The 69,947-nt window shown below is 46.9% G+C and overlaps 4 protein-coding genes and 1 long non-coding RNA gene across 9 annotated transcripts in view; 2 read left to right on the forward strand and 3 right to left on the reverse strand.

The window, feature by feature from the left end:
* Positions 1 to 6,053: 6,053 nt before the first annotated feature.
* POU2AF3 (POU class 2 homeobox associating factor 3) lies at positions 6,054 to 14,528 on the forward strand. Its single transcript, XM_088177771.1, is given in 7 exon segments — positions 6,054 to 6,186; positions 8,081 to 8,163; positions 10,193 to 10,260; positions 10,262 to 10,370; positions 11,931 to 11,991; positions 13,287 to 13,513; positions 13,905 to 14,528. Coding segments are annotated over 7 exon segments (1,020 nt in total). The 3' UTR covers positions 14,244 to 14,528.
* Positions 14,529 to 17,464: 2,936 nt separating this feature from the next.
* LOC148221367 (NF-kappa-B inhibitor delta-like) lies at positions 17,465 to 27,264 on the reverse strand. Its single transcript, XM_088177772.1, has 7 exons — positions 27,133 to 27,264; positions 25,797 to 26,117; positions 23,698 to 23,749; positions 22,937 to 23,103; positions 22,460 to 22,576; positions 19,803 to 19,967; positions 17,465 to 19,567 (listed from the first exon to the last, which is right to left on the reverse strand). The coding sequence occupies exons 1-7, from the start codon at positions 27,262 to 27,264 to the stop codon at positions 19,496 to 19,498; spliced, it is 1,026 nt and encodes a 341-aa protein (XP_088033898.1). The 3' UTR covers positions 17,465 to 19,495.
* Positions 27,265 to 28,342: 1,078 nt separating this feature from the next.
* POU2AF1 (POU class 2 homeobox associating factor 1) lies at positions 28,343 to 43,779 on the reverse strand. Its single transcript, XM_014884639.2, has 5 exons — positions 40,554 to 43,779; positions 32,984 to 33,111; positions 32,324 to 32,366; positions 31,973 to 32,244; positions 28,343 to 30,499 (listed from the first exon to the last, which is right to left on the reverse strand). Exons 1-5 carry the CDS (start codon positions 40,567 to 40,569, stop codon positions 30,188 to 30,190), a joined length of 771 nt encoding a protein of 256 aa, XP_014740125.1. The 5' UTR covers positions 40,570 to 43,779; the 3' UTR covers positions 28,343 to 30,187.
* A 22,026-nt stretch (positions 43,780 to 65,805) lies between these two features.
* The window catches only part of LOC148221368 (uncharacterized), a 24,676-nt gene continuing 20,534 nt past the window's right edge, over positions 65,806 to 69,947 (reverse strand). The window contains exon 5 of the long non-coding RNA XR_015808190.1: positions 65,806 to 66,994. This is a non-coding gene — a long non-coding RNA (uncharacterized LOC148221368). The remainder of the gene's footprint in view (positions 66,995 to 69,947) is intronic.
* The window catches only part of LOC106858200 (uncharacterized), an 11,208-nt gene continuing 7,690 nt past the window's right edge, over positions 66,430 to 69,947 (forward strand). The window contains exons 1-4 of one of the 5 annotated variants that reach the window (XM_088177830.1): positions 66,430 to 66,997; positions 68,941 to 69,062; positions 69,614 to 69,662; positions 69,934 to 69,947. The exon at positions 69,934 to 69,947 is cut by the window's right edge and continues 33 nt beyond it. In XM_088177830.1, the coding sequence (XP_088033956.1) occupies positions 66,745 to 66,997; positions 68,941 to 69,062; positions 69,614 to 69,662; positions 69,934 to 69,947 (438 nt within the window). In that variant the 5' untranslated portion in view covers positions 66,430 to 66,744. The remainder of the gene's footprint in view (positions 66,998 to 68,940; positions 69,063 to 69,613; positions 69,663 to 69,933) is intronic. The other 4 variants (XM_088177831.1, XM_014884731.2, XM_088177832.1 and 1 more) reach the window with 4 other exon arrangements.

Genomic DNA, 69,947 nt, shown 5'->3' on the forward strand with positions numbered 1-69,947 from the left:
GGGTGTACCAAGGAGTGCGAGTGAAACACACGGTCAAGGATCTCCTGGCTGAGAAGCGATCCCGGCAGAGCAGCGGCTCCCGCTTCAGCGTGAGTCCCGTCCCCCACCCCTTTTTAACCCCATAAAGTCACCTCATGCCATCCTCTGCTTTAAAGGGAGTTTGGGGCACTGCCGATATTAACATTTGCAGCACTAATGCTTGCCCCGAAACATCCTTGATTTTCATATCTGTAAACCTTAAAAGCCTCAAAGCCCTTTTTTTTTTTTTTTTTTTTTTTTTGTTATCAAGCATAGCGGTGATGTTAAATTCCTCTTTCCTTTCACATCCTACGTGTGACACCTTCCCCAAGTCAACTTCCTTTGCCACCAGCTGCACTTGGACGAGGCAGCTCCCCAAAAATATCTGCTCTTCCCCGAATGCTGAGCTCCTTCCAGCTCCTCCCCGAGTGCCAGGGGAGCTGCAGGGATGTGATGGGCTGGAAAGAGGCCAAGCATCAGCTTGGAAGAGATTATTTCCTCTTTAAGTGGTTCTATGGCAACAGGAAATCCAAGTCCTACTACACAACATTGTTGTTTTTTTTTTTTTTCTCAATTGCCAGCCAGACAAGCGTGGCTGTCCCCAGAAGGCGACACAATGCTGTGATGCCAGGATGTGGTGGCATCCAGTGGCACAAGGAACCCTTCCCTGGCTGCTCCTGGGACTCACCTTTGCAGGGCAGCAGCTCCTCTCTTCCCGGCTGGCTGGGAGCTCTGGGACACTGGCAGAGGAGGGGGAGCTGGAACTGTGTCCTGGAAAGAGAGAGAGGGAGCAGAGCTCCAGATCACAAATTGGGAATTCTGATGCTTTTTTCCCCAAAAGACATTTGCCTCTGGCTTTGTTTTGTTGGTTTGTTTTTTTCTTGCTTAAGAGGCTTCACAGGGTCTTACTTGCAAGTGTTTTTTCCCCACTGTGACTTTCAGGCCCATTAACTCTGTGTGACAAAACAAAAAAAAAAACCCAACAAGATTGGGCATCACCAAACAGCAAAATTCAGCCACAGACCCATCCCCACAGGCTTCAGCTGCTGCAGGAAGGCAGAAGCCCCCTGAGCCATGGAGAGTCACTGGGGAAGACACTCCCAGCAGGCAGACATTTGGGAAGAGGTCTTTGGGGAGCAGCAGGAAGCAGCTGAGAAAACAGCTCCTGGCTGATGATATCACATTTACCTGCTCCCCCTCTGGAGGCGGCAGCTTCAACAGCCACAATCAAACTCCCTGGAACTGTAAAATCCTCCTGGCTTTATTGCCCTTGGCTTTGTGCTGCAGAGCCCAGCAGTTGTGTGTGTGTGTGTATCTGATGCAAAACCAGCCCTGCTGCTCATTCCCCACGAGAGACAAAAAATGATTGTGCGGGGCAAACATCCGTATTTGCTCAGACATGTCATGAAAAGAGCAGCTGTGAGCGCAGCTCTGTTTGTCTGGCAGAATAGAACCCAGAAACAAAGCCAGGGGCAGATAACTGAACACCCCTTTGGCTGTTGATGATGCACAAGGTAATTTAGCTGCATCTTTTGTTTGAGGGTGATCTTTGCTCCAGGGGAAAAAAATAATAATAATAATAAAAAGTCCCTTGGCCGTTGTTGGTGTGAGAGGAGGCCTGTGCTGAGTAGGGGAGTCCAAAGCTCAGCAGAGCAGAGTTTTGGGCTGAGGTTTCAACAATTTCCTGACAGCCAGGCCCTGCACACATCGAGTGATGGGAAATCAGTGCTGTGAGGAAAGCCACACAAAATCGGGGATTCTGCACCAACTGCAGGGCTCAGGGCTGGGCTTTAGGGAGGCTCTGGTTTTTCCTTGGCATAGGGATGAGCCTGCAGTTGTCCTCTGCGGGGTGGAAGGATTCCTGTCTTCTCTGAGGTGTGGAAGTGGATACCTGCACAGGTGAAGCACTGCAAAGCTCTGGTTTAAAGAGAATTCATTGCTGAGTGCCCAGCAGTGCTCCCAGACCAGGGACACACATTCAGCAGTGCCCTGCCCAGGCTCAGCTTTGTTTTCATGGAGAATTTTTATTCCTTCAGCTGCTCCATTACAGATTCGGCCCAGAGAGGTGATGTCCTGCATCCAAAGCATTGCCAAAGGGCAGGGCCAGGTCGTTATTTTGAGCTGGATCTTTAAATTTGGTCAGATTTGTAGGCGAGGCAGTGAAGGAGCAGAGCTCCTGGAGAGATCCCAGCCAGGATCTGTGCCTGGCCATGGGCAGGGCAGGCTGAGCCCCAGCTTATCAACAGCTGGACACGCTGTGAGCCCCAGGGAGGCTGAGCAGACCTGCAGGAGATCCAGGCTCCCCATTCCCCTGGCAGGGAAAGGAAGCAGTGCAGGGAGGAAATGAACTAATGGGTCTCAATTAAGGCTGATAAGGAGCAAGGAGAGGAATGAAACGCAGGGCTCTGCATGATGAGGCCGAGGATGGGCTGCAGCAGAGGCTCCTGCACTTGAATTCAGGCAGGTAAAGCCCTGGGACTCTCCACCACAGGTGTGCACACACAGCCAGGCAGTCCCAGTGGCTGTGGAACAGACAGGATCAAAGATGAAATGCTCTGGTGATTGGAAATGATCCCTGCTGGAGGCTGCCAGCTGTGCCCGGGGACCTTCCTGTCCCTCCAGCAGAGCATCCCAGCTCCCATCACTGCAGCCCCTTGTCCTCTTGTGCTGCTTGAACCTCCCGGCTCGGCTTGTTCCTCTCCAAGTGACCTGGATGCTGAGAGAGGACCTGGATTTGCATGTGATGACTTCAGCTGGGGACAGGTGCAAGCCCTGCCCGTGTGACACCAACACTGCTCTGTCCACAAGCCCAGGGGCTCCTTCCTGCCACCTCTGCAGCCCGAGTGGCCTGTGCAGGCTCAGAGCTCATTTCCATGACGGAGCAGGGAGCAGCTGCAAACCTTCCCTCGGCAGTAGAAGGAAGTCCTCGGGGCTGGCAAATTTAATTCAAATCTAAACCTCTAAATTTGGTTGCCTGCTATGGCAGGAACCTCCTGTTTGCACTATGCAAACTGGCCACAGAGTGCCGCCAGCACTGGCCAGGGGACGGCAGAGCTGACAGCAGTGCAGCTGGGGGCTCTGCATTCCTGCCCTGGGGGCTTGGAGCTCCCAAAACCAAAACTCACTGCGATTCCAGAGCAGCAGATGCCTTGGCCTGGGTGCTTTGTAAGGAATTAGGCACTGGGAGCATCAGTGTCACTCCAGCAGGAATTCTCCTTTACCTGGGGATCAAGAGGAGAGGATGAAGAATAATAATATTATTATTATCATAACCATTGCTGTAGGACCCAAATAGGATCTAGGAACTCTCTCTCCTGCTTGTGCTGCCAGGTCAAGCAGCTCTGGGGCAGCAGACCCAACACAGCTGAGCTGGAACATGGGCTGGAATTTGCCCATTCTGGCCACTCAAGGGCTCAGATCTCACCTTGCATCACCCTCAGCATTCTGCCTGCTTTGAGGGACCCTGTGGGACAGGAGGGAGAAGCCAGTTATCTTGATACTCCTCTTATCAGCTCTGCACAAGACCTTCAAAATCTCTGCTTAGCCTACATCACTTAATACCTGCGAGGAAATCATGGGGTTAAACCCTTCACAGCACCCAGGCTCAAATAATGCACGTGAATTACACTCAGAGAGCTGCCTTGCTTCGAAAAGTCATTTTTTTCAAACATCTCTTTATCTTTTGCAGGGCAGCACCAGCACAGCACAGTCGCCCTTTGGCCAAATGCCAGGTGAGGTTTTCCCTCTGCTGATAAACACCTTCCATGCAGGTGGGAGGGCTGGCTCAGCCCTGTCTGTTCTCCAACAGAGGATGTGAAACAAGCCCCAGAGCGGGGCCACCCCTCAGAGAGAGCCCAGGAGGAAAGTAATTAAAAGAGTCAAAAAAAGAACAGCAAAAAAATTTGTGTAAAATCCTCAAAGAGTGTAATTAAAGCACTTCCCACCTCTTGTAGCAGAGGAGCCATACAGGATCCCTCCTTTTCCTCCTGTGTTCTCCCATTTTCCCTGGAGCTGGAAAGCACAAAATCAGGAGCTGACCTGTTTTATCCCTTCAGCTCTCAGGCAGGGAAGGCAGAGTGAGGCTGGAACCTCCTCCCCAGGGGCCGTAGCAGAGGAAGGAAGAAGCACAGCCTGGCTGAGCTGACCTCCATCTCCCTGCCCTCATTCAAAGCTTCCCAAACACCTCTGGTTTGCTGCAGATAAAACCAAAAGCTCCTCGGGGATGGGTTCCTGGGTGATGCTGGACAGAAAAGGGCTCTGTTTTGCACCCACAGAGGTGTCCATCATTCTGTGACAGCTGTTAGAATTTTCTTGACAGTTTTCCGCTCTTTTTTTGTGGTCCCCCCCAGGCTCACCCACCACGGCTGGTTACTACGGCGTCCGCAGATCCTTCCCAGCCGAGCTGGATTTCCACAGCACCAAGCAGTTTGTCAGTGATGTCTACTCGTCCCCTCTGGGCTCCAAGCCCTTCTCCTGCGACTCCTCTGCCCCCCAGGGCTACCCAGCCCTCCTGGAGCCTTACCTGAGCGAGCAGTTCGGGGATCACCGCGCTCCTCCTCTCCCAGCTGCCACCAGCTCCTTCTTCAACGCTCCGGCCGTGCCCCCTCTCCTGCCATCCTTCCCCAGTGACACGGGCCACCTCCTGCTCGTGAGTGGCTCCATGGCTCTGTGCCCCAGGGCAAGGTCACCCCATTGAAATGTGGGGTTCAGTCAGGGGGACTCGTGGCTGTTACAGGAGCGGGTGGGGCGGGGCTCTGGGGGAAAGATTTTCTCTTTAGCTCCATCTAATTGTCCCCTCTTCCTGTTGGGGACATTCCTGGAGACATCCCATTCTGCTCTGAACTGGACACTGCTCCCAGGCACAGGCTGGGATTGCTGGGGTGTCCTGTGCAGGGCCATGAGTTGGATTTGATGATGCTGGTGGGTCCCTTCCAGCTCAGGATACTCTGTGATTCCAGGATTTTATGAAACCCTCCCTCCTTGTGTTTCTAGAAACTGTCCTTGGTGACTCCAGGCCTGTCCCTATCCCTGCCACTTGCCAGGAGTCAGCCCCACTCACACCCCCACCACAGAGCTCCTGGATCCTGTAGGATCAGGGCTGGCCAGTCCTACTGGGACCCCATTCCAGGCCCTGACAGCATGGATGTTTCCTTCCACAGAACACCAAACACTGCTCCAGAGCCACAAAAACCCTTTGGGGATCCACATTCCATTACCTCCAGAACAGACTTTTGTTCCTAAGGGTTTTCCTTGTTTTCTCTCTCTGTTTCCCTGCAGAGAGAGCCCTGGGAGCAGACCTCAGCCGAGAGCCTCAGCCAGTGTGACACTGCATGCCCAGACCCTCTGCAGGCGCTCCCTGCCAGCTCCAGCTGCCTCTCCCTGCCTGAATCCGGAGGTGTTTCCCCGTTCCGAGGCTCGGGTTGGAGCCCAGCCATCCCTGGAGCCCAGCCCTACCCTCTGCACCCCCTAGAAGATGTCCACTACTCCCCCAGCTACGCTGCCACCTCGCCCTACAGCTTGTCCCCGTTCATGGCCGTGGCCAGTGAGCCCTCCAGGATGAGCCACCAGTGCCTGGAGCAGCCCTCGGAGCCACCACACCTTCCTGACCACTCTGCCTGGGCTAAAGAGGATGGAAGTGCCCTCTGGGGGACTTATGAAGGCAGGAGAACTTATTGAGGAAAGAGAAGCAGATCATTATCGAAGCAAATTTCACACTCCGTCCTAAAACTGCTCCTTCAAACGTGATGCTCTGTGATTTACTTAGAAATACAATCATTGGACACACCACACTGAGCTCAGAGTGCTGCCTTCTAGTGCCTCGTGAAAGGAATTTCTCCCAGTCCCACTGTGCCACAAGTAAAACACTCAGCCTGAAAAACGCCCGCGCTCTGCAGGCTTTTCCTACCGGCAAGGATCCCTTCTCAGAGGGCTTTTCCATTTTCCTGGATGGTTTCGAGGTTCTGTAGGGTGTGGGCACTGCCCTGTCTGCTCCCAGAGCACCAAACGCCCCCTCCCTGACATCCCTTTGGGCCCGAATGAACGGCAGAGCCGCTCCTTCCCTGCCCGCCCCAGATCCATCCCCACCTGCCGCGCACCTGGCTGCTCCAGAGGCATCCAGGTGTGCTGCCACAGGCACCGCAGTGGCCGCCAGCCCCGTGGCCACTAGAGGTAGCTCTGCACACACGAACCCGGCGAGGTGAACCCTCCCCTCCCAGAGCCAGCACATCCCTGCTGCCTGGTCCCAGGGAGGAGGTCACCCCTTCACCCAGCTCGCCCCCAAGCCTGGCACCCACAGCCGCAGCAAGAGGCTCTGGAGCATCCCAGCCCCTGGGAATGTGGAGGGATGAGAAGTTTTAAATCTCTCCTTGCCTTTTCTCCTCAAATCCTGCTGCTGGTGGAGCACCTGAAGCCTTCACAGCACCTTGCACTCCCACGAGTGGCAGGTGTGGAGCCTCCTGGGGTGGCCCCTGCCCTGCCAGAGCTGTTCCCCGGTCACCTCAGGGTGTGTGCCCCAAACCTGAGTCCAGCCTGAGCCTTGTTCCACCCAGTGAATCTCAGCTGCTCCTTCTGGGGCTGCTGTGAGCAGGGCCAGTGTGGCTGTGTTGCCACCAGGCTCTGAGGGAGAAGCAGAGACAGGGTTTTGAGCTGGCTTCAAAGTGTTTGACCCACCCAGGCACTCAGCTCCTATTCAAGGCAGGGTTTTTATCAGCCTGGAAATGCTCTGAAGCCCAAGTCCTGCAGGAGCAGCCAGGACTCAGCTGCCTCGTGTTTCCTGAAAGCATCCAGCTGCCCCAAGGCTGCAGGCTCTGCTCTCTGCTTACAGGGGGAACCATCATCCCAGCTCCCTGCAGCTCCAGGAGGGAGCAGCCCCAGTAAGAGAAGGGTTTCAGATCCCAAATTCTTTAGTGAGAACCCCCCCGCCCAGCACATTCCTTTGTGCTCCAGGGCAGGTGGACTCTTCTCCTGGTGGGATGTGTCCCTATAAAGCTGTCCCAGGCAAGGCTTGGCCTACCAGGAGCTGCAGGGGCACATTTCAGAGCCAGGAATGGCCTCACTCCCCGCAGAAATCAAGTGTTATTTGTTCAACTTAAAGGAAAATAAAAGATTTGGCCGTGACAGCAGCCAGCCTGAGCTGCTGGTAGATGATTAACAGCCTGGCCTGCTCCCTGCCTCGACTCCCTGCCTGTGGTCCTCAGGAAAAAGCTTAAAAGCAGCATAAAAACCCAGTTCCAGCAGTGCTGTCAAGGGATGGTCATCCCAAAAAAAAAAAAAAAAATCTGAGTCACACACTGAACCCCCCACCTGCAGCTCCCAGGGCAGGCCAGCACTGAGGCTTGGGAGGAAAAAGCCAATTTGTGCAGCACAGGCAAACAGGCTGAAATGGGGGGAAACACAAATAAACTCCAGTGTGAGCCCAGCACTCAGGCAGAGGGAGGGAATGCTGGGGGAAGAAGTGGGGTTCAGGTAACTTCTGCCACCTGGGTGCCCAGGGCTGCCCCTTTGTTAGGCCACAGCTGCCCGCTGCCATTTTGGCCCCAAATCCTCAGAATTTAGCCTTAAAACGTGAAAAAATGTGCAAAAAGCAAGTCAGTCCCTTGCAGAGTGCTCACTGCAGGTAGCAAATGAAATATGAGAGGGCTGGAGCCCAGCCTGTGCATCTGAGGGGAAAACACTGAGCAGGTTTGGAGGCATCTGCTTCATTCAGGGAAAGATGGATAAAACCCTGCAAATGTCCCAAAAGCAAAGGGTGGGGAGGGTGACCCCGCCAAATCCTATTCCCCCAGACCTTCTGCTAGATGGGGATGTGCTCGGTTTCACAAAAAGATAGCCCATTTTGTGGAGCCTTTGAATATTCAAATTGAAAGTATCGCGCAATCATTGATTGTCAAATCATTGGTTTCTAGAGGTTTTAAATACTTGGCATAAGGAGAGAAAAACTCAAACTTATACCCGTAGGGATAAAACAATAATATTGTCGGGATCCACCTGCTATTGCCACCAGGCAGGCAGGTCCCTTCACCCCCAAATTTCGAGCCTGACTCCCCTTGCCCCCTTTGGCCAGCTTGTGGGGCCGGGGCCGGGGCCACCTCTGCTGCTGCACCGGGCACCTGGCGAGGCGCTGCCCGCTCCGGCTCGGGATGTCGGGTAAGCCCCGCTCCGTGCCCCCGCCGGGTCCCCGCACCCCGCTTTGGGGCCGTTTCGGGGTCACTCCGCCAGCGAGGCGATCCCGCCTGCCAAGGCGGCAGGAGGGAGCGGGGAGGGCGGGGAGGAGGGAGGGAGGAGGCACCGGAGGATCGGCTGCTGCTCGGCACGGGGCTCGGCGGGCACCGAGCGGGGTTTCGGCAGGGCTGGCTGTGCTGCGAGCCCCGGCCGGGGGTGACAGGGGACCCCTGCACATCTGTGTGCCCGTCCCGCACATCTGTGTGCCCTCCTTGCACAGCTGTGTGCCCTCTCTGCATATCTGTGTGCTCACCGTGCACATCTGTATGCCCACTCCGCATCCCTGTGTGCCTTCTCTGCATCCCTGTATGCCCACCCTGCACATCTCTGTGCCCATTCCGCATCCCTGTGTTCCGTCTTTACATCCCTGTGTGCCCACCCCGCATCCCTGTGTTCCCTCTTTACATCCCTGTATGCCCACCCCTCATCTCTCTGTGCCCACCCCGCATCTCTGGGTGCCCACCCAGCACACTCCACTCCGGCCATGCTGCTCCTGAACCCCAATCCCGAGTCCACCCCCTGTCCTTGTCACCCCGCTCCCAGCCCACCCTCAGCAGCCTTTCCCTCCATCCCCAGTACCATCTCTGTGCCCCTGGACCCCCAGCCCCATCACGCTGCTCTCCGAGCCCCAGAATCCTCACTCTGTTCCCTGACCCCCAACCAACCCACCTTGGCCACCCTTCTCCCTGACCCCCAGTCCATCACTTTGCCCTCTGACTCCCAAATCCACCATCCTAGCCTTGACCCTGCTAGAGGGGGCTGCTCCCTCAGAGCCCTCCCTGGCTGCAGGGAGATCAGCTAACTGAGCTGTTCTCCTTAAATCCCACCCTTCCCTCCCCTCATTTCCCCCATCTTCACTTTGTTGAACGGAAACAAAACACCAAAACATGAGCTGAATAATCCCCAGCTGAGCCCAGCTCAGCAAACTGCCCTAAAGGCAGTCCTGTCACCTCTCCGGTGCCTGTCCCAGCTTGTCCTCACCCAGAGCACCACGGGGGCACTGGGAGGGCTGGCCGAGGTCACAGCAGAAGGGGACAGTGCCTGCCGTGCAGGATTCCCTGGCTGTGTGGGCACAAGCTGCAAACCCAGCGTTGTTTTTGTGCCAGGATCTTGCAGCTGCCTTGGAGAAGGTGTTCTGTGTCCAGAGGTGGCACTGGAAGGCCGGGTTTGGCTCTGGCACTGCTGTTCCCCTGCTGGGAGTTTATTTTTGGTGCCTCCTTCAGGGCTGTCTGCTCCCTGCTCTGGCATTTTTTGAGTGCAGTGATCAGTCTGGCTGTGTTTCTGTGTGATTTGGATTAAAACATCAGCAGAAAGTTAGGACAGAAACAACTGCCAGAGGGTCTGAGTGTTTTACCATGAGTACATCAAGTGAAAGTGGTTTTTCAGAAGAAGTACATTCTTCATAATTTCCTGTCCTAAAAATCCCTCATCAGGTAGTGACTGGTGATTGCTGGTTGGTTTGGGCTGGATTAAACACACCCTAAATTCTTGTTTGAAATAAATAGGAGTTGTACATGAGCAGAATAAAGAGATAATCTCAGAATAAAGAGATAATCTAGGCTTTGCAAGAAAGCAGTCATTTTATTGGTGTTTTGTTTAGTTCTCTGAATAACCACCCACATATTTCCATTGTTTTATTCCCGGGTTTCATCTGCCAGATGAAGCGCTTCCCACATTTATTTTCAGGTCCTGAGAGAGGCAAATATGTCAGGAATTTAAATGAATCCAACAGCAGCACCAGATGGAGCCTGGTATTGGGAAAGCTGGAAGGGGGGCAGGGGGAAGAAGGAGATAGAGAAGAATAAAACATGTGGTTATTAAATATTATCAACAGCAAGATTTTCATGAGTGTCTGCTGGTCCCAAGCTGGAGCAGCAGGTGTTGAATAGGGCTGTGAGTGTGACTGCAAACAGAGACCAATTAGTCATGTTAAGTCTAATTGTTCTCCACATAGAGCACACCTGAGAACCTGCTGGATTTGCTGTTTGCTCTGAGATTCTCCCTCCTTGCAAAGTGTTTTTCCACAAATTCTTGCAGGAAAGCCCAAGGTGTACCAAGGTGTGAGGGTGAAGATCACAGTCAAGGAGTTGCTGCAGCAGAGGAGAGCACGACAAGCAGCTACTGGTTCAGAAGTGAGTGAAAATATTGTGGTGTTTGCTTTGTACCTTCTCTTTTATTTTGTTTTTATTTTTTTTTCCTTGCCAAGCCTAATCTCTGGGCCAAAATCTGAGTGTAACAGGCTGGTGAGGATGGGGGAAAGGAACATTCAGTCAGAGTAGCTGCAGCACTGATCTAAAGGAGTGAGAATCTGAGGAATACAGGGAGAAAGCAGAGCTGCTGCTCCAGAAAATCACTCCCTGCAGGATGGAAGGCTCACCTGGGCAGCCCCATCCCTTGTGGAGGAGGGGATGGAGCTCTGTGTGTACACACACATGCACATTCCCTCTCATTCCCTCTCCCAGCCTTTGTAGGATTCCTCCAGCTCCAGCCACTCTGGGGATTTGCATAAAGAGCTTGGCAAATCAGTATTTCTTCCTGGTTCGTGACATTACAGCTCTTGAAGCCTTTCAGATTTCATCTTCTGCACTTTGTCGCAGCTGATTGCACAAAAATCAGCCTGAGAGGCGGGGGCAGAGAGGTCTGGGTGAAGAGAATTGGCAGGTTTTGGAGACGCTGGGTCACTGCTGCCCTGCAGCAGCCCCTTCATCACAGCCAGGTGTCCCAGGGCTGTGTGGAACCGGTTTTCACTCCCCACCAGCACTCACACAACCCCTGTGGTGCCCACACAGGAAAAAGTGAAAAGTGGCAGTGAGGGAAGTGACCTCGGGGACCTGCACAAGGTATGGCCCTCCCCAAAACCCCCGAGGCTTTGGGCTGGCAGGATGTGCGCTGAGAAAAAGCTCAGCCTGGGGACTCCACCTCTGTCTGCCTTGGCACATCTGCACCAGGGAGAAAAGGCACTCTCAGCCCAGAAGAGGCACTGCTAAAGGAATTAAATGCACGGGATGTGCTAGGAAGTTGTTGCCAGGGAAATGAGCTGCTCGCTCGAGAGCATCGTGAATAAAGGGAATTAAGTGGGGGGCTGTATGAATTAAAACTGAGGGGAAAAGACCCAGAAGTATTTGTACTTGCAGAGTAAAATCCTGGGCCCCAAGCACCAAAACTCCCCTTGCTTTTGGGGTGGATTTCTCCCTTCCAGCAGCTCAGGTTCCTAGGAGTGGTTGATCTGTCTTGCTTCAGCTTCCAACATTCCTTAAAAAACGAAGCTGTCCCTTTTCCAGGAGCACTGCCAGAGCTGCTTCTCAAGCATCGATCCAGTCTGATGGGATACCTGCGGTGGTCTTTAGTTAATTATTAATTCTCAGTAATATCCATCCCTATGAATTCCATGGGATTCCCTCCGCTGTGGAATTCCCGCTCCTGGAAATGAACACACATTCGTTTCAGAGGCAGCTCTGTGGAATCAGGAATGCAGCAAAAAGAGCACAGAGCTCAGCTTGGTGCTGTGATTCCCGGTGTTATCACCAGGAAAAATCGTATTGTGCACATTAATCTAATGTTCTGTCCATGCCGGGGAGGTTTTCCCAGCCACAGCTATGAGGGAAATAAGGTTTATTTAAGGAGTTTACTCTGAAATCCAGACTCACCTCGCTCTGAGCCACAGCTCCTCTCCTTCCCTTCTCTTTGCTCAGGTTTCCTGGGGCAGCAGCAGCAGCATCCAGTTTGCAGAGTCTGTGTCTCCTCCTCACCCAGGTTGGTACAAAGCCCTTCCACACGGCCCTTCCCACCCCATTCCCAAATTTTCCCACCGCCCCGAGCCTTCCCAGCCCTCGTTTGAGGCCGGCACCACCCGGGGTGTGGCCACTCGGCACCTGCAGGGAGCCCTGGCGTGCAGGTGAGGAGCTCGCACGGAGCTCTCCTTTCTTCGGGTTCTTCTTCCCGCTGCAAGGAATTGCATCCCCTTCGGGAAAGGATGCTCATCCCTAGGGAATAACATCACCTTCCCCAGGCTGTGAGTGCCACTGAGGCTCAGAGTGCCCTGGAGCACCGGGCTGAGTTCTGTTCTCTCCTCCCTCTCCTGCCAGCATCCATAGGAGTGAGAGAAATTCCACATTTTCAACACCACCAAGAGTTTCCTCCTCCTGCCTGCAAATATCCAAGGAAAAGGGGGAAAGGGCGAGGGGAGAGGGGAGAGGGCGCTTTGGGCTCACAGATCCTTCAATTATCCCCAGCCAAAGCACAGAGGAAAGGTTGGGCAGGTGTGAGTGCACGGACAAGGAAATTGTTAAATCATCAATAGCTGGGAATCCATTTGCTTATGTTAATAGAGAAACGTGAGACACGCCAAAGCTGACATGCCAAAGCCTTTTCAGGCTGGAAAGTCTCCATCAGTTTATGTATTTTGGGTGTTTGTCACTCCCCACAGCCAGCTAGGCACTGCCACTTTTGACCCTGCAATGTGCACTTCAGACCTGTGCCCTTCACGTGGACAGGGCTTAAACCGTGTTTGAACTCGGTGTGAAAAGATAATAATTCTGAAAAGCCAGATCTGCTGTGAGCTTTCCAGGAACTCACCCTTTGGCCAGGAACACTACATGGTCACAGTGCCACAGCATCCCTGGCTTGCTCCATTTGTTCTGCTCAGAAGTTTGCCTCCTGTCTGGCTGTTTGGAGGATAAAAAAAGCAAATTATCCTCCTGTTATCCCCTTTTTCCTGCAGGTGTAGCTGCCCCGGTCTGGAGATGAGGCAAAGGCACAAATCTCTGCCTGGCACCTTCTGGGACTGGATCCCTGTCCAAAATTCCAGGGGCCAGAAGAGTTTCCAGCATTTAAAGAGCTTTATAGCTGAGGGGGGCTGGATTCCCTGAGTTATTCACATGCTTTTGAGCATTTCCTACAAAACCCACCTTGCCCTTGAAGGGTCCATTTTAATGTCGATCTTCACTGGGTTCCTGAGCATAGGAGAGCACTGAAACCTGGCCTGGGGCAGCACCTGCCCTTTGTGCAGACAGACACCGAGTAATTTCCTGCTTTCCTTTCTCTCCTAGAACCTTTTGAAGCAGAACCCATCCCTCCCGTGCCCAGCTGCTGCCCGTCCTGGCAGTTTTCCAGCTGCCTGTCCTGTGAGGAAAGCCCGGGGTACCTGGAGCAGCTGATTGATTCCTGCCTCCAGTCGGATGCAGCCTCTGAGCCAGCCTTCAGTGCCTTCCAGCCATCCTCACACTACACCCCAGACCCCTTCCAGCCAGCCCAGCTCGGCTCCAGCCAAGCCCTGGTGAGCTTTGGGACCCTGGGGAGCAGCCACAGGTGTCCCCAAGGGGAAAGGGAGTGACATCCTGGGATAGAACAGCAGCAATGTGGGAATCTGGCTGCTTTCTGGAGCCTGGGATGCTCCTGGGCTCTGAATGCTTTCCCCTGGGGAACCCCAAATAAACTAAACTGGGAGAGGCTGCGGGGTGGGGGAATGGCCTTTGTAGAGGTCCTGTAGATTTTCTGCAAATAGCAGCACAGTTCCTGCTAGGGATTGTCCCTGCTAACAGAAACTTTGGGTTTAGACCTCCAAGATCTCCCTGAGAAAGGCAACAACAGAGGAATTCTGGTTGCTGGCCACATTTCTGAAATCGCCCTTATTTTTTTTTTTTTTTCCTCTCTCTCTCAAACTGCAGGCTGCCAGCTCACCCAGCCCAGCTGACCTGCCCAGCCCCTGGAGCTCCAGCTGCTCTCCCCCCCAGCTCTCTCCCCTCACCCCTCTGACCCCCAGCCCTCCCTCAGCCCTGGACACCAAACCCTACAGCTGCCCCATGCAGGAATGGCCCTGCCACCCCCCCTGCCCCTTCCCCAGCCCTGCCTGCTGCTGCTCAGCCTGTGGCTCCCAGAGCATGGACAGCAGGGTCCTGCAGTGCTGCCCCTGCCCCAGCACGGACTGCACGGAATTCCTGCCACCCCTGGCCCTGGCTGACGACTTCTTCAGGAGGGACAGGAGCTGTGACATTTGCTACAGCTAATGGGGACTGTGGTTTCACACATCCACTCTATCCAAATCAGATTAAATTGCCCATGAACTATGCAAAGTTGTGCTGCCTAACACTGTCCAGTTTATTCTTCACTACTTACACATTTTTTTACATGATGCTGTCACTACACTAATCTAAGGTCAGGGGTGTTTTGTTCTTGTTGTGGTGGTTTGTTTTGTTGTTTTTTTTTCATTGTTGCTGTTCTTTAAATAAATCTGAAGCTGCCTTATCAAACACTTGTCATTACACCAGCTCTTTTTGATACAAATAAATCATTTGGTGAAAATGCTGAAGCCTGGTCATTTTTCATGTGCTAAAGCTCAGAGCTTTTCTTTTCTGCTGCTGATCCAGGCTGCTGACCCAGAGGTGAGGATGAGATTTCGAGCAGCCTGTTCAGTGACAGGAAAGGTCTCACTCACCCTTTGCAGCAGATAAAAGGTCCACATTTAATCCAGCATCCAGCTTTTCCTGGAGAACTCTGTGCATCACCCAGCTCTGAGGTAAATCTGCAGCTCAGGCTGCCCTGCTGCCATTTCCCAGTGGCTGTGGCAGGAAAGGAAAGCTGCTGTTTGCTGTTTGCCACACCAGCCCAGGGTTCAGCCATGGCCCCTCAGAGGTAAAATCCAGAGCCAAACTTCTCTGGCTGCTGCCCAGCACCAGCTTCCCTGTGCAGGCAGAATTCCACTGAGAGGCTGAGGTGGTTTGGCAGCCCTTGGTCGAGTTTGGGCTGTTGATTAAAGGTTTTCAGCATAATCAGCTGAACAGGAGCTAAATTATTTACTTTTTAAAAAAGTAGATAATGGGAAAGTTGTAATACCCGAGGATTTCCTGTTTGTTGCATAAACCCAGACCTTTCTAAGATTTTGTCTTGCCTCCTCTTGGTGAGGCAAACTCAGTTTCTCAGCTGAGCACCAAGAAAGAAAGGAAAGAAAGGAAAGAAAGGAAAGAAAGGAAAGAAAGAAGCTCTCCATATTAAATTCCTCAAAAAAGAGAAAATAACTACACCTGTGAAGAGAAATATGAATTCTATCCAGCTGTTGGCTCATCTTGTCCAGACACTTCCACACTGAACTGAAAATCCTTCCAGTTCCTTTACCTTATGTAAGGGAGTGTTTTGGGGTTTTTTTCCAAAATATGGTTTAAAAATATTTTGATACCTTCAAATAATATCCCCCACTTCTCCCCTGATTAATCTCAGCATTGGCCCAAGTGATAAATTCATGAGGTCACAGCAAAAAATATCTATCATGATATAAATTATAAAGAGCTGTAACTTTGCAGCAGTTCAAGGTGTGATCACCCCTGTGCAGGGACACCCCACCAAGTGTCATTTTAGCAGCGCTGGCAGCTGCTTCAGCCCCTGAGTGATATTTTGGGGCACTGAAGGGCTGAAATTCTGCCCCAGAGCTCACCCAGTGCCCAGCTACTCCTGCCTGCTGCCTCAGGAGCAGGCACACCTCGAGGCACACATCAAAGCACCTTATCAGCAACAAGAAAAAGCCAGGGAAGATAAGGCTGAGGCAAGAAATGTGAGGCTTCTGGAGGAAATGGGGTGCCCACATCGTCCCCATGGCTTGGCAAGGTTGGCCTGAGCTTAGCAGAGCCAGGGAGATGCTGTCAGGGAGTAAAAGGGCACCATGAGATGATAAATAAGGGTTTAAGAAGGCTCATTAACACATCTTACAAGCGTGCACAGCAAGGAGGGCAAGTGTTGGAGTCTGACAAGATATCTCTGGCCTCCAGATGGGGTGGGTGTGTAATTCTCACAGGTTATTGGCAGATTGCACATTTATCAATAAACTGTGGTGTGGATCTTCCCCAGGACTGCTGGGCACACGTAGCAATGTCAGCACTAAAACCACCCGAAATCCCATCCTAGTTCTTGAAGGATGCCTGACCCAGGCAAAAAAACCAAACAAACAAACAAACTCAGTGGAAGAGACAAAGATATTTCCAGCAAAATGTTCCTACACACCAAAACCTCCAGGTTTTACCAGCTTCCATCACATAAGCAGCAACATTTTCATCCCTTGCAGCTTCTTCCTCCTTCCCTGCTGCTCCTTCTGCAGTGGTTTGGCAATCCCCCCGTGGCAGACTGGAATCGTTTTTGAGATGCTGTCCCCACCTCCCTGTCAACAGCCCCAGGGGACACACTCAGGACAAGTAAAAGCTTGCTGGCTGTTGACACAAGGCCTTGTTGACACAAGAAAGGGGAAAAAACACAACAGAGGAGCCATTCAAAGGCTGATTGTGCTGTGTTTTCTGGCTGTTAGAAATTTATTATTTCCCTCCTTTATCCCTCCCAAAAATAAAAAAGGAGTTAAAGGAAGTACCCAAAGCAGAGCTGGCTCTATGAAAGGCTGGCATTTCATCAGTCCCTGCCAGGTGAAGCCGTGACTGCCTTTATAAACACAAACCCGAGGATCATCTCGTGCTTACAAAGCCATGAGTAACTCCAGGAGTCACCCGAAGTCACAGAGGAAAAGAAAAGGTTCTTATTTTCAGCTTCTCTAGCAGAGAATTTGATCTAAAAGCTTCTCTTGCCAACCGACTGACAGCTTTTCTCTGGTGCCACTTCAGAACGTTTGTTTGGTGATAACGAGCCTTTGTTATTAGCAACTTATCCAAAGCCACAGGTCGGAAGAGATAAACTCTGCAAATAAAGGGATATCACACACTGCAATGCTGGGCTAAGACAAGTTACATTTCTCCTGAAACAGCAATAAAAAATTGAGGGGTGAACTGTGAACTGCTTAAATTCACCTCAGTAGAGAAGACAGGACAGGTGTGAGCCTTAAAAAAGTGATTTTCTTCACAGCCAGGCCAGGAATTGGGAAAGGGAAATGGAAAATTGTTTTACACACGGGGGAAGCAGCAGCTTCCAACAGTCTGGTGGCTCCAGTCCAAAGCCAACAGGAGCAGCTTGTGGATTGTGGATTGTGGATTGTGGATTGTGGATTGTGGATTGTGGATTGTGGATTGTGGCTGCTTTCAGAGCAGGCTCTGCTGGCTGAGCTTTGGGAAGAGAGGAGGAATCCTGGGGCTGTCATGGGCTCTTCCTGCTGCAAACCTCATCCATCAGCTCCCACCAGCACCAGGGGGATGTGTTAATGCAGCCACACTCCTCCCCTAAAAGGACATTTCCCCTGATATTCTGGAGATGGTGATGATTCCAGGCTCCCACTGACACTGCTTTGTATGGAACACCCGACATCACAAAGAGAAAAGCCACTCTAGGAAAGAAAGCTCCTGTATTTTTTTTTCACACGCTGCCAAAGGACTTCAGTCACCTCACAGACATTTTGAGATGGCAAAAAGCTTTTTACATTTCCACGTGCTGCTCACAGTTTGACAGTTCTGCTGCTGGCAGGTTCCAGAATTTGATATTTTATCCATCATTTTGCCTTGACACACGGTTCTAACCCACTGATTCAGTTCTCACTCCATTCAGGCCTCCTTGTAACATCCTTCCAAGGGAGACAGCAAAGGCTTTTGCTGGCCAGTGCTCAGATACATGAAAATTTATGCAAACACATGCAAATACACGTCTGCTTCTGTATCAGCAGGATTGGAGATACCTGCAGTGAGAGGCAATGGCCCAACAGCAGAGAGGAGGGCTGGAAAATCGAGACCTCTGCATTTCTTAAGAGCTTTTGTTCGTGTCAGTTGTTTAAACACTCCAGTGCCCCAGGAAATCGCACTGAGGCAGCCACTGGGTGCTCAAGGAAGCGGCTGCAGTGATTTAAGAGCTCTGCCCTTCATCCCTCTGCCCATCCTGCTGGAGAACAGCACCTGTGCACACTGAGAGTCCAGCAAAATGCAGCTCAGAGCGAGCCCTGAGGATGGGACAGCCTCTGCCAAAACACAGCCAGGCTCTGACCTCAGTCCCTGCCCCAGCAGAGTCAGTGATTGCACAGCAATTCACAAATCATTTCACAGAAACGCTAAAATGAATCTGCTAACCCCTCTCAGGTGGCAATGGGAGCAGGAGAGCACTCACCCCTTGCACCCTGACCAGGCACAGCCCCACTGGGGTTTGCTGCCCTCAAACTGCTGGATCCCAAAGGAATTCTCTGTCCCACACAGGTGAGGGCTCAGCTCCCCACCTGAGGGGCTTCCAGAGCTGCTCTGTGCACCAGAACTGGAGATTGGATTGGGTTGGGTTGGGTAGGGTGGGATGGGATGGGATTGGATTTGGTTGGATTGGATTGGGTTGGATTGGGTTGGGTTGGATTGGGTTGGATAGGGTTGGGTTGGATTGGATTGGGTTGGGTTGGATTGGATTTGGTTGGATTAGATTGGGTTGGATTGGATTGGGTTGGGTTGGGTTGGGTTGGATTGGATTTGGTTGGATTAGATTGGGTTGGATTGGATTGGATTGGATTGGATTGGATTGGGTTGGGTTGGATTGGATTGGATTGGATTGGATTGGATTGGGTTGGGTTGGATTGGGTTGGGTTGGGTTGGGTTGGATTGGATTGGGTTGGGTTGGGTTGGATTGGATTGGATTTGGTTGGATTGGGTTGGGTTGGATTGGGTTGGGTTGGGTTGAGAGTCTCCCCTCAGGAGTCACACAAAGCTGCCCCATGTCCTGCTCTTACAGCACCTGGTTCTTTTCTTGGGCTGGGTGAGAGCCTGGCCATGGGGAGCTGCTCCAGAGCCCCCAAAATGCTGAGAATGGGCAGCTCCATCTTCAGGACCTTCCTGTGGGACTCTTGGGTTTGGATGTTTCCATTCCCTCGGCTCAGATCCAGCCAGGGCTGACTCAAATTCTCCATCCAGGCTTTCCCTCCCCTCAGGATCCTGCACTCCCAGGGCAGCAGGGTCAGTGGTGACTGCACATCACAGAGCTGCAGCATTTCCAGCAGTCCCTCTGCTCCCTCAGAGCAGCATTTCTCAGCCTTTTACAGCCAAACTCTCACCTTGTGCTCTGTCACCTCTGCTCCCAAATCAAATCTTGGCTGTGCTTTGAACTGATTTGGAATATTTACTTATTTATGTAGCAGCCATTTGATTTGCTCACCTCCTTGCTGGAGGTTTATTCACATTCTCTGTTACCCAAATTGAGTTTTCAGCCATTTGAAAGCTCATCTTCTGCTGTCTGACCTGCTGCTCAGGTGGAGAAACTCTCACCCCAGCCTGGTTTAAGCCTGGAGGAGCAGGGATGTGCTGCAGAACCACCCTCACAGTTTTTCTAGGAGGCAGAAGCTGGAGTTGCAGCCATTCCATAACCTGCAGTTCTGTCAGGATCTGGCATTTCTGCGGCAGGAGTTGAATGCAGGTGGGACTTTCCCTTTCTTCAGCAAATGCCTGACCTGCCAAAAAAATGTGGAATTTCAGGAACATCTGAGCACCATCTGAGCCATTCAACCATTCAAGCACCATCTGAGCCATTCAAAGCACTCACACACACAATTATTTATGTGTACATGTGCAACTAAATAAACTCCCAAATACATCAGGAATATTTTTATACCTGCAAGCACAAAACCCAGCCACCCCTGGAGCATGCAGGTGTGTTAGGGGAGAGCAGCAGTGAGGATCCCATACCTGATCCCCAGCTTTTCCAAGAGGGGCCATGTGGATTGGTTGGTCATTGTCCAAATTCCTGATGCTGGGGTCTGCCCCATGCTCCAGGAGCAGCTGGATGATTTCCTGCTGGTTCTTGTCACCAGGCAAAGCAGCTGCCATGTGCAGGGCTGTGTTTCCATGGGCCTAAAGCAGGGGGAAGGGAAAAAAAAGGAGTGAAAAAACCCAGATAAACCCCCTGTGAGCTGTGCCATCTCCCCAGAATCATCCTAGAAATGGAGATGTGAAATGAGAGAAGAATCCTCGTGGGATTTTTCATCAGGAGGTGAGGGAGGATCTCTGCTCTGTTTATTCCAGGCAGGTTTGTGGATTCAGATTTTTTTTTTTGCTTTGCTAGAGCACTATGAATTATGGGGCTTCGATGCTTTGGGTGTAGGTGATAAATAGCCCTGAAGCAGGAATATTGCCTGGCTGCTGAAATCCTCCTGAAATCATAGCCTCAAGTATGATTGCTCTGAAATCCCCCCTAAAACTGCTCTGAAATCACCCCAAAATCATAGCCTTATATATCAGTGCTCTGAATTCACCCCTAAATCACATCCTCATGCAAACAGAGACCTGGGGAGTTATTGGAAAAAGAGAAGGCTGTAACAGGCATGGAAATATTAAATTGGATTATAGACACCAAACACATCACAGTGTTGCCCACTGTGTGCTCCACACCTCCCCAGTGCCAGGAAGATGCAAATTCCCATGGATTGGCTCCCGTGGCAGGATTTGCACAGGATTTTTCACAGAGCTGGCTGTGAAGCCAGGCATGGATGGAGAGTGCTGCAGAAGCTCTGGTGCCACCAGACCGTGTAGAAATCTGTGCCCTGTCTGGTCAGGTATGACTGGTAACGGCTGTAAATGAGAAAAAGCTGATAAACAAACTCACAAGGCGTGGTATTTTTAGTCTGCAAGAGTCTCATTGAGGCAGCTGCTTGGTTTTTGTCTCTCAGAAGCAATCATGGTTTTGTCGTGACATTGGGATGGTTGGGGCACAAATTGCAGTATTAATATTCCAGTTGTTAAAATGTTAAATGAAAAATGTGATTTTTCAGGTCCTGTTAACCACTGAGACATCAGGGAGAACTGAAGCAGAAAATAAAATGGCAGGATTTTAATGTGTTTTTTTTTTCAGACAAGGCATGTTTTACAAGCCCTGAACAAGCAGATCCTTGTCAAGTTTATTATCCCAGAAAGTCAAGGGATGGTAACAAACTCTTTACAGGATTTCTTGTTAAAATGGAAAGATCTGCAGTTGAGAGCTTCCAAATCCAGGCATGGGCCAAGATAATGAGACAATCTGACAAGAACTGACCTTGAAGCCTCAGGTTGAATTTAACAGATCTTATTTGAGACAAAGTGGGCTCCAGGAATCCTCCAGATGAAAAACACCTCCAAGGCTTCAATGTTTTTCTCATTGTGAAAACTCCATGGGAACAGATTTGGAGTGAGACAAGCACAAGCAGTGGGTGAGCCAGGGGAACCTAACCATGGCTGTTTCCTTGTCTTCCTCGTGCTTCAAAGAGCTAAAAATGCCAGGATTTCTCCCTGCCCCAGACAGCTCAACAACAGGACTGAAGACTCCCAGCGATCCTATCACAGGAGGAAGCTCTCCCAGGATTGTGATCTAGAGACAGCAGAGACTGCCATGGACAGGCTCCCACCTGCCTGAAGGGTCTTTAGAGATACAGAAAGAATTCAGTGAAAAGCTTTCACTGGGCAGAAAAACTCCAGCTCGGCGCCCTTGCCCACATACACAACCCAAAATATGTTTTGTGCAGTCCAACAGAAACCTGGAGGGGTAAAAGAAGTGAAGCTGCCCTTTGTCTCTTGACAGAGAAATTCAGTTCCTTCCTGAGGGACACAAACTCTGGGGTGCACCAGCAAGGTTGAGATGGCAGCTGCTGAAATAAAAACCAGGGAGGGAATTCCTCCTCAAAGGGGAAGGGGAGAGCACCCAGAATCAGCCCCTCAGCCCTGCTGAGAGGGGACAGCCCGGCCAGAGGCAAAGCTCCGGCTGCTGGGACACTGCTGAGGCTCCCAGGAATGTCAGGATTTGTCTCTGGGAGGAAGGGTGGGGCTGCTGCCTGTGTGAGATGATGGCTGCCCTGAGGTGTGAGGTGTGGGGCAGCGCTGGGGAGGTTTCCAGCTTGCTTTACCCAACCCAGGCATGGCTGTGCCAGCAAATCTGCAAATAACATTTAAGGCAGAAAGAATCCCCATGTGCCTTGACAGAAACAGGAACTTTGTCCTTCCTCTGATGCCACATTTGACAGCAGAGAAGAATCAATACCTGGCTGCCCTCAAGTGCCACCTCTCAGCGTTATGCTGCTGTCAAACCCTGCATCCCTGCAGGGCTGTTTTCTCAAGCCTCAGCCTAAACTAAAGTTCATGTTCCTCCTCAAGCAACCATTTCCCATGTTCTTCCTCCTCCCTGCTTATCTCCTTCTCATTCTTCATCTCCTGATGGGAGAGGGCCCTGCTTTTCAGGACAGAGTTCAAGCCAGGTGCTGCTTTCCTGGTGAACTGTCTGTTTACTGGAAAATGCAGTTTGGGGTTGAAAAGAAGTTCAGATTTGCAGCTTTTGTCCTTTCTCTCTGTAAAAAAACTCTGTTGTTGACAAAAATTACCTTGTTGTTGACAAAATCCTTGGACTTGGAAGCGTTCAGCTCCAGGAAGTACCTGAGCAGGGAGACATTCCCATCCTGGACTGTGTAATGAAGAACTGTCTTGTTGCTTTTCACATCCTATTGAAAAACAGAGGAAAACAATATTAAAAAAAAAACCAAAAAACCAACAAAACCCAAACAAGACAAATAAGAACTGTTCTGCAGGACAAGCTGGAGATATCCCACAAACCCATCAGAGGAAACCAGGCCAGCTCTGCAGCTGATGGGGAGCATCTCCCTCCCTCCAGTGACTTTGAGTGTCCAGTGTTTGCTTCAGGAACTCCAAAAAGCAGCACCTAACCCTGCCAGCAGTGCTCTGGGAGAAGAACAGGCTTGGCCCTTGTGCCAGCAGCTCATTCCTTCTCCAGTTGTGTGTTTGGAGCTCCAGATGTGAGAGAATTCCCAGACAACCCCAGGGATAACCGAGCCCATCCTCACCCGGCTGTAGATGGAGGCTCCGGTCTGCACCAGGAGCTGGATGCAGGATTCCAGCTCCCTGCTCTGCTGCTGGAGCTCCCTGTGCTGCTCCTCTGTCAGTGCCTGGCTGCCCTGATCCCTCAGCAGGCTGTTGTGGGCCAGGACAGCACAGTGGAGAGGGGTATGGCCTGGAAAAAAAATATGGGATGGAGGTGAGGACAGCGCCAGGAAAATACTGATGTGCAGAGAGGAGGCAGGGCTGGCACAGAGAGCATTCATTCAGTCATTCATTCCATCATTTTTAAAATAATTCATTCCATCATTTATGAAATAATTTATTCCATCACTAATTCCATCATTCATTCCATCATTTATAAAATAATTAATTCCATCATTCATTCCATCATTCATAAAATAATTCATTCCATCATTCATTCCATCATTTATAAAATAATTGATTCAATCATTTATTCCATCATTTATGAAATAATTTATTCAATCATTTATTCCATCTGGTGTTGTTGAGGCACAAGCCCTTCTCGGGTTTCTTCTCTGGCTCTAAGGACACTTTTTGGGGCATTCCAGCATGATTTTAGTTCCATTTGAGTCCCCCCTGAGCCATGGGCACCTTTGAATTTTGTGGCATTTGAGTGCACAGACACAACTCTGTCTCCCCCCCAGGCATTTTCTGAGCTTGCTCTGGCCTCCCAAAAACCAAGGAGCACCAATGCAATGAAATATCCAATACAGGTTCTCACACCACTTGTGCAAAAGGATTTTACCTTCAAAATCCTTCATTTCCAAATCCAGAGGGAAACACAGTGACAGGATAACCTGGAGGCAGAAGAGAAATGCAGAATTTTAGCTCAGCAGAACATTGTGCAAACCAAAATCAGCCAAAGGTAACAAAATGTAAAACCAACCACCACCAAGTAATGATAATTTAACTACAAATGGAACCATGATTTGACACGAGATTCCAGGGCTGGGAATGTTCCCAACAGGGACATTCAAGGTGATCACATTCCCTAACTCCCACCTAATTATCCTTTTAGATTCTCAGCTCAGAGCAGTAAAATTCAGTCACTGCCCCCAGCTCAGGAGTGCCAGACTCACTTTCACCCTGGATTACCAGTAACACCAGTACATGTTTATTCTGAGTGATCCTTGACAAGGACAAACGAAAATCTCTTCTTGACAGAACTTTATGGCCTAAGAGTTTGCCAACAGTGACAATTCTCAGGCTGGATTTATTTACTTTTTGTTTTCAGTGTGCAGCAGGGTATTAATTTAAACCCTCAGCTTGTGGCAATGAGCGTACAGAAACCAGGAATTGTGATCTGAGGATGAGAATTTCTGGGATTTAGCAAAGAATCAAAACTTGAAAAACTCTTTAAAATAAGAAAATTATAGATTGAACACAATGGAGTTAAGTAGCTCCTTGTCTATATTATTACAGAGAATTTATTTACTTCTTCTGGTTGTTTAAAGCAAATTGTTCACATTCATGGCTGAGAATTTTTGCAGTGACTCATCTGTGTCAAGTCAGACGAGCTCAGGACAGAATCCTCCCACTGAAAGATCACCCAGAACGGTTAGGGCTTGACTTATCTCCTTCTAACAAAAATAAAATATATCCAGATCAAATATTGACAGCTAGCTCTGAGGTGTTTATTAGAGATTAGATAGTTAATCCATTAGAAAAAAAAAAAAACCCAACTAATAAAATAAACAAATAGATCATAAAACCTTTCATGGCTCTGACCACATCGAGGAGCGAGTCTCTGCCCGTTTTCCCTTTTTATGTCGAGGCAAAAAAATGAAACAAAACAAACAAAAAACAACCCACAAAAGGCAAAGCAAACAAAGGAACCCTGCAATCCAAACCACCACAGGGCACTCTGTGAGCCTTTGTTGGCATCATCTGGGTGCAAACAATTTTTCCTACTGAAGGAAGCACCTGTTTTCCAGAGAACTGGCTGTGTTATACATTAACTGCCCGCCCAGGGCTCAGCCTGGGGCACGTGTGGGCACAGCTAACGAATGCTGGACGTGGTGCCAGCACCCCTGGCACCCCCTGGCACCCTACCCCTGTCCCCAGCCCTCAGCAGAGCCACCAAACCCTGCCTGTGCTCAGCCCTGACACGGCTCAAGACAGGTTTTGTTTATTAATTTCATTATAAATAGATATAATTTCAATGAAACTAATTTTTTTATTTATTTCTGGCCAATAGAGAAGCATTTAAGACTCACAGGGTGGCAATCCCTGCTATGGAATCCCTTCCCAAAATTCCCACAGGGCCTGGTTTAAAGTGTTAATTTGCTGTTCAGGGCTGGCACAGAGTTTAGGTGCAGTCCCTGTCTGCAGAGAAATCTGTGAAGCAACAGGGAAGCCAAGATCTGCTCATCTAAGCCAGGTTTTGAAGGAAAATCTGAAAAATGTGCCTCGGTTTGAAGGCTGTCCCTATCTGCAGGGTCACATCTCATCTCTCTTCTGCTGGCTTGAGTCTGGACACGATTTTTGGCTCCTGTGTGGATGGCAGTGACCTCAGGGAGGAGGTTTCACCCTGGTTTTGGGGCTCCCTCTCCTCACACCTCATGGCTGGGGAATGCCCTCCAATGCTGAACCACACTGGGGAGCTGTGATCTGCAGAAATTATTCCTTTCCCTCCACAGAGCCACTGAAGAATTCTCCTCTGTTAACAGCAGGCTGCAAGCACAGCCCTAAAACAGGAATAAAACCCACCTTGGGAATTCAATTCCTGACACAAGGAATTGCCCAATCTCCATCTCTCACTGTGCCTTTATTTACAGACACCAACATCAACACTTGATTGTGGTTTTACACCACCATCAATTAAAACCATAAAACTTCTCCTACCTGCAGGACCTGGCTGTAGCCGTATGTTGCAGCAAGGTGTAAAGCTGTCTGCCCTTTGTTGTCCACGGCGTTGACATCTGCTCCTGCCTGGATGAGGTCGTGGACAATCGCTGCCTGCCTGGCAGTGACAGCCACCAGCAGGGGAGTCTGCAAGAGCAGCACACACAGAGCTGTGAGAGAGCTCAGAGAGACTCCAGAGTCTGGCACTGATGCCTTGGAGTGGCTGCCTGCAACAGGGGCTAGACAGGATAAAGAGAATAAAAGTGGGTAAAGAGAATGAAAGTGGATGAAGAAAATAAAAGTGAGTAAAGAGAAGAAAAGCTGATAAAGAGAATGAAAATTGATAACGAAAATAAAAGTTGATAACGAGAAGAAAAGAGAATAAATAAAAGAGAATAAAGTATTAAAAGCCTTCAATAGCTACACCTTGGGCACCTCCCAGAGGCAACACCCACGATGGATGATGGTCACAAATTTTTCATGCAGATCTAATTTGGTCCATTTGCATATCAGGGGGTTAATCCTCCATTTACAGCTTCAGGTAATGAAGTCATTTACCCCCAATTTTCTCCCCTCCCAACTCACTTTTGTTTATATTTTTCAGGGCCTGAGACAGTGAGATGTCCTTGAGTTCCAGGCCTAGAGAGAAATTGTTTTGTCTGAATAAAATGGGAGAACAGGAGCTGAGAGACTATGAAGTTTTAGAGTTATACACTAAAGAATTGCAGGATTATAAATATATGAAAAACAGAAAAGCTATTTTCTATTTTTTCTAAGGCAGCAGCAGCAGCTGCTGGTGTCAAACAAGGAGTGGGGAAAGGGCTGGCTGAAATCCCGAGGGCTGTGGTGCCAGGGATGAGCAGAGCTCACAGGATGGTTTGGAATCCCACGTGGCACCATGAGATGGGGACATTTCCCAGCTCTTGCTGGACTCCCTCTGGTTTTCTCCAGCCCTAAATTTGGATGGCAACCCGAACCCAGCATTTTTTAAACCCCGATTGCATCAGGTACAGGGCGAGTCAGTTGGCCATAAAACCTTCAGCCCTGGAGACTGATGCCAACACACAAATATTTTGCTGGACCACATCACTCTGTGAATCACGGGCTGCAAAAAGAATGGGCTCATTCTCATCCCACCTGATTTATGACCATGCCACTGAATTTTACAATCCTGCCCTCAAGTGAGGCGTATCAGTGCCCAGCCTTCCTTGCAGGAGCAGAGGGGCAGAGCTGCATTTTTTTTTTTTTTTTAGGATATCTCTCTGCCAGTCACTCCAAGGCTGCTCCCATCCCAAAGCCTGCTGTCTGCAGGACCAGTGGCCCCTTTTTTTTTTACCTTTCCTCTGTGCTCCTTGGCATCGAGTCTCCTCAGGGCTTTCATGCGCTCTGCAGCTGCCAGCGTGTGAGCCCTCAGGCCTTTAGCTGCAGAAATGTGCAGAATTCTAAGACAGTAAATAAAGACACCCATCACTGATGGACCATGGACCACGCTGGGAACAAACAGTTTCCCACTTTTGGGGGTTTTACACCACAAATCCGTGCCATGAGCCCCAAAATCTCCCATTCCCACGGGAAGGGCTTCCTACCTCAAACAGCTGCAGTGTCCAAGAGCCCTCAGCTCTCCTGAGCTGCCTCCTTCCCACTTCAGCACCTTCTTTCAGCTGAGATTCGCCACTGGGAGGTGGCAAAGTCCTCCACAATTCCCAGGTTGGGGAATTGTGTGTATAAATCACTTTTTGGGGTGATACGGCTCTGGGTGTGTTGGTGAAACCTCACCATGGGGGTAACAATCACTCCTTAATTGATATATTTCTAATACATCCACCTGCTAAACTCCCTAATTGATATATTTCTAATATATCTACCTGCTAAACTCCCTAATTGATATATTTGTATTATATCACCCTCTTAAACTCTAATTTCCATCAAAACTCCTGGTGAGAGGGACACAGTCCTCATATTTTGCACAAGACAAAAAGTTGTCACAGCCCATGGGAGTGGCTGGTGGCCCTCAGTGATGGGGAAAACTCTTCTCTGCTTCACTTTGGTCACTTGGCTCTGGCTGGAGCCACTTCCATTCCCCCAGGTCCTACTTGAAGGAAATTCCAGCCCCTAAAACAGGAGGAGATCACCCCATACACAGTCACACCAACCCATTCTGCTCCAGACAGAAATATTTGATGGTGGTGGGCAGTTGTTTTTCTCCTCAGGTAATTTTGTACCCCCAGAGCCACTCCTTTGCAATTTCAGGAAGTGGAAATACAATTTTCTGGCTAATCTGATTTTCAGTCAAGCTCAGCATTAGCTGTGGCTGCACACCCACACATCCCCAAGGGTGCCAGGAGAGGATCATAGTGATTGAAGCTGAACTGCAGGAAATGCCTCCAGGCCACAGCTGGATCATGGAATTCCTTCTTAGTCTGCTTAATGTGTAAAATTAGCACAAAGTCTGACAGCTAATCTCTGCTTCTAGCCTGTACATATATTATTGAACTAATTGATTGCTAAACCAACGCTTGTGGATAGGAAATAAAACACTCTAGGCATAGCAATGTTACTGTAGATCTTTATTGGAAAAAAAAAAAAAAAAGAATTTGTCTTTTTTTTCTAACCAGAACAACCCAGAAAGAAATGATGAAACAGTTTCATCTTTGTTTTATGTTCACACACAGAATTTACATACATTGGAGTGAAAGGAATTGAAAAGCAATCAGAGCAACCACAGGCCTGATTCACAACTGCTTTATCCCAGCTTTAGCCAGGGAATATCTCTGAGCTGAATAAAACTGGAGGAAGCAGTGGTGAATTAAGCTCCTTTGAATTAATTTCTTTACTGGGTTTTTCTGCAAATGTAAGCCACTAATTTCAATGCAAACCTCAGCTACTGCTCTTTTCCAACAGCTTTATGATCACTTACATGATCTAATGCTCGTGTCTTCCACATTTGTCCATATCCAATAAAAAAATACTCCTGGAAAGTCTTTAAGACCTTCAACTTGAGTCTTCAAACCTCACCCAGGCATGAACTGTAAGGCCACTTGAAATATTGCCTGGGTGGCAGCTGGACTCCAGGTAATGAAGAGTACAATAAATTATTTTGCAGTTAAGTCTTGCTAATAATAAAATCATCTAAAAATCCTGGGCTTTAGAAAGCAGAAAAACCCAGAGAAATTGTGTTCACCAGCCAAGAGCCTCTTGTTTGTCAAGAAAACAATAAACAGGATTTTAGGGGATGTAACTCCTGAAATATATTTGCCTGTGGCATGGCAGTCCTGAGCCTCAACCAAAATATTTACAGTTGCATCAGAGGGAAAAGTGAAGCTGCTCATTCTCCAGGGAAGGAAATCAGAAAGCCATAAAGGATTGGTGTGCAGCTCTGGGGCTGGGGACCTTTCCAAGCAGAGGAAAAAGTTCCCTGGCTCAGCACATCACCAGCTCCACACTCAAACACTACAGAAAAGCAAAAATATTGCCAAATGACAATAATGCCATGGATTCTTTGTTGGGCTGCAGTCCAGATTCTGGAACATCCCTGTCTGCTCCATGATCTGATACAGGGCCATGAATTGCAATCCTGGCTGAGACAGAACTCCCAGAAACTTCAGTGGGTCAGGATCTGTCCCCTGGCACCGTTACCAGCCAGCCACTAAAGCAGCCCCAAACACCTCAGATTTGGATATTTCAGAGCCCCAAACCCCTCTGCAGCTGGAAGAACACGACTCCAAAGCCACAGCCCCACACCTGCAGGGCTGGGCTCCAGGGGCAGACAAGGTGAGAGCTCCCAGTTCCACCTTGGTGTGAATTCCTGCTCTGCACACGGGGATCTCTGACTGCTCTGGCATTTAGCTCAGCTTTACTTCCAGATTACTGCACCTACCTGCACCAGCAGAACAAAGCTACACTTCACATTTCCCTGATTTCCAAAGGAAGAGTAAAATTTAGGGGAGAGAGAAAAATGTCAATTTAGGCCCCTCTCCAATGTTTTCTAGTGGAATAAATCTGGTGAGAGTTCATCCCTGGACAGGTCAAAGACACACAGACAAGTCATTCACACAGAAGCAGCCCTATTGAATGGGGGTTTGCCAATAGTTAGAGGCAATTGTACCCTCACCAAATGCTACAGCTGGCCTCGGCTACACTGGAATGTGTCACTTTGGGGCCACGAGGGTGAAAATCACCTTGTGGTGGTGCTGAGCACAAGTGTGCAGCATCCAGACCTGCCCGGGAGAGGCGGCAGGAGCTGGAACAGCAGAGGAATCTTGTGCTGGGCAACAGGACAAAGCAAATCTCACTCAACACACAAATCACTAAATTCCCACCCCACCCACTTCTCCTCCCTCCCCAAAACCCAGAGGTGCCGGATGGAGCAGCTGAGGCCCCAGATGTGCGACCTAAAGCCCTTCCACAGAGAGAGCATGGCTTAACACGTACGTATCATTGTCTTCATCTTCCAGCAGCAGCTTCTCGATGGGCAGGGCACCGATGGCTCTCCGGGCATCCTCCAGCTCCTGGGGGGCTGGCTCGGGGATGGAGATGGGCACGGGCACCAGCTGGGGCCCAGGGAACGAGGAGGAGGCTGCAGGGTACTGCAGGGTGGAGGCTGGCAGGGCAGACAGGGGCTGTGCCCATGGGAAGTACGGCAGGGGCGGCTGCGGCTCCGTCACCTCCAGAGGTGGCACCATGGCCGGGGTGGTGCTGCGGGGCTGGGACAGGGGACAGAGAGAGCGAAAAATGAGACAAACAGCCTGCTGGGATAGGGGAGAGAAATACCAAAATATGAGACAAACAGCCTGCTGGGATAGGGGAGAGAAATACCAAAATATGAGACACTCAGCTAGCTGGGACAGGGGACAGAAATACCAAAATATGAGACAAACAGCCTGCTGGGATAGGGGACAGAAATACCAAAATATGAGACAAACAGCCTGCTGGGACAGGGGGCAGATATACAAAATATGAGACACTCAGATAGCTGGGACAGGGGACAGAAATACCAAAAAATGAGACCAATACCCTGCTGGGGAAAGGGACAGAAATACCGAAAATGAGACATGCAGCTAGCTGGGACAGGGAACAGAAATACCAAAAAATGAGACAAACAGCCTGCTGGGATAGGGGACAGAAATACCAAAAATGACACACTCAGCTAGCTGAGGAAGAGGACAGAAATACAACAAAATGAGACAATCAGCCTGCTAGGATAGGGCATAGAAATACAAAAATTGAAACAAACAGCCTGCTGGGGAAAGGGACAGAAATACCAAAAAATGAGACACTCAGCTAGCTGGGACAGGGGACAGATACACAAAAAAATGAGACACTCAGCTAGCTGGGGCAGGGGGAGGATGCAGCACAGGTTTGGGATGCTCATCCCACCTCTAACATTTCCCCATCCTTCCTCTCTGGGTGAAGCTCTGCACTGAGGGTGACACTTTTCCTGTGCCCAGGTCAGGCTCCCTCCAGCTTTCTGCTCCCACTGTCACCCTCCCTGTGACCCTGTCACACCCTGTGCCCTCTGGACAGCCCCAACTCTGCTGCCACCAAGGCTGGAGGCAGCTCTGGAGCAGCCCAGGCAGAGCCACATCCCAAAACCCAGCACCGAGGGCCACAAGGACACAGAAATGGCCTTTGGGGATTTGCTGGCTCAGCCTGAGCAGCCAGGCTGAAGCAGGGAAAGGAAAATCAGCTGCCTGAGGAATCTCTGGCCTTCCCCTCCAAAGGGGGCCACATCATCCTGTGTCAGCCAGGCAGATTTTGTCTGGCCTGAAGCCAAATATTCTGCTGTCTTTATATATTTTGACCTTGCTCTTTTATCCTTTAACAGCATCTCCTGAGAAATTTATTGCCAAGTCATCCTTCCTGCCTCACTTGATCAATGTATTTCCTGGAACCCCAGTGATATATTCCTTTTTCATTTTAAATTTGGAAATAAAGAGTGAAAATCCCTGCTCAGTCTGGAAGAGAGCTGGGCAAAAAGTTGTGAATTTTGCCTGATTCCAGTACAACCACAACTTTTTGCCCTGCTCAAACCATATTACTGCCCAGGAAACTACACGGCACGGATGCAAAGACACACAACACAACAGCAATTAAACAAATCAGATTAACTCCACTCCCACAGCTCTTGCTAGAAGGTGGGAATTAACATCATTTCCACCTTGGTGTCTTTGACTTACTGCAAAATTGGTGATGAGAGGCTGGGAGGTGTAAGTGAGGACGGAGGAGGGTCCCACCAGGGTGTAGCTGGGACACACGGGCTGGACATACATGTCTGCAGTGTAGGGACAGCTGCCAGCCTCGTGGGACACGTAGTCAGGGTAAGGGCTCCACTGAGCCAGGGGCTGCAGGGAGCTGGGAGAGGGCTGGGGAAGCCACCCAGAGGCCAGAGCTCCTTCCTCTGGGCCAGGCACAGCAGGGCCAGCAGTGTCCACATCAATGCAAGGCTGGCCTGGAAAAACAGGACAGGGTTAGAGCCCAGCTCAGCTCAGTCTTCCCTAGAGGGTCACAGGGAATCAGGGATACATTACCCATGGGGGAGTAGGAAGGGACTAGCTGATGGGACAAAACAACCTGGAAGAGAGAAGGAAAAGATAAAATTCAGAGGTGAAGCCCATCAGCATTAAATTCAATCACTTAGAGAAGCACAAAGCATTATCCAGGGGTGATATCAGGCACTATCAGCTGATTGTCAGTGTCAGGGTCTGAATTCTCCCTGAACTGAACCTGGCAGCCAGGACACACCACCCCAAACACCCACAATGTCCCCTCAGCTCAAGGGGACCTTGAAATGTGTTTAAATCTTGCCTAGCAGAGAGAATTCTCCTTGGGAGAGGAGCCAGCCAAGCTCTGCCTGCTGGCAGGGCAAGTGCAGGCAGAAATGCAGCAGCAAACAGGCAGGGGTGGCTCTGGGAGGTCTCTTTTCCACTCCTGGACAAGCTGCCTCCCCTTCCAGGCCACCTCCAGTGCCTGGGAATCACATCCTGCCAAGTGCAAAGCACTTTCCCTTTTCCATTAAGTGATGGAAGGGGCTCAGCACACTAAAATCACCCCACCCAAAGAGATATTGATGGCATTGCCAGGTACCACCCGGCCTGCAAAATGCTTTAGGGATGCAAATGTTTGGGGTTTTTTTTTTTTTGGCAGGGTGTTGCTGAGGGAGAGTTTTCCTCCTGTTGGTTTCTCCTTACCGTTGTAGCTGCAGCTGCATTGGAATTATGGACATTCCCCCTTTTCCTCTTCAGCAGCTCCTTCACTGGCTCCTTCACTCGGACACCTTGGTAGGGGCGAGGCTGTGGCTGCTGGTCTGGGCCAGAAGCTGAGAAAAAAAAAATAAAAATTAACATTTATTTTCCTTTCAGGGCTCCCAGATCCTCACGGCAGCCTGGTGGCTGTACCAAGAACACATTTATTTTATTCTTCCTTTCTTTTGTGTCCCTCAGTGCCACTGACCTGCAGAGCAGCTTTACACGTTCCCAAAAGGAAAATCAGACCAAATATACCCAAAAGGTGACACACCAGAATTGCTGGCCAGGCAGGCACATAAAAAAGCAGAGATTGGGTATTCAAGAGAAATCGATTCACTGTTTGGGCAGAAGGTGTAGAAGCAACCCAAATTAGGAAAACATCCTCACTTGGAAAACCATTTAAACATCATGAGTTGGATTTAAATATCTCATTTTGAGACCAGGCAGGTGCTGAGGTCCCAGCCTAGACCAGAGCTGTCTTTCAGTCCCATGATTTTAAATTTTGCTCATAGCCTGGCCAGAAGGTGAACATGACAGATCTTACACCCCAAAACCCTCCCAGCTCACACCCCCATAAACGCTGCTCCATTTTGAAGAACGAAGTTTGCAGCCAGCTCCAAAAGCCTCTGCCAAAGCCACGTGAGCAGTGAAAGCAGGGGAAGCACATTTCTGCCAGGGCCAGAATTAACAACTCATATTTTACCTGCAGTGTTTGGAGGGAGCCGATAGCAGAAGGAAACCAGGGGAAATCAAAGCTGTGTTTGTAAAGGCACCGATAGCAGAGGTGGCTGCCTGCCCCTTTCACTGCACTTTGGTGTGCAAATACACAAATTTTCCATTTTTAAAGATTGCAACTGGCCTTTGGTTTGGAGGTGCAGGTGGGTATCCAGCTCCAATCTGAATTTTAAACTATTATTCCACCCCAGGAGCATTTATTTAGATTCACATCCTACAGGGATGAATAATTTCACCTCAGATCATCTCTCCCAGCTACATTTAATTCTGTGCACACTGAGATGTTTCTGTTGCACCTTCCTGGGAGGAGAAAAATGGAGTTCTAAATAAAACAATCATAAATCCACCTCAAGAATTACTTAACAGAATAAACGTTTCTGCTCTAATTTCTTTTAAAAAATATTTCTTCCCCTTCAGCTTGGCTCTTTTATTAACTCATTATACATAATTTAATTATGAAATCTTGATTTGCCACCATAAATAATTTTAGGACCAGAGAGAACTCCATTTATGAACTGAACTGTCGCCTTTGTCACCCACATTAAGGAAATATTTTATTTCCCAGCCTTTGCCTGATCTACCTTGGCTTTCTCTTTCTCTGTGGCTCTTTAAATCAGGTTTTCTGCATTCCCATGAATCCTGTGGCTTCCAAAATGAAATTTTAAATGAGAATAAAGGTTCTATAAGTCTCCATACAAGCATCCACAAGGGTTTTTAATACAATTCACGTTTTGCTTTTTACATTTAATTGGCATTAATTTATTCGAGTGCAAATAATAAAGAGCTCTGGTGTTCTTGGTGCTGCATGAAAACAACAACTCCACAAATCTGAGCTCTGCCAGAGCTGCCTGAGTGGCAGAAATGAACATTTTGGGGAGTATCTCATCCCCAACTGATCAAAGGGCCTCCCTGCAGAATTAGGGTGGGGAAGGATGGTGGTTTCTGGCTCCAGGTTTGGGGGATGGGAAAGAAGAAATTTACTGTAAAAGCTGACAAATATACCTATTCAGAGTTTCCGGTGTAAGCAGTGTAACCCCAAAAAGAAAAAAAAAATTAAAGAGAAAAAAATATTTTAAAAACCAAAGTCTGCAGATCATATTTCGGTTCCCCCAAGCTGACCTCCAGAAATAAAAATAATGTGAGCACAGCTGCTTTTCCACTGCTCAGGGGTGTGTGGGGTCTGAGCATCACAGACAGAGCACAGCAAAGTGACTTTGGGGCTTCAGGGTGCAATTCCTCACCGTGCTAAAGACACAGGGTCATTTACAAACCCCAGCATTTGGAGGAATAATGGCAATTAAAATACCTTTGTAAAAGAAGAACCTGCATTTGGTCATCCTTATATAAAGCTTTTAACAAACTACGAAGCTGTCTTGGACCGAGATTCCGTTATATTTTAATTTTAGCCACGAGAGCCCAAGTTCCATTCAATAAAATTAAAGGGATGGCAGAGGTGTCCTGGCTTGTGCCCTGCAATTCCAGGACCACACAACACCCCCGTGCTGTTCCTCAGCAGCTTTGGATTTGCACCAAGGCTGGGGCAGTTTGAAACAACATCTCCAGTCAAGAAAGAAGAGAAGGAATCCAAATCCATGGAGTTTTGCAGTGGTTCCCACATTTCATTTGGGCTCATTTCCATGTTTTGGCCAGGCTGCCTCCCCTGTGCTCAGCCTCCATCAATGTTATCACCTGATGTATTTGCTAAAAGTCCACAAAAGCCTTGAAGACTTTGTGAGCAAACTTGGAAAGTGGCTGCTGAGCAGCAGAGCTGCTGGAAAGGCACCAAACGGCCCCAAAGCCAGGTGCCAGCAGCAGGGAGATGTTGGATTCCACACCTGGCTGCAGCTCAGCCTGGGAGCATCCAAACCGCACCACAAAGGCTCCTTGGGATCTGTCACCCCTCCATTTATGCACATACAGACCCCCTGGCTCTCAAAAATATTGATGTGAGTTAAAGGCCAGGTGGAGAAAGACAAAAAAAAAAAACTGACAAACTCCATCCTCCCCTAGATTTTGGTCGAAGCATTGCTGAAAGCGGAGGGAAGAGAGTGGCAGAACAGCTGCTGGAAGGGTGCAGGCAGCCGAGCGTGGAGGGTTTCACATCTCTAAACTTCACCCCAGCCCCTCTGGCCTTCACACACACCAGCACAAGCTCAGTTCCAGCCAAGGCACAGCGATTTCCCAGCAGGCAGATTTCGGTTTGAAATACCCTGCTGGTCCTGCTGAGCCCCTGCCTGCAGCAGCAAGTGTCACTCTGGTCCCTCTTGCAGAAGATTTCTGTGCTCACGACGCTGATAAAGCTTATCAACTGATCACACTGCAAATAGCTTTCCCTTTTTTTTTTTTCCTCCTTTCACCCCTCCAGAGTAATAAATAATTGAAAAGAAACACAATAGTTGCTCTTGTTTGCAGTAACACCAAAAAGCAATCGCTGACTGCAAATAACAAGAAAAAATTTAGATTTCAATTAGCAAAGCCTTGAGTTAATGGCTTGGATATTGGAGACCAAATCACATTTTTATCAGACACAGTGAACTTAGGCTAATAAAAAGAAGAAAGAGGCTTCATTTCATAGGCTTAGAGTCAAATCAAAACCTTTTTACATCCATGCCCATTGCAAGGGACTCAACATTGGTCATGATCTTGTCCTTATTCCTGGCTAATTACAGAGTTTCCCTCAAAAAAAAAACCAAACAGGGTGACCTTTATCACTGCTTTATGGTCAGTCCAGGGCAGGGGAGCAAAGCACTGAAATGCATTTAATTGCCCAAAGTCCCAGCTCCATCCCTATCCCTGAGCAGCCTTCAGGGCATGTCCTGCTTTTAATTAATATTTTAATTGATCCAGCCAACAGTTAAAGGTGAAACACTGACATGACACACCTGCAATTCCAGCCCCTGGAAACAAAAATCCAGTTTTTTCTGCCAAGATCCATCTGAACCAGTTGTGTTGGTGGCCACAGGCTGGGGTGGCTGGTGAGCACCAGGTCCCTGGTCCTGATCTAAATTAATTAATACACACCTGACTGATAATTCTCTAGCTGGTCCTGAGGATGAATAACCTCATCAGTGCCAAATAAACCATGAAACAACTCAGAAAATGTTTATCTGAGTTCCATTTGGTCATCTCTTCCTTCATGATCTTTTAATTGCAAAGCCCCAGGTTTGAACATTTGGAGGATTGGACGTGCAGCTTTTTTTTTGTGCATTTGACACAACCCAAATTTCCCTCGAAGTTGTAGAGAACACAAGGAAAATTGGGCTGGAGAGGATTATAATTTAATAATTCGGTGATTCAATAATCATTTATCCTGCTCAATGCACTGGGGATGGGGAATTCAGTAAAAATTTTGCCAATGCAAAGCACCCACCAAACATCTGGGCAGAGAATCTGCTTTAAAACAATCCCAGCTCGGAGCAGGGGCAAAAAGGGCTCAGTGCTGGTTGATTGCTCAGCACAAGAAAATGAACTCAGCAGAATCCTGGGCATAATTCACCAGCCTCAACATTTCACCTGCTTACCAACACCTCAGAATCATGTTTGACCAGGTCTCCTACATTGCATTATAACCACCAAAGTCAGTGAAATATTAATTTGACAAAAGAATATTTTAGATTTATGGCTGATATCTTCATTTTCAGGTGTTGGAAGATTTTCCAGGAATGGAACTAGCCTTCGATTCAGGCAAATTCACGTGCCCTGTGCTGTTCTTGAGGAATGCTTTTGATAACTGTCCTTTAAAAAATATTTCCTTCCCACCTAAAATGATCTAAATGAGTGGAGAGCACTGTGCAGAGTTTCCACGCAAGGAAGACATTGCAGATGAACAAATACAGAGTGGATTTTAGATTTTTCTACTTGGGTAAAAACCAAAATCAAAGGGAGACACAAAATGCTGGCCAATCTCTGCTGCTCTGGTTATTCTAATTAAAGAAAAAATAATAAAAGCTTTCAAGTGCCAAATGAGAGTTGGATGCAGTGGTGAGGGCCACTAAAAATTCTCTGTTTCAGAATAAGAGAAGCCTTGGTGCAAAGGGGAAGCTGAGATAGACAGAAAGTGTCATTAACCTTAGGTCTCACCCTCAGGTCCTAATTCCTCCCAGCCCATAATATTCTTTCCATTTTAGTAATGCAAGCTTTCCATCGAATTGCTGCTGTGGTCATTCGTAGAGTTTGACACCTGCTTTGCAAAGCATGGATGGGCTCAACTTTCGTGCTATCCCTCTTTCCTGGTGGGGTTTTACCAAAATTATCACTCACAAGGTGCAGAACGTCACGGTTTCACCTCTCAGTCTCATTAGCTGATACTTTCAGGGTGGTTCTGTGCAGTCCCACATCTGTCATGGGCAGAAAAGCTTTTTGTATCCACTTTAAAAGCGTTTGGGAAGGGATTTGCAGAGGTGTGAACTCGCATCTCTCGGTGGTAAAGGGAATCTGAGCAGCTCAATCTCTGCCCGTGACTGCAACAGCAGCTGAGCACCCAAAAAACCTGGACAAAGGCAAAACCAGCACCTAAATCGGAAATTCCTGCAGAATTACAATTAACTAGGCTGGAAAAGACCTTTGAGATCATCAAGCTGTTTCCACGCTTTTCAGAACACAAACCGTTTGTGTGGAGGGGTTGTTTTAAGAAATTCGCTGCGGAGGTAGCAATAAAAACAAACGAAGAGGAAATAGCTGGTGCTGCCCATGAATTTCCCATCCCTGAGGGGCTGCTGGGGCTGTTCCCCTTCAGCAGAATCCTGGGGAGCCCCGAGCAGTCACTTCTCCTGGGCCGTGGGAGGGGAGGCTTTCGGGCTGAGCCACCCTGGGCTTTTTTTGTGAGCGGAAGCCCAGGGCCCCGCTCCTGCTCAGGAGTCACCGTGCTGTGACCTGGGGAACATTCCCAGCCCAAAGGGAATCCCAAACAGCAATTCCTGCACACAGCAGGAACCTCTGGCCGTGGCAGAGTGGCCCAGCTTTTCCTTGTGTTTCCTGCGGAAATGTCCCCTGAAGGAGCAGGGGACATCCCTTGGGAGGTGTCCTGGGAAATGTCCTCAGGTGAGGTCACACCTGCTGCCTGACAGAGTTCTTGTGTCCTTTTTGGGTTTTCACAGATTCCCAGAATGTTCTGACCCACCAGGATCATCCATTCTGAAATGAATGGCCCACACAGGGATTGAGCCCAAAACCTTGGTGTTATCATCACCAAATGAGCCAAACCTCAGGCTTTCAGTCTGGAAAGTTCCCAGGTCACCTGAGCTGCCTCTGCATCAATTCCTGTGTGGCCACCTGAACATCCACGGGGTCACAGGTGGCCTGAGCAGGTGGGCCAGGAAATGGGAGCTGGTGCCATTGACAGGAAAGAGAGGTGACACCAAAAGGGGACACAGAACCACTGGGAACTCCAACTTCCACTGAAACCCACGGGATCTGGCACCTGCACACCCGCCCTGGCCCCAGGGATCACACAGGAGTCTCCAGGACTCCTCTGCCTTCAAAGCCAACACCCTGCAATGGCTTAGAAAAGAAGCAGCATTCATCAGATTTCCAACAGTTCCATGGTGAAAAAAGGAATTCTGACACAACTACAAAAGGAGGGAGATTCAAGGATTAACAAGCTCAGGGGACGCTGGCCAGGAGTTGTCTATCAGTGATCATCAGGGAATGACTGACATCATTTGACTTGTAATTCCTGCAAGTGTCAAAGGAAAAAAGCAAAATAAAACCAGTCCCTAACTTCCCAAAATATTCAGTTCCCAATTTCCTCCTACCCAAAGCATTGCTGTTAGCATTGCTTTGTCACTGCAGGAATAAAAAGAAACCAACCCAAATAAACCATTCAGGGACTCCTGAGACACAATCAGGATTTGGATGTAATCATCATCTTGCAGTTTTTTCCACATCTTCTCCTGAAAACTGCTCAAGGTGAAGGGGGAAATCCAAATAAAACTTCCCCAATACGCATTTGAGCTTCCAAAATGTTCAGCTGAAAAGAAAGAAAGCAGGAAAAAGCCCAGAGGAAGCAGATTTCAACACTCAGAAAAACACATGGTTGGTTTACTACACGCAGTAAAAACATCTACAAGCTGTGATAAAAAGATGAGTAATGTCAGATAAGTCACTGGCAAGGGTTTAAGAAATTAATTTTTCCACTCAGGTGTGTTGTACCATTCTATGTTAATGGAACAGCAGGGTGAGAGGCAAGGGGTGGCATCACAGTTGCCAAAATGAACATCACCTACTGATGACAAATGAGATATGATGGTGATAAGAGCGAGAATGAAAACCTTGCAAGAATCAAACACCTACCTGGAGCAGGATCAGTAAACTACACCAGCAAAGGTGGGCCCAGAGGAGTGAAATTATCTTGAAAACAAGAAAACTGATTTCCTGTAAAGTCATAACTGTATTGCCCTCAACTGCTTTGTTCCTGATCTTTTTTAATTAGCTGAAAGGAGTACATATCAAAAAAAAAAAACAAAAAAGGCACAGAAATAAGATTTCTCACAGGTTTCACTTTTCAAAAGGAAAATTTTCTGCTATGTAACCACCGTAACCTTTGATATAATACCTGCATCCTGTTATTGTTTTTATGAATCATAGTCTTCCACTTGATTCATAGTGATGAAAGCCACCAAAGCAGCCCTGAGCTCATGTCCCTGCTGGAAAATGAGCATCACACCTGAGCACTGGCGCCTCCTGAGCCATCCCTGAGCATCCCCTCCCCTGCCACTCTCTGCTGATTTATCCCTCACAACCCTCAGCAGGTAGGAAAAGCAAATCAGAGCTCACTTACATTTTTGCCAGTGCATTCTGTGGTGGGATGGAGTTGTTTTTTTGGTTTTTTTTAATCCCCTTCTTGGCCGAGGATAACTCAGCTCTGTGTGTGTGTGTGTGTGTGTGGCTCCTGGGTGGGGATGTGACAAGTGAGGGTCAGGATGTTTCTTTCAGCTTTTTAAAAGCGCCGTGTTCCCGCTGAGCCAGGTGACATCATCATCCCTCCAACCACAGCACTTCTACATTTTCCCTTTGCTCTCTGCTTCTTCTTCTTCTTTTTCTTCTTCTCCTCCTCCTTCCCCACTCTCAGCAGCTCCAGCAGCCCTGGGAGATGTTCTGCATTCAAAAGGTGCCACCGAGATGGGTTTGTACAATCAAAGGTGGGACCTGCCCCTCCTGGGATTTTCACCACAAATTTGCAAAATCAGGGCAAAACGCTGGACAGCAGCAAAGGGGTTTTTTTAGGGAGATTTGGACCTCTTGTGGCACTAAGGGTGATTTTATTTTTTTTTTCTTTTCTCACATTCTGCTGCTCTGCATGGCACAACTCTTGTCTTCACATACCCAAACCAGCCCCCAGGCCTGGCCCTTTAAATGTGCAACCCTTCTAAAAGCCAAAATTTTAGTGTTTGCTCCTGCCTTATGAGAATCTCAACTCCCCGGGGCCACTAAATTTGAACTTGTGAGGAAACACCTGTAAACACTTCAAGCCCCATTAAGCCAGGACGTCCTTCATTTAAAAAAGAAACCCCTTTTTTTTTTTCTGTTTTGTTTCTATCAAAATACAACATTTCCTACCCAGGGAGAATCAGCCCTTCCAAAAGATCCTGCAAAGCTGAAGGAAGTCCATGGGAGCCTGGAGAAGTTCTTGGCATTAATGACATCACAATTACCATCCACACCATCAGCACAACCCTCTAAAAATCAAACCCAATTTTCACCATTCACTGACTTAGGAGCTTCATTCCCAGAGAAATATTTGCTGGAGCTGCACAGTGAGGTCAGGATCTCGTCATTCCCATGTTGCTGTTCAGTTTTTAATCGTTGAATTACCCCAAAAATTTGCTCTCCCAAATTTTTCATCCCATAAAAAGACCAAGGCAGGATCCGGTGAGGGTTTTTGGCCAGAATTCTACTAAAGGAATTTAATGTTTTCAGGTGTTCCAGGCACCTCTTGGGAACAGATCCACTCTGTGAACCATCCCACGATGCACCAAACTGAGTTCAGTGGGAAAACACAGATTAATCAGATGAATACTTCATTGTACTCACTCTGCTTCAAAGACTCCTCCAAAAACCAAAAAAAGAGGCAAACCCCAGAGCAAGTGGAGTGGAAAGAATTAAGGGATGTGCACATCTGCCCTCCAAAATAGCCCTGACCTGCTCTGTTCTCAGGCACGAGGGCATTGTTCAGCCACATTTTGCATATCTGAATTACTGCCGAGTGCCAGCCCCACGCTGGGACATCCTCCCTGCTGCTGAAGTGCTTAGTAACAGCTGAGACTGCAAAACCAGACACCAGGCTGGGCTTCAACTCCCAGTGAAGCCAGGGAAAGCATTGAGACTGGTTCCACTGGAATTTCAGAGCACAAAGGAACCGTGGACTCTCCTCTCTGTGATATCCCTGTTGTGTTTCTCCCCAAACTAATGACACTCCTTTTCAGAAACCTCCTGCACGGGTAGAATTAAGATAACGCAGCAGCAAATCTCTTCCTGACAAATTGAAGCTGAAAGGCAGGGCCTGAGCACACATTTGGGTTTGCTGAGAGCCTGGAGGACAGGACAATGCCTGGGACCAGCTCTGGAGTTTGGCTGGAGCAAAAGCAGTGCCAGAGGTGGGGGGTTTGAAGTGTTCAAATGCCACAATTTTCCGAATAGTCCAAATTCCACAAATTTCCACAATTTTCTTGGATTCTGACAGCACAGAGCAGCTGGGATGGAGCAAAGCCCAGGATGGAAACCTGACCACAGATGCAAGAACACCTCAGTCCCTGTGTCCTTTTGCTTTCCCTGTTTGCCAGCAGCAGGGCAGCACTGCGAGGTTTTAGTGAAATGCTTTGTGCTTCACTGCCTTGCTTGCTGGAGAGGTTTTTTGGGGAGCAGAACCTCATTGGCATCGTTTGGCAATCCTGAGCTTTCTGCTCCTGGAATTTTCACTGCCAGGCAGCGCAAGGAAATCATCATTGAGGAGGATCTGACAAAATCTGACAAAACAGAATTGATCCTTCTCAGATGGGTACTTTTATTGCTTTTGCTATTTACCAGGCCACTTTATTTTCCTCCTAGCTCAGCCAGAGCCTGAAACCAAGGCTTCAGGCAGGACTCTGGGCTGGTTTTTTCACTCTGAGAACACCCTGTGTGTACTTTTGGGCTCTGCAGAGCAGCAGCAGCAGCAGCACAGGCTGAGATTTGTACACAGCGGGTCCGGAGTGCAGCTGAAGGCAGATTGCTTCATAGCCCAAAGTAAATATACAGACTCATATTAAAAGAATCCATATGTGCTTATCATCCTGCCCTTAACTGTGCTTTAATTGAGCTTAGAAAAGCTGTGGGCAACATTAAATAGCTCAGGATTAAACTGGTTTTGAGGTCTTTACATTGATACTTTAAAAATACGAAGCCAGGCAGATAAAGTCTTATTGTAATAAACATCTAAAATGAGGAAGTTGCAGAAAAGGGCCACGTTTTCCTCAGATAAAACTGTTTTGGTGGCTGATAATCATCCATTTCCATGTTTTACACATGGTTTCTAGATTAACTTTAGATGTGCTTAACAAAGAATCACTCTCCAAAAAGTAACTTCAATTATACATTAAGATAGAAAGGGCCACGTCACCCTACACCGAGCAAAATAAAAATAGGAGTTTTTCCTCATTTAATGCATTTTATAAATGCAATTTAGTTAAGGACCTTTTATTTATGAGGTGCAAAGGAAGAGACAAAAGTAGAGAGAAAGATCAAAAACATCATATTTGCCTCTTCCTCTGTAATTAATGATTGAGGTTTATCAACGTGAAAGTGAACGATTATAAACTATAAACTTTTGGTCTGTAAATAAATCTGGAGCCTCCAAATTATTGCAGACCATCCATCCTCCCCTTTTTTCCATGGCAAATCCTTTCTCCATCCCCCACCCCTCCTGCCACAGCTTTTCCTCAGCACAGCAGAGCAGATGAGGAGGGTGCAGTGATGGAGAGAAAGCAGATTTTTGGTGATCTTGCAGCTAAGCTCCCTGCAAAAAAATGTGTTTATACTCTAAGCTGATGTTGCTTTTAAGGGGAACTAAAACCAAGAGCTCTCCCTGCTCGGTCTGGTCTGGCCCTGCAAGAATTTCGAGTGCCAAATAGAAATATCCCAATATTTTATATCAATCTGAACCTGAGCTTTAATTCACTCCCTCATCTCTTTGATGTTATCTTACCAGCCCAGCTCCAGGGAATCAGTGATTTTCTCCCCAAAGAGGATTAAAGCTGTTGACAGAGTTGCTGGGTGTTGGGTTTTGTTGTGGGGTTCATTTTTCTTTGTTTTTAAACAAGTCAATATTAGCACTTCAATCCTGTCAGCACGAGAGGTCGGAGTACATGAGGAGTAGTTTGATATTTCAGAGAGCTTTGTGGTCTGCAAACACAAACATTTACCTCTGAGAACACAAAACTTAAATTAATAAGTGGATCTTTGGATGAGTTTAGAGGACAGCCATGCTTAGAGAAGGTTCTCATAATCCTTTCCTAATCAACCAAGAGAGGGAAGGGAGGAAATGAAAAGCTGAGTCTCATTTAAGGCAACAAAATCTGACATAGGACTGGGAAAGATTTGTTATTTCAGATCAGAAATTCTACAATCTCTGTCTTTACTTTGTAGCTTGATATTGAATGGGAAAATATTGCAGGAAAGCAGCCAGGAGCAGAGCTCAGAGAGCCTGGATGTGTTTCCAGAGCTGGTGTAAATCCCATCCCCTGATTTAGGAACATCACAGTGTCCTGATGGATCCCCTGAGCTCTGGGCCACCCAAATCCCCCCAGCCCCAGCTCTCCTGGCAGGACTCTGAGCAGGACCAAAGGAGGCTCCTCATTCTGGAATTGATGAGGTGATCACACAGCAAAATTGCTTTGCTCAAAGTCACATAAGAAATCTGCACTAGGGCCAGGAGCAGAGGCCAAATTTTGGGGCCAGCCTTGTGTGCAGGACCCTGCTGATCCTGTGCTTCCCAAGAAATGCATCACCCTTTTTTTTTTTTTCAGTACCATAATTAACATTGGAACGAGCATGGTGCAACAAACTCGGTCTTGTTGGTTTTTTTTTTTTTCCTTCTTCTTCTTTCGTTTTTTAATATTGATGTGAGCCTCACACCTCCCACTGCACCCTCTGAAACGAGTTCTGATTCATTCCTCAGCTTTGATAAGGAACAAATGATGCAGCCCTGGTGTGTGCTCAGCCCTGGAGACGAAATCCTTGGGCAGAATAAACCAGCAGAGCCCTCTGAGGCAGCCAGGACCTGATCCTGGCACATTCCACCAGGGTTATGCCATGGATCTTTTCACACAATAAATCATCCCTTATGGCAGGCACAAAGGGAAGTGGGAAACCTTTCAAAACTCGGCCCTAGCAAAGATATTTCTAAACATCCTCAAGAAGATTCTGAGTTCTGGGGTAAAAAGTTCTGGAGTAAAAAGAAAATAGAAATGAAATCCAACTCAACCATATTTGTCTGCACTTAGAGAGGTGAGAATTTCCCATCAGCATTACCTGTGGGGTTTTTAACACACACCAAGTGCTAGAAGAGCTTTTCCCGGGATGTTTTATCCTTGGGAGATGATCTGGTCCGTTCCCATTTGGAAGATTCACCCCCTCCAAAAAAACCCAGACCAACACAGAAGCACCCCAGGACTTTTTCTTAAAGATTGAAGAAGATACAAATATTGAACAATACACAAATATTGAAGGATATACAAGTACAATACACAATCGAAGAATATATAGTGATTATAAATGTTGGAGAATATATAGATATTTATAAATAATGGTTATAGTGATCACCTCCCTCCTCTCAGCTCTCCCAGCCCAGCCTCAAGGTTTTGTCCCAATGAATTCTGTCATTCCCTGAGAGGCTCCTAAAGCACCTGGGCTCAGAGGAGAAGGGGCAGCATCTCTGTAACTTCCCCACCTACAGGAGAATCACCCTGGTGCTTTTCTGGCTTTCCAGAGCCTGTGCTCACCAACAGAGCACCCATCCAAAACAATCTGCTTGGGAAATTACACCCGCAGAGCCGCCCCCAAAACAAACGCGGCGCTGACAGGAATCAGGCACGGGTCACAAATGATTCACGGAGAGAAAAACAGGATTAAGGGCATCACCGAGTGCCACACACAGAAATGGCTCTGGGAGCTGCCAGGTGACACCTCAGGGCACCTGGGTTTGCACCAGCTGGGAAAAAAAAAAAAAAATGCAGCAGAAAGTTCCACTCCAAGGTCGCAGGTTTCGCCTGTCCTGCACACAAGTCAGAAAGGATTTTTTTTGACCCCCCAAAAAATTTGCTCCCTCTTTGCAGAGCCTGCCGAGGCACAGCGGGGTTTTAGGGAGTATTTGAGGGCCTCTTTGTCCTCAGAGAGCAGAGGTGCAGAGCGGGGCAGGTGTGTAACACCAGCTCAGAGCTGCTTCTCACGCCCCACATTCACCCTTCGCAGAAGAGGCTTGCATTCCAAATTCCTGTCAGTGCTGACGTGAATTTAACTTCTGAGAACGGCACTTTTGACTGGATGCACACTAAGGTGAGCCCTAGGAAGGTGTTTTGGAGCTCACACTCTGCTCAGCTCACGCAGTGGAACAAACCATCTCAAAGTGCTTTAGAAAAGCCACACTCGCATTGTGCCCAACTCAGCAGAGCAATCCAGGGCTCCAACACCTCCTCTCACACTCAGATATTGGCCCAGGCCTGCCAAAACTGAACACCCAGCATTTCTTCAAGCCAGGGCTGCTGATATTCTACTATCAGCTCAGAAAATCAAGCCTGCCTTCCACCTGATTCATTTAGCACACGAGCCTTGACTGCCACCAAGGCAAAAGTTCAAACCCAAATTGAGTCACAAAGAAAGTCAAGTCCCCTTTGTCTGGTACCTTCTGGAAAACAATCATGCTGAGAGCACTCTCTGAGCACGTTTTTTTTTTGCCCCCAGAGTTTCGAGGAGGAGCAGAACCCAGCAGCTTTGGCAGCATCCCCCGAATCCCTGCGGAGGAGTGGGCAGAGAACAATAGCGAGCTCTGAGTGTACACAGCAGCTCCCCTTGCTTCATTTACTTTTCTGTGCTCTCCTCCAAAGCTCCGGGAAAGCCCCCTGAGGGTGCAGCTGCTTCTGCAAGCTCGGGACGTTTACTTTTCCCAGGATATGGGGAGTGTGAGGGGTTGGACACAGCTCTGCCTGCAGGACTGACCCCAGAGCTCAGCTCATCTCTGCTGTCACATTCATTCTCTGCTCAGTCCGGGGCAAAAAGGCTCCTTTAGGAAGTTGGGGGAGAGAGGAGAAATAGGAAAAGTTTTGTGTTTTACTCACTCCACGTGTGTTCCCTTCCAGGATTTGATCAAAACAGCGAATCCTTGGCATCCAGGAGCATCCCCAGCTCGTCCAGTCACTCATTTCTCTGCCCTGGAATAGTCAGAGGGAGAGGGGAGGCAAGGGCCAGAGTGGCACTGATGTGTTTAAAACAGCTCCTGCTCTGAGGACAAAGCCACAGCTCCTTTTCAGGGCTTGGTGAAACGGGACCTGCAGCTCCTGCGAGCCTGCACCGAGATTTAAACGATCCCGGAGGGTTTTCTGACACCGACAATCCCTGATCCCCCCCAGCCCACCCTGCAGCACCGACCCAGAGCCCTGAGCATCCCCAGGGACCCCCAGCCAGAGCCACCCCCTCCTGCCGAGCGCTGTCATTGTCCCCAAACCCCACCGTGAAACCAAACGAACAACAGAGCACCACAAAAAGCCATCACTGAGCTAAACCCCCCAAGTTTTGCCGTCGGCGTTTGTACAGAAATCTGGTTTGTCTTGAACAGATTCCTTGGGTGAAGCTGCCACCTGCTGGTCCCCTCCCTGCTGCTGCCCATTAAATCAGAAAATCAGGGGAAATGCTCAAAAAAAATAAAATAAAATAAAATAAAAATCAATCAGGAACAACCTCGTTTCCCCTCGTTTCATCCAGTAAATCACGATTTAAAAAAAAAAAAGGAAAGCGCAGCAAAGGGGGAAATGCAGTGTAAGAACAGCGTCCTGGGGCAAACAGAGAATTCTGCTCTGATTTTTGTTCAGGACTCACAGATTTGTGGCACATTTTATAAAATACCCCCCATAAAACAGAAATTTTGTGCAGACATGAATCTTCTGTTAGCCAGCTCTGCCCGAAAACTTTTTCTTTAATCCAAATTATTTTTTTTTTTAAAGGGAGATACTGAATACAGCAGATGTTTAAAAGTTTCTTCATCACTGCAGTAACATCAGCAGCAAAGAATGTATTTAAGAAAAATGTTCCAACCAGACATTCTAATTTAAAATTCTGATTGCTCCCTAACCATCTTCTCTACGGATTTTTGGATAATCTCCCTCCTCTCTTGCAGGGCAGACAGAGATAAAGGTATTTTCTTGTACTCCAGATGCACAAAAATGATAAAAATAAAGGGAAAAAAAATAAGGGTTTTCCCTCTGAAGGACTCAGCTGTGAAAATTCCCCACTCTCAGTGCCTGGAGCTCTCACTGGGTGACTTTTAATTGTATTTAATTGAGGCAGAGAAACCAGCTCCAACTGAACTTGATGATTCTGGTGCAAGAACCAATGAAGGCATTTAATTTTCCATTTAATTCTCCCCTTTGTTCACCTGTCAACAGCTCTGCACACTCTGCAGTTATTTATTTTCCACACAATTTCACCTCTGAAGGTGCTTTGAGCCAGGGGAAGGTTAATGAGGGAAATTCATCCTGCCAGGGAGTCTGGCCTCAGGAATCCTCACCTGCAACGTGGGCTGGGGCTGCCAGAATTCATTCAGCTCCTGCTGCTTCTGCACTGCCAGCCCCGCCACCCTGGGTGACCCAAATCACCCCAAAAAATCGGATTAAATCCAATGATCCCACTCAGTGTGAGGTATAGAGAGCTCCAGTGCTGTGGCTGTCACTGTTAAATGCTCATTTTTACTCTCAGGTGGATTTTTTTGTTGGAATACACAAATTCTGCAGGGAGAATTTGGGGATTTTCCCTCACACTAAATGCTGGATAAGTTAAAAAAAAAAAAACAATAAAACAAGACTGGAACAAAGCTGCTTTAAATTAATTCTCTTTTTTTCCCCCACTAGAAAACATCACTTCTAGCAAAAAAAATCCCCAAAAATTGCAGGATGTCCCTTCTGCCTTGCCAGGCTCTACAATGTGTCAGATTTACAGGGATACCAGAAAAGGAGGGGAAATTACAATGCACGAGGGCAGGAGTGGAAATAAATCCTGCAGGCATTAAAAAAATGTGAGGTTTTTTTTCCCTTGTGATTCCTGGTGTCACTGAAAAGTCTCAACATCCAATTAAAATCCCAGATATTCACTGGAATTCAGATTTTCTTGGCACGGTGATGTGGAGCTGCCCACTTTTACACCAGCACTGGTTGTAACTGCAAATGTCACATTTTGGAAGACCCCAACCCAAATATTAAGACATATTTGTGGTTGTTTTTTTGGAATCTTTTTCTTTTCCTATTAGACAAGGCCGGGTGGCTTCCAAAAAAAAAAAAGGATTTAAAATTGTTTTTTCTCTTTACAGAAGGGCAGAGCTCCCCATGGTTTGGATCACACCTTAAACAATGTTAAAATAATTTATTCCCTCTAATTGCAGGCAGCGAGTTCAAATACATCACAAGCACAGGCAGGCTGTGTCCAGGTGAATAAATTCAGGGAAAAAAAACAGGTTTTTTGGGGGGAAGAAATTGCCAAAATTGGCTGTAGAACACCAATTTTTCCATGGCTGTCATCCTCTGCACTCCAGGGAAAAACCAGCACCTCGTGCAGAGAGGATGGAGCAGAACAACCTTTCCTCACATCCTGCCATGGAAAAGGGCAAAATTCCCTAAATCCTGACAGGCAGCAAAAGAAACTTTATGTGCCTTCAGCAATAATTGATTTATCTGCAACCTTTGGGAGGTATGAGGTCAGATATCTGCATTCTGCTGAGGGCTCTCCAAAATTTGCATGGAGTTTTCTGTTCTGATAACATCAGAGGAAAAAAAAAACAAAACAAAACAAAAAAAACCCCAACAAAACAACCAAAAAAACCCAAAAAACAAACCCAAACAAAATCAGGTCGTGCTGTTTCAGCCATCAGTGAGGTAAATGTGGACTTTCCCAGCTAAACCCCTCGATATTGTAAAAATATTGTGACTCATTTATTCTGAAGTTTCCTCTGCCTTTGTAACTCACAAATGAAACATTAGGAGTGAATACACGAATGAGCTGAGGTGCTGAATATTTTCATACAGGGAAAAATGTCGTTTTCAGTTTCCCTTCCAAGCTTTGTCAACACTCGATGGATTTTGCTCAGCAGCCACAGCAAATGGAACATTTCAGCCTTTGCAGAGAGGCAGAAAGAGCCAAAGCACGGCAATAAATCCCATCCTGCCATTAAACCACTGAATACTCAGAAAATGAATGAGCTTTTTGATTTTTCTCTATTAAAAAAAAAAAAAAACAACAAAAAAACCCAACTGCAATAAACCAAATAAAGCCAAGCAAACCCAAATTCACAGAATATCCAGGTCAGGGTTCAGGGGTGAAAAGTCTCTGCTGTTCCCACCCTTGGTGAAAATTTTTTTTTTTTTTTGTTATATTGCTAAATATGTGCATCTTTTCAAAATTCTGTCATAGATTTTAACATCTCTCCGAAAAAAAACTCAGGATTTTTTGAAGCAAAAATTCTGCTTTTTGTGAAAATCAGCCCCTTAGGAGATATTAGAAAATGGCACCACTGAAATTCTTTACTCACCTAACAACAATAGCCAATGAAACACCTGAAGTTTGAAAATCAGGATTCCTGACCCCAGAGCTCAGCTCATCTCTGCTGTCACATTCAATCTCTGCTCAGTCTGGGGGAAAAGGTTCCACGGGGGAGAGGGGAAATAGGAAAAGTTTTGTATTTTATTTGGTTTATTTTTGCTGTTATTGTGGCAGTATTTGATTAAAACAGAGAATTCCTGGCATCAAGAAGAAACCACAGCTCGTTTCTCTGAGGCTCCACGGAGACATCAATCAGAATTTTTTTTTGGTTTGTGCATTTTAACCCAACAAATTCCATCCTGCAACCCTCCAGGAGCTCCAAGAGCCAGGGGCTGCTTTGAGAGATGAAGGCACCAAATCCCAATTTTACATTTCCACCATTTGGGCACGGTTAAAAATGGGGTGGGATAAAAGCCTGCCCTGCTCCTGGGTGTGAGCTGAGCTCTGCAGGGATCACTGGCTGTGGTTTGAATTCTTTGAGGGTTCTGTGCCACCCCTCAAACCGAGGCACAAAGCTCCTCCTTGTCAGGTTAAAAATTAAAATTAGCCCCAAAAAAAACTTCAGAGTCCTGGTCCCCATCCTCTCTGTGAGCAACAGAGATTTCTGCTTGTTGTCCTGCCTTTGCTGCTTTGGGAGAAAATCTAAAAGAATTCTCTAAGATTTGGGAAAAGCCAGAGCCAAGCATGGCTGGACCCTAGGGATCAGTTCAGGAGGAAGTTAATTTATTAATTAAACTTCGTTTCAAAGCTCTACCATCCTCCTATGTGGAATTCCTCCCCAGCATCAGCTCCCAAATAAGAGACTTTGGCTCTTGCCTGGATTTTGAGATGTAGAACAGTGAATTAAACCTCCAATAAAATCAACACAGCTCCCAGGAGCACACAAAATAATCCAATTTTAGAGCTTTTGCACAAACATTCACCCTGTTAACAGAAGAGAACCCTGCAGGTGATTAACTCAGCCAGGCAGGACACAACGTGTTTTATGAGCATTTTTCTGCCTGGGCCCTGTTTTATGGGGACCATTCCTTTTTTTTTTTTTTTTTTTTCTGACCCTTTGGATGTGGCTCCAGGCAGGAGCTCACCCAAAAATCCACCACTCATCCTGCAGGAAAAGTTGGATTTGCAAAGCTGGAATCCCTCAGGAGCAAATTAACAACTGTCTGAGAGAAGTGGGTGAAAATCTGAAATATCTCTGTGCTACTTCACTGCCAGGTCTGAGGTGCCAAGATTTTACTTTTTTTTTTTTTTTCCCTCCCCCCACTTCCAACTGTTCTGGTTTATTTTCAAATTTTTGACATTTAACATTTATCTTCAAGAAGCAGCACCTGCAATCGAGTGGGTGAGAGTATTTCTGTAATTAATTTTTTTTAAAAAGGCAAATCCAGGGACTTCAGCTGCAGGGAAGGACTTGCAAACACGAGCTTGAGTGTGTTTGAGATTTTAGAATAAAATACAAATATGAAAAACACTGAGGTTTATTTAATCCTGCTAGTCTCAAGCCTATCACTGAGGATCAGATGGGGGATTTTTAAATATTTAAGATCATGATATGCATGATCCTAAAAAACAAAAAGCACATGGATTCTTGTCATTAACATCCACAGGCTCTCCCTGGCTATTTCAGCTGGAATAATATCATTATCCTGGCATCCAAACAAAAAAATATCACCAGCAAAAAATACCCCAAAATAAACCCAAAAAACCCAATTTTTAGTTCATAGAAACCCAGCTTCCAACAGATAATTCATCAATTCATCCTCTGAGGTAAGGAAATCCCCGAGGATGCCTCTTTTTAAACGGAATTATTTCTATAAAATTCAATATAAATTCTTATTTATTTACACTGAGATTTCTGTCTAAATCAAATATCCACAGGTCAAACACAGCAATGGGGAGCTCAGAGCTGTGAATCCAAAACCAGAGGGGATTTTACAGACAAGGAAAAACCTCCCTGTGTCCTGTGCCAGGCAGAGCTACAGAAACTCTGCTGGCACCGAGCACCAGCTCTCAGCAGGGAGGGTGAACTGAAATCCTGCTGGTCCTCAGCTCTTCCCAAGCATGGAAAACATCCCATGGAAAAGAAACATAAATCCATGGAAAACAAACATACATCCATGGAAAACAAACATACATCCATGGAAAACACCCCATGGAAAACATCCCATGGAAAACAAACAAACATCCCATGGAAAACATCCCATGGAAAATAAACATAAATCCATGGAAAACAAACAAACATCCATGGAAAACACCCCATGGAAAATAAACATAAATCCATGGAAAACAAACATACACTCATGGAAAACAAACATAAATCCATGGAAAACACCCCATGGAAAATAAACATACATCCATGGAAATCAAACATAAATCCATGGAAAACAAACATACATCCATGGAAAACATCCCATGGAAAACAAACATAAATCCATGGAAAACAAACATAAATCCATGGAAAACAAACATACACTCATGGAAAACAACATACATCCATGGAAAACATGCAAACATGCCATGGAAAATAAACATACATCCCATGGAAAATAAACATGCATCCATGGAAAACATGCAAACATCCCATGGAAAACAGACAAACATCCATGGAAAACATCCCATGGAAAACATGCAAATATCCCATGAAAAACACACAAACATGCCATGGAAAACATCCAAACATGCCGTGGAAAACAAACATACATCCATGGAAAACAAACATACATCCATGGAAAACAAACATACATCCATGGAAAACACACAAACATGCATCCCATGGAAAATATGCAAACATGCCATGGAAAACAAAGATAAATCCATGGAAAACAAACATACATCCATGGAAAACATCCCCATAGAAAACATCCAAACATGCCATGGAAAACAAACATACATCCCATGGAAAACAAACATACATCCCATGGAAAACAAACATACATCCCATGGAAAACATGCCATGGAAAACACACAAACATCCCCATGGAAAACATCCAAATATCCCATGGAAAACAAACATCCCCATGGAAAACAAACATCCAAGGCATGGCAAACACGATTCCATCATTCCTGCCACAGGACAGTGACCAAGGGAGGAGCATCCCCCTTTCCCCAAAGCACAGCAGGGCCTGACAGGAATGCAAAGGAGCCCCAGATAATCAGAGATTTAGAAATTAAAACTTTTGACTCTAAAATTCAGTACAGCATTCCCACCACGATCAACAAGAGTTCTCATCTGCAAACCATTGGAAAGAAACTTAATTGATCTTTTCATCAGTGTTATAACATCCATGATACACCTGAAAACTCAGAATTATCTGTGGGGGACACACAGTAATTCAAGAGGAAGCTCAAGTAATGAGAACTACATCTGCTAAATAATATCTTAAATTATATTTGATCCCTTTTTAAGGAAAAAAAAAAAAAAAATTAAAAATTTGAGGTATGCACGTGGAGCAGAGACATTTTCCTGCCCCAGATAGAAAAGGAGCAGTGGCTGCAGGTGAGGGGTGTGAGCAGGGCTGGGATGCAGCAGTTTGATCCTATCAGGGTCACTGCTCTGGTTATTATTGAGCAAACCTCCCTGTGGCAAAGAAAAAAAAAGGTTTAAAACCCTCAGAAAGCTCTGAAAGCAAATTTCGGGGTGGAGAAATGCAGGAAAGTTAAAGATGTAAGGTCAAAGAAAGTGTAAAACTCTCAGGGAATTGTGTGGAAGCAAATCTCAGGATGCAGAAATGTTAAAGAGGCAAGGTGAAGAAATAACAATGATGCTGTGTAAAGAAATAATAATGATCCTTTATAAAGAAATAATAATGTGTTATAAACAGCTAGGCCTTAGAAAGTATGTTAAGCAAGCTGGGAGAAATATGTAAACTTAATAATGAAGCTTTATCCATTGTTTTAAACCATCACAAATAAACATTGTTAGAAGCATGATGTTCATGTAAATTTATTAATTGGCTTTAGCAAACTCTTGTCAACTTTTAACTTTATCCTATTGGCTAATTTAAAGATTTTAAAAGTCCATGTAATGAAGAGAACTTTGCTGTTTTAGCAGCTGAAGCTGCTTCCATCTTCCCCTGCTTGGCTTTGTAAAATAAGACTGATAAAGAGAATAAAATAAAAGTTCAAGACAGCTGCTCCAGCAGTCCTGTCCTATTATTTGTGTATATATATGTACATATAAGAAAATAAAATTACACTTCCAACACCTCTTCTCCCTGGGGAGGGCAAACCCAGCAGCCAGGGCAGCTCCCAGCCCTGCAGGATTCCTGGGATGAGGATTCCTGCCCAGCTCAGCCCACGTGCAGGGAGCTCACAGCCATTAAAAATCAAATTTGAGCAGAAAACCCTCGGCCTCAAAAGCTTTCCATGCCCACCAACACCTGCTCAAATGCTGGAGCTCATCTTGGAAGTCTTTTCCAGCTTTGATTCAACAGATCAAAAAAAACCCTGAAATCCTCTCTGCCCACAAGTTCCCCATTCACTGAGGATTCAGATTTTTTTTTTTTCAAGGCAGAAAGAAATTTTCCACCCTCAGAACAGGGACTGAGCCTTGTTTTCCGTGTCTGTCTTTAAAATTCTGCAAGGAATTTGATGGTCAGGACTGACCATCCCTGAAAATGGAAGCTCCCACACCTGCAGTAGAAAATCACAGGAAAAAACTGCTTTTAAATCTTCGAATTGGGGTAGGTTTGGATCATGACTGATGGAACAGCTCCCTCAGTGAGTTCTGCTGACTTAATCATTTCCTTTCTCGTTATGGAGAGGAAATGCAAATTAAAATGTGGTTCCATATAGTAGCAGTTTCTCTCTGAAGATTATTTCCATGAATGCAGAGTCATGAAAAGCTGTCACCCCCTCAGGTGACATCTGCCAGCACCAGGACACCATGACCTGATGGGGAGAGAAGATACCAGACACAGATTTTTTATTATTTCTACATCAAAAGTAGGGGATCTGGGGAAAAACAAATCAGAAAAAAAAAAATAAAATATTTGAGTGTTCTTCTTCCCTGCTTCTGCCCCTTTCAGGGTTGGAGAACAGGATTTGTGAATTACCCAGAGACTGAACAGCAGCCACAAATCCGAAATTCCCTCTCCAAAAAATTTCATTCAGCACAAAATCCAGAGCATCCACCACTCACTGCAGCTCATGCTGGAAAAAACCTTTCGGTGCTTCTTAGGCATAAACCCCACCTAAAACTTGAGCTGTAGAACTTAAGCCAGGCCTAAATGGGGGTGGGAAGGGATGGAAATGATCTCTGTGCTCTGGGGGTCACTGCTCTCCAGGTGGGCAGGTCCCTTGGGGCTTTGCACAGGTGGAGAATTTGTCCCAGGTATTTTCTCCTCCTCCAGCTCTGATTTTTTTTTTTTTTTTTTGTCCTGGAATTGCAGGAATGATAACAAAGAACCTGCATATTTAATCTGGCAATTGGCATTTCTCTCACTGGGTAAATATTTAATTCTTTCCCTATGATTTTTTTTTTTTTTTTTTTTTTTTTTTAGCCAAGATCCCCCTTGTGTGAGCTGTGTTTTCCATTAGCCTCTTAACCCTGGATAAAGAGGAGCAAATTCCAAGCAACACCTGTATTTTTGCATTTTTCTCATTTCCCTACCCAAACTCACCCTCAGCCACTTGCATATCCTAGAAAATTCATTTTTTGGGATGCAGCTTCCTGCAGGAATCCAGCTCTCATTCCATCAGTGATTCTTTAATTTTAACAGCTCAGTCTGTGGTTTGAAATGAGAGTTATGAACATTTTTTATGAGAATTTTTTTTTTTTTTTTTTTTGGTGGGTATTTCCATACTCTGGCCCTAAAAAATCTCAGGTTTTGGGGAGTGTGCTCCCATTTCTCTGTGCCTCAGGTTTTTGCTGAAAAAAGGTGAAATCTCTGGTGTTAAAGAGTTAATCAGGGGCAGGAATTTTAGGGACAGCAGAAAGAATTGGTGCTGAATTTCCCCAGCAAGGAAGGATGAGATGCAGCTTTGTAGCCATGGAGAAATGAGGTCAGACTCCAGAAGACACAAAATTATTTATGCTAATGAAATATTAACTCCCAACAAAGGGAGGGGGGAGATGTTGGCATTTTCATGGGAACTGAGTGCTCGAGAAGAAGAAGAAGAAGAAGAATTAAAAAAAAAAAAATAAATCCAAACACGTGGCAAGAAACCAACCCAAACAATGCCCAGGTTGGACTGGTTTGGTCAGAGAGGCTGATCCTCAAAAGCTGACAGAGAAATCATTTCTTTGTTCATGCTTCAAGCAAATGAAAGCAAGAATAATCCCAAGGAAATCTCTCCTGTAGCAAACAAACACATTTCTGTAAAATATATCTATTTAAGGGCAGCAATCTGCCTTGGGTGAGATGTTTCTCCTTAAATTTTATGCCTCAGCTCAATGAAACAAAAGCCTGGCTTTTAAAATTCTGTCCCGACAGAGTTGGGCACACACAACTCTTGGAGATTCATTGATCCCCCTACAAAGGAATTTAATTCCTCTGAATACATTTCTCAGCCTTGCTGATTAACAGGATGTACTTCCTGATTTTGAGGTAAATACCAGCTGTCACAATTACCAAAGAAAACCAAAAAGGCAATAAAATAACATTTAACAAATAAAGTAGCTCAGCCAGCTCAGAAGTTTTGCAGGGTTGTTGTTTTGCAGAGTTCTGCTGTTACTCAGAGTTATTATGCAGAGACCAGCAAAGATCAAATTTATCAAATTTCACAATTAAGAGTTAATTTTGGGTATCATTAATTTGAATATCGACCATAAGAGCTGGGATTTTTTTTTTTCCCTGCATCCTCTCAGACCAGAATCCCATTAAATTCCATTTCTACAAAAATTTTTTTTGGGGGGTTTGATTTGTGTTTTTCTTGAAATCAAATCTATTTGTCCATTCCAAGCGACTGCTTGAGGTAGAGGATAAAGAATAATAATATTTTTATTCCTTTTTCAGGCAAAGTGCAATAATTCCCCAAGCAATGACAACAACCCTGACCTTTCCCCATCCCTACAGGAGCAGATTTGGGGGAATTTTCACCTGCAGCACAAATCTCCAAATCCTTCTTTTCTGTGGCTTTTTTCCTGTCCCCCATATCCAACCACACATAGAACAACGGGCATTTTTATGCCTCAAAAAAATGATTTCTCCCCATTTTTCTGCAGCCATGGTGGGGCAGAATTAAGTGACCTCAGTGGGAGTCATTTCCCTGATGCTGAAGGAATTTGGATGGAGGCCACTGGCAGTGAAATAAAATCTGGGTGTATGGGAAAAGGGCTCTGAAACCTGACCCCAGATTAAACCCCATTGTTGGTTGTGACTTTCAGAGGAATAAAATGGATTTAGGGCCTTGCTTTTCTCCTCCCCACTTGTGTATGGCTTTAATTATTAACCCCAAATAAGCAAATTTTCATGCTGCCAACCTGCATTTAATACAGAGCAGTTGCAATTTGGCCCATCTGAATTCTGGTTTTATTCAGCTGCCCTGGATGAATATCAGGCTCCAGCCTCCCTGACATGCAGGTATTTAGGAACAATTTAGGAACATTGCTTACATGGATTTTTATTTTGGGATGAGAGGTTTGGCTGAAAACACAAAGTTTCTGGCAAATCCCATCACAAGTGAATATCACAGGTGGTTATATGTAATATTAAGAGATGAAATTAATGATAATTTAGAAAAAAACTCCAAAAATCATCAGGACTGAGTGTGCCCTCAAATCCCCTTCAAAGAAGAAAAGCAGCACCAAGGGACTGAATTATACAGAAATAAAACTGTGAATAATTGAGACATTTCCCTCACAGCCCACTGTGGAAGTCCTGCTTTAATCCAGGCACCTTGGAGCTTATCTGGAATAGAAATAATTTGCATTTTGCAAATTTTTTGCCGAATTTTGCATTTCTCTCTGGGCAGAGATGAGCGATCCAGTGGAGAATCACCCAATTTTTTGTTCCTGCCAGACCTGGCTCAGATTTTTCAGGCACCACATCTCCCTGGAGAGCAAACTCGAGAGCAGCTCCATCCCAAAGCTGCTGCACCCAGGAATTCCATGGAATATTTGACAAAAAAAATTTGTCAGGGCCCCAGCTCAGCCTGCACAAGCTCCTGGTTCGTGTCAGCCCCGAAATTCCTGATTTAAATGCTTGCCTGAATCCCTGCCAGGCCAGGGAGAATTCTGTCCTGACCTGACATTCCCCACCAGCAGCTCTGAAACTGGGCAGAAAAATGAGAGAAAACGGATTAATAATCGCTGTTCAACCACCTCAACTCAACGAAGGGAGAGGATTCGCAAGAATAATTAATAATAATGTGGAAAATTCAGAGGTTTGGAGACCAAATTCCCCATTTTTGTCCACGTGCAAAAACTCTCTTGAAGCAAAGAAAAACTTTTGGAGGCTCTGAAGAGAAGAGCAGACCCCGGGAGCTGGAGGCTGCCAGGGGCAGGAATGAAAAGGTGAAAGATTTTTATTGTGCAAGACTTGGAAGGATTTGTGTTTGGCCTGGCTGCTGGCCACGTCATTGTATTTCAGCAACAAAGCAGATAAATGATCCTTAAAAACACCCAACTGTAAATGGAGAAACTCAAGCACCCAGACTCCAAAAAAAAAAAAACAAAAAACTGTTTTTGTGGCTCTGGCTCCTAAAACGTTAACCCTGAGCATCCTAAAGCTGAGCTTATCATCTGCTGGAGCAGCAAAACCTGGTTTTGGTGTGGAATTTGAATTAAATTCACACCCAGGGAGCTGCAGGGACACAAAAAAGGGACATTCACTGTCCCACCTGGCCCCTGGTGCGTTCTACAATATTCTCATTTAAGTCCCACCTTCTCTGTGAGTCTTTTGAGATGAAAAAATGTCACCGGATTTTCTCAGTACCTAAAACCAGCCTCATTTTCTGTGCTGTCCCAGCTCCCAGCGGAGCTGTCAGAAACCAACACAAATGTTTGAGACATCAACTTTGCGTGGAGGGAAAAGCATTTTAAAAAAACCTGCATTTCTGCCGTGTTCTGCACATTTTAAACCGCAGGGAAGTCCTCACACATCATCCTCATACATCAGATTTGTTTCAACATTAAATTTCCACTCCCTCTCCTCTATTTCCCTTTTTGCTGAGCTAGTTTGGAATCTGAAATTTTATTTTTTTTTTTTGCTGCCGAGGGTTTCCTTTGATTCCCAGCACCATCTAGTGACACAACCTGGGATATAAAAACAACATTTTCTCTTCCTCCCCCTCGATTTTCTTGACCTGGTTTTGCTTTTCACTCGTCACTAATTAAAATTCAGCTTCATTTTTTTTTTTTTTACCAAAATATCGTACAACGTGTCTCAAAACCTAATTATTATAATTTCCCCCCGTGCTTTCTGCTCCAGTCTCCTTCAACCCAAATAACAGCACAGAAATTCCCCAAACACTTCAGGTAGCCTGAAAAAAATAAAAATTAAAAAAAAAAAATCAGCATTTCAGAAGGAATAGAAAGTGCTGAGCTTGGAAATCCCTTCACCCTGGTGCCCTGGAGCTGCAGTTGATGCTGGCAGTCCCCACTGAAGGTTATTTATGTGAAAGATGAACCATCAGTGCCTTTCAGAGTTTGCAAATATAAGATTGACATTTATTTCAGATCTCTTCAGTGCACACACAAACGGATGTGGCCGATTCCTCTGCACCAATGCCTGCTTTTCATCTCTAAAGCAAAATCCCCAGAAGCCCCATGGATTTAATTCCCATTTTTTTGTGTCTGCCTCCGTGCAGCCTGAGGAAAATAACCATTGTTCCTCCACCAGCCCTCATGTCTGGACTCAGGAGCTGAATGCACTTTGTTTCTAGGGGCAGCAGGATGAAGGGATGAAAAATAATGCCAAGAACAAACATCCCTGGGCCCTGTTCTGGGGAGGTGGAACTCTGAGCATTCCCATTAAAATTTAACAGGAGCTTGGCCCCAGGATGTGGCAGGATGAAACATCTTAAACCACTCGGTTCCCTCCCTTGGTTGCTAAAAATAATTGTCGCTAAAAATAAAAATATCCAGATTTCCAAGGGGCAGCGAGGTAACAGGACACGTGGAGAGCCAGACTCTGCAATTTCCAGCACTGGAGGAAGGAGATATCATTTTTATCATGGGATAATCATTTTTATCATGGGATAATCATTTTTATCATGGGATAATCATTGCAGGAATGAGGAAATCTCCCTCTCTACAGCCAGGGTGACTCAGCTGGGGGTGGATGAAGAGCTCCAGAAAAATAAAAGAGGATTCCCTGATGACTGAAAACACAACATCAGAGCTGATGTGATCCACAACGCTGCAAATGCAGAGAAATTTCTGTCATTCAGCCCCCTCCAAGAGCACAGAATGGAAATTATTCCTCTCAGAGCTCAGCCTGGGAAGGATTTCCCTCTCCATGTCACATTTTAGGGGCTCTGGGATGACAACCACGCTCTGCTGAGGACTGATCAGCTGAGGAAGCACAGACAGGCTGCCTTTGAAACCACAGCAGATGATTCCTCCAGGTTTGCTTTGGCAAAGAAATTAGGAGGAAAAAAAACCAAAACCAACAAACCCCAAATAAAGGAAACATCTGACTTTTTTTTCGTGTCTGAATTAAAATCTTCCTTAGTGAAAAATGGGTTAAAGTGAGGAGCACCCAAAGGAAGAGCCAAAATGCTCCAATAATAAAAAGATATACCCCTTTTATCTTTCCATGCCTATTAAGCATATAAATTTGAACATTTATCTGGGTATTTGTGCAGTATAGACTGGTGAAAAGCTGTCAGAAAAGCGAGGAATAAAAAAGGTTGATCCCAAAGCTGGGAAGTGCTGGACATCCTTTGGGACTGGGGGACCAATTCATTGGGGACTGGGAATCAATTCCATTGGGGACTGGGAATCAATTCCATTGGGGACTGGGAATCAATTCCATTGGGGACTGGGAATCAATTCCATTTGGGACAGGGAATCAATTCCATTCTGGGACTGGGAATCAATTCCATTCTGGGACTGGGAATCAATTCCATTCGGGATCTCTGGGGTCCATGAACAGGAGCACCCCGCCCTGGCAGCTCCTCCTGCCCAGGGGAGGTCACTGTTGCTGCACAGAATGCCTCAGGTGGGGCAGGTTTAGGTTTAAGGGCACGGTTTAAATGTGGAACACCAGAAAATCCCTCCTGAAGCAGCTCAAGGTTCCTTTCCTTCCTCATCTTTCCAGAAATCCACCAAAAATCAAACCCACAATTGCATCATTCCCAGTGGAGACTGGTAATTCTCAGGGCTGCACCAAGAACAAACTAAATCCCGTCCCCTGATGCCTCAAGGCATCCAAAACGGGCAGATTAAAGTAATTTATTCACCTTTAATCACCTGCAATTCAAGACCACAGAACTGAGAAGTCATCAGCAATTAACTGCATCTGATCACTGCATAAAAATTAGGAAATTATGTCTCAGGGGAGAAGAGCTTTGCTTGTCCTGATCTGAAGAGGTGAAATTTCTGGAAAATGTCTTGATTCTCCTCTGAGGGGGACAGAGCCAACCCAGCAGCCCCACACAAGAGGAATTTCCTCACGGTGGAACATTTCAGGGAGGTAAAAATAGTCTGAACATGCCAGCCCTGCCACGGCCACGGAGCTCTGGATCCAAGGAAAACATTTGGAGGTAACCAAGGAGCACAGGAGGGATGAGTCAGGGACAGGTAATTTTTGGAAATGAAACAAAGGACATCACCCAGGAGGGGACAGTGACATTGTCAGGGTCACCTTTGGGGTGAAGAGGATGGAGAATCCTGAGGGAGCTCGGCCTGGAGAAAAGGAGGCTCAGGAGGGACCTCCCGGCTCTGCACAACTCCCTGACAGGAGGGGGAGATTTGGGATCTACTCCCAGGGAACAGGGGCGGGAGGAGAGGGAGCAGCCCCAAATTGCAGCAGGGGAGTCTCAGGGTGGACATCAGGAGGAATTTCCCCATGGAAAGGGCGGTCAGGGACTGGCAGGAGCTGCCCAGGGAGGTTTGGTGTCCCCATCCCTGGAGGTGGCACTCAGAGCTCTGGGATGGGGCACAGCTTGAACTTTCTGACCTTGGAGAGCTTCTCCAACCTCAGTGATCCCGGGATCCATCCCAGCTGTGCCCAGCTGTGCCCAGCTGTGCCCTCCCACCTTCAGCTGGGATTTTCAGCTCGCCCAGTGAAGGATTTGTTTCTTTGTGGAGCATCACCCAGCACAGCACAGTGTCCCCAGCCACCCCAGGTGATCCCATCCAGTCGTGCCGCAGGGAATTGATGGGCTGGATGTTTACTCCGAAAGCGTGGGACAAACCCTCAGCGATGTCACAACCCCCTGCCACCGCCAGCACCGGAATTGTCACATCTCAATTGCAGCGCTTCCCATGCAAATGGAGCCTCCACATCCCTGCTCTGCTTCCCAGGGGAGAGGCTCGGAGGGGAAAATCCACCCAGATCCCACTCTGGTTCTTGATTTGAAATAATTAAAATTCGTTATTCAGCCTTTGAAATACTTCTCATCCATTTAGCTCGGGATGTATTTAGACAGGATTATGTTCACCTTTAGACATGCACAGCTCTCTTTAAAGCTTTAAAATCTCTCCTGATATTTTGTTTTGTCACCTCATCAGTCGCTGGAAAGCCTCCTCCTGGCTTTCCCCATCAGTGCAAATCAAACCCACCTCCTCCCAGTATGCAAAAGAGGATTTTAATAAAGGAAACCTTTTGCAACAAAGGGTTTTCAGCCGGGTGGGTTCAGAGCTGGCATCCAGAGGGAGAGACAGACAAACACCTACCCCAGCAAACGCTGTTAAAGTGGGTGTGTGCACGGGAACATGTAGGAACAAGGGAGGAAGGAAGAGAGAGAGGATTCACCCTCCCTGCAGAGATAGAAAAGGAGCAGCACAACCTGAACCCTCACGTGGAGAGAGGTTTTGCAGAGCTGCCCAGCACAAATCTGTTCATTACAGGTTTATTTTTCACTCGGAACTTCAGAGGGTTGTGGTTATAAATTAGAGCAGGAATCAGAATTCCTACATCAGGATATCAGGGTATAAGGAATGTACAAAGGAGGAAAAAAAAAAAAAATCCCCCCAGCACAAAAAAATCTGGCATGTGATTTTTCCTACAGTGCAAACCTGTCTTTCCTAAAAGCTCAGCTCTGTTAATGCCCAAACCTGGCCTGACCCTCACCTTGTCCCTGGGGATTGCCACTGAAGACCCTCACCCAAATATATCCTCTGTTCTTACACCTTCAATGCTTGAAATTTTCTCTCTTTCTTAGAGTGTGTTAAAAAAACCAAATGCAGAATTCACTAAAACTGTGGAAAATAATGAAAATATTCCACACTCTTGGGTAAAAAACACTTTCCCCAGCCCAGGTTTCACTGGGTAAGAAATGAAATAGTTCTGTCCATAGGGAATTTCCTGAGGGAATCAGGAGGCACCGACTGAAGCAGCATCTACAAAATCCTAGAAAGTCATTTTTGGGATCTCCCTCTGCTTGCTGTGCAAGCTGGAGCCTGCCCTGCCTCGGTGGATAAAAGAGGACTCAATGCAGCATTATTAGAGGGTCCAAATTGAAAATTGCTATTGAACAGCCAGGGATGGGGCTGGAGGTGGACAGCTCATAGCCAGCAGTGCCTGTTTACAGAACAAGACTCATGAGAGCTGTTTGAAATTACAGCAACAAAGGATTCTTTTAAAATGTCAGCTACCTGTTGAGGTTGGAAGCAGAACCACAAAATTCCCAGTTAAACAAACACAAAGCCTTGGAGACCTTGTAGTGTCCACATTCCAAGGGGTTTTGCTGCTAGATTTGAAAATCCACTTCTCTTCTCATGGCTGGAGATTGCACTTTGGTCCTTTCTGTCCCATGGAAAGGTCAATTCCTTCCCAATATAAGTCAATACCTGCACCAAACCCAATTGCTGCTGAACTGTGAATGTAATCACAAGTTATAAACAAGAAGATAAAACCACCCAACATATGGAGGAGAATAGAAAGAGGAGCAATCTCTGATGTGATTTACTGCCCAATAAATGCAGTGAGTCACTGCAGTAATTTCCTGTTTGCAGGAGGCCAAATTCTCCCACCTCTGCGAGCATGGAGGAGTTCCTGAACTGGTGCCTCAGCCTAGAGATTTGCACAGGGTATTTACAGGGTATTTACACGATATTTACAGGATAACTCAGCGTTCCATGGCACTGAGGGGCTGGATCCTGGCTCCAGCTTGTCCTGGGCTCGTGCAGTCATTCAGGTAAAGCCGGTGAAATGGAAGGGAAATATTTACCCAAGCAGAGCAGAAGGTGTCCTCAGAGGAACCGCACACCCCGTGTGGCTGTGTCACACACGAAAGCAAAGTTCACAAGTGGAAAGGTGACCTAACAAACCCCTTTCCCTCGGAGCAGCTGAGGAACGAGCTGGGATCAGGGCTGCAGAGCCCTGGGATTTCTCAGGGATAAGAGAGGGCTGCCCCTGGAAGGTGAGCCCTGGCTCCAGCCGTGCCTCTCCCTCATCCACCCGTGTTCCCCCAGCTCCAAACGCAGCTCCATTCATTGGCAGCGATAATCTGTGGGGCAGGGAGCCAGGGAAGAGCCACTGCAATGCAGATCAGCCTCTGATTCCCTGCTTGTTCTACAAGCGTCCAATCTCCTTTGATCAATACCTGAATAATCCTTTCAACATCCCTGAGCCCGCACTTGCTGCTCCCGGTGCAGGGAAAGCAGGAGATGGGATTGTTCAGCTCAGGGACAGGAATTTCATTCAATTCGAACACAAATGTGATGTTGTTGTTGTTTGAAATCTGCCCCACAGAGCCTGGCTGCTCTCTGCCCAGGCTGATGTCAAAGATGATCTTGTTTGGGATTAAATCTGGAATGCTTTCCAGGACACAGCCAGGGAAGAAGATGCTGCTGATAACATCATAATCCTTTTTTTCAATCTAGGTACTTAAGAGAAATATCTGCTTGTTCCGTTGAAATGGCACAGCCCACAAGGTGAAATCCATTTCCCAGGGACATGGGAATGGAGTTTAGACCTGATACTGAGATCTGGTGACAAGGAAATGGATTTTCTATAAGAAGAGGAAACAGATTTCCTGCAAGAAGTGTCCCCATTTGTCATGGTTTAACCCCTGTGGTACCAAACACCCCACAGTCCCCAGCTCACCCCCTCTCCCTGGCACGATGGGGACAGAGCTGTGAGAAGGTAAAAAAGTCATGGTTGAGATCAGAACAGTTTAATAAATAAAATCATTGAATGAAATGAGACAGAGGGGAGAGAGAGATAAATAAACCCCAATTAAAACAATAATCACAGGGTGGTCTCCCACCTGCTGCCCTGAAATTGGTGCCTCAATCCCTAATTTAAATCCTGGACACGACTTTCTGCAGTATGGGATGTCCCTTTGGCCATGCTCAGCTGTCCTGGCCCGTGGCTCCTTCTGCACCTCCTGCCTGGGAAAATTCCCTGATTTGGGGGAAGCACAACTGAGCAAGCACTGCAGCACCAGGTTGGTATCCAAAGTATTCTCCTACCAATCCAAAACCCAGCACTGCACCTATTGAGAACAGAACTCACCCCATCCCAGCTGAAAACCACTTTTGAGCATTCCCAAAATATTTCATTAAGGATCTTCTGCTACTTTACTCACTTGCACAACCCTAAGTTAGAAGTTTTCCCTTCACAGTAAATTAGAATTTATTTTTTTCTGTTTCATTAGAAGTTTTCCCTTCACAGTAAATTAGAATTTATTTTTTTTCTGTTTCACACAGCAGGGGAAAAAAAAAAATTTTTTTTTTTCAACTTGCTGTCAAGGCTTTTCTTTGGAAAACTAATTTCTTCATCAGCTGCTCAGGATTGTCAGGAAGGAGGGTGGAGCCTTCCCAGGCTGCCGTCCTCCAAACCCTACCTGAGTATAAAGAGCAAAGCAGAACTGCAGCCAAGAAACTCTCAAAAGCTGCTTCCACTGCCTGCTGGGATTCCAAGGCTGGTTTCATTCTTTCCCTGCTGGAACTTGCTGCTCCAAAGACCAGAGAGAAGCTGGACTCAGCTAATTACATTGGAGGATTAATTGCATTGCCATGGTCTCCATGTGATACTGGATTGATTTTTAATTTTTTTTTTTTTTAAACACAACTGAACAGGGGTTGTTTTTTTTCCTCTCCCCTCTTCTCTTTCATCTTTTTCTGCACACACACAGTGGAGATGTTGCAAACAGTCTGCATGAGTCCTGAGCTCCTTGTCAACCAAAACATGAGTGAAAGTGAAATCTGTGGCTACAGCCCAGGCCAGGGATCTCCACTGCCTGGAGAAACTGCCAGCCCCAAGAGCTGCCTCCAGCAGAGCCCATCTCTGCCAGATTCTGGATTAACTGAGCTGAACCTTGCGAGTCCCAAGATCTGCCACCCTCCTCCTCCTCCTCCTCCATGCCAAGCTCCAGGGATGCCTGCTCCTGCTGGTAAGAGAAAAAAAATCTTTATTCCCATTTCCTATTCTGTGCTCCCTGCAGCAGCTGGTGAAGCCCAGTGACCCGGGGCTCTGAGCAGCACAAACCAAACCCGACAATATCAGAGATGTTCAGCACATTCCCCTTCTCAGGCTTGGCTGGATTTTGTGGTGTTCTGCTGCTGAGGCCAGAAATTGCTCTGGTTCCCAAAGGATGCCCAATATTCCATCATTTCTGTCCATCTCCAGCGTTTGGCTGCTCGTTTGCATTCTGAATTGCAAGTTTGGTTCTGAACTAACAGCAAGGTAATAGATGTGACCTTCTGAGTTATTAACATTTCAAAGTCACAGGAAAGTGTGTTTGGTGAATCATTGCCTCTGCAAAGTCCTTCAGTTTCTAGGATATACCTGATCCACCGCTGGAAAACTCTTCCCAGATAACAACACATTAGCAATCTGACTGGCTTGTTATAAAGCTTTTCAAAGAAACCTTTAAAATACTCTACAAACAGTAAATAATTCATTCTCAAAACACCAATCTATGGGGAAAAAAAAAAAAAAAAGAACCATTTCCAGAGCAGTCTGAGAAACAAACTCTGCTTTTCGAGGTCTCAGTGTTTTGATTATTCAGCGATAGGTTAAACACTGAGAAGTGCCAGAAATCTCAGCGTGAAACAACCACCCCATCTCCATTCCAAAGGCACCATTTGCTGCTCGGGATTCGCCTCCCTCCTGCTGGAGGGGTGTCAGCTCTCGTTGCCTGGAGCAGGGAAGGGAAACAAAATCACGCAACAAGAAACCACATCTTGTGGGGCTGGTTCCCCTGCCAGGATTGCCTCCTCTCACACATCCAGGAGCTGCCCCATTCCCATCTGCTTCCCCCTCCACAGGGCCCAGCCAGATTTTGCTCAGGAATATTAATTCAGGCACCTCATGTTTTATTTAACAGCACCAGGAGCTGCTGGCCCAAAGCACCTTTTTCGTTCCAAGCTGTTTGTGGTGTTTAATTCCTGAATCGTGTTTGATCACAAGAGCTGTTTTTATTCCTCTTGCCATGAGCTGCAGTGGGAACAGAAAGCTGCTCCCTGCCCCAGAATTGCTGCTCTCAGGATCCCGCACCGTGCTTCCCAAAGCTCAGCCACAGCTCCAAGGAGAGCCTTCCTCCACGGTGAATTTTATTGGGAAAGCCCTGATCTAACGCATTAAATCGGTAATTTTTTAAATCCTAATGTGTGTCACTGAATGCAATTTATGGAAAGTTATTCCAAGTGGGGGGACACACAAGGCAGGGACGTGAATTCCAGTGTTACATAAAAGGTATTTCAAAAGCCAGTGGATTTAAGCTCCTAATCTGGGCAAGTCTTTCAAGTTTGGGGATGCAGGCACCAGATGCAAGGAGACCTAACACAAACAAGCACAGAGCAGCTTGTTTTGACAAAGAGAGAGCCTGTTTGGACAACGAGGTATATTCTCAAATAACTGTCTCATTTCAGAGCAGAAAATCATTGTTTTGCTTTGAATCACACAAAAACTTCCAAACACACTGAGAGCCATGGGGTAAAGCCACTGGACAGAGCATCCCTATCTTAATTTTGAACAAATTCTGCTCCTTGTTGTTGCGCTGATAACAATTTAGCAAACCACAGGACAGGAAACTGCAAAGGCAGATTTACCACACCACAGGAAAATCAGAATGTGAGAGAAGCAGAGACCTAAACGCTGCTGACACATCCCCCAAAAGCAAATCCATGCTCTGTGGCAGGAAAAGTGAGGAATTCATTAAAGGAAAATCATTGAGCAGAGCCAAGGAACACGCAGGGAGATGTGGAAATTTCCCAGAACTGATGATGAACATCAGCATCAGAGCTCTCTCCCCAGGCTGACCTCATCCTCCCACCCCTCCCCACCAGCTCAGACAATTGTGTTACTTTCAGCATCGTGTTGTGACTTTTCCAGACTCTGAACTTAGCTCTGATCCCCCTCAGAAGCGCTACATGGGTGTGAGAGTGAAGATGCCAGTGCGGGAATTGCTGAGGAAAATCCGACTTTCCAAAGGCTTGGACCCAGCTCCAGGCAAGGTGAGAAATCCCTGATGTTGGGGAAGGTTCCTGCCAGGGCTGCAGCATCTTGGTGCACACAGCCACACCCCACTGAGTGCTCTGGAAGGGTCAAACCTGCCTCTTCCAGCCACCAAATCGAGGCTTTTTGGGAAAAGTGGAGAATAAACCAAATTTCAGAGTTTGGCTGGGCTAGGAACAGCTCTAAGGCTGCAGGAACCCATCTGTGCCATGGATGCTGTACATCACTCCATCAATGATGAATTCAATTCAAGGCACCATTCAATGAATCATTCATTCAATCAGAGCAATGATGGCCCAATAAACAATAAAAATATTGCCCCAGAACCTGCAAAAACAGCCCTAGGAGCTGATAAACTCTCAGCCCGCTGTAAAGTTCTTTATAAAACTGCCCTGAATTACCCAAATCTCTGCACCTGCAGCCCCTGCTGAGCAAAACCCAGAGCACAGGAGGCAATTTCACTCTGTTCACGTTGCAATATTTGCCAATGTTTCATCTTCTCCTCCCTGTGAGCATCTCACATTGAAGCTGGGTGGTTTTGTCTCCTCAGGAAGCCTCGTCAGTGAAGATGGTAACCAAAGGATCCTCAGGAAAAACAGGTTTGGAAACGCCTCACTTGGTAGCAGAGCCTCCTTTTCTAGTAGGATCATCACTGTGAGGTACCCAAAGAGCCAGAGCACTCCTGCCCCATGGTCAGTGATCCCGGCTGGGTCCTTTCCATCCCAGCTGTGCATCACCGCCCTGTCTGCCTTATCTAGCTCGAATTTGGGGCAGGACTGATGGCAATCTCTGCTCCGTGTCTGCCTCTCTCAGCTCAATGTTTCCTCCCCCCCTCACCTTCCCCTTTTTTTTTTTTTTTTTTTTTTCCAGCAGAGAAGAGGAGA

The sequence above is a fragment of the Sturnus vulgaris genome, chromosome 23 (assembly GCF_052056855.1).
Source record: "Sturnus vulgaris isolate bStuVul1 chromosome 23, bStuVul1.hap1, whole genome shotgun sequence".
In the NCBI taxonomy this organism is placed as follows: Eukaryota; Metazoa; Chordata; class Aves; order Passeriformes; family Sturnidae; genus Sturnus; species Sturnus vulgaris.

What these genes read in the sequence shown, in the direction of transcription:
- LOC148221367 (XM_088177772.1), bottom strand. Translation starts at nt 27,264, where the DNA reads ATGGGTGTCTTTATTTACTGTCTTAGAATTCTGCACATTTCTGCAGCT. An exon ending in GGAAATGAAGGATTTTGAAG is followed by an intron (nt 23,104 to 23,697) that starts GTAAAATCCTTT and finishes TTTTTTTTCCAG; the next exon opens with GCCATACCCCTCTCCACTGT. An exon ending in AGGATTTTGTCAACAACAAG is followed by an intron (nt 19,968 to 22,459) that starts GTAATTTTTGTC and finishes CCCCTGCTTTAG; the next exon opens with GCCCATGGAAACACAGCCCT.
- POU2AF1 (XM_014884639.2), bottom strand. An exon ending in ATGCAGCTGCAGCTACAACG is followed by an intron (nt 32,367 to 32,983) that starts GTAAGGAGAAAC and finishes TCTCTCTTCCAG; the next exon opens with GTTGTTTTGTCCCATCAGCT. An exon ending in CCCTTCCTACTCCCCCATGG is followed by an intron (nt 32,245 to 32,323) that starts GTAATGTATCCC and finishes CTGTTTTTCCAG; the next exon opens with GCCAGCCTTGCATTGATGTG.